At 40.8% G+C, this 72,089-nt stretch overlaps 2 protein-coding genes across 2 annotated transcripts; both read left to right on the top strand.

Moving 5' to 3' along the window:
* Positions 1–17,262: 17,262 nt before the first annotated feature.
* Positions 17,263–21,981, top strand: LOC129811413 (5-hydroxytryptamine receptor 1B-like). Its single transcript, XM_055862700.1, has one exon. It carries the CDS (start codon positions 17,757–17,759, stop codon positions 18,909–18,911), a length of 1,155 nt encoding a protein of 384 aa, XP_055718675.1. The 5' UTR covers positions 17,263–17,756; the 3' UTR covers positions 18,912–21,981.
* Positions 21,982–46,300: 24,319 nt separating this feature from the next.
* Positions 46,301–71,862, top strand: LOC129811234 (interphotoreceptor matrix proteoglycan 1-like). Its single transcript, XM_055862393.1, has 16 exons — positions 46,301–46,845; positions 49,759–49,980; positions 53,892–54,058; positions 54,185–54,219; positions 54,923–54,953; positions 55,340–55,498; positions 56,644–56,702; positions 56,974–57,176; positions 57,253–58,308; positions 58,434–58,978; positions 59,315–59,401; positions 68,941–69,160; positions 69,672–69,882; positions 70,169–70,354; positions 70,461–70,650; positions 71,743–71,862. Exons 1-16 carry the CDS (start codon positions 46,779–46,781, stop codon positions 71,860–71,862), a joined length of 3,558 nt encoding a protein of 1,185 aa, XP_055718368.1. The 5' UTR covers positions 46,301–46,778.
* Positions 71,863–72,089: the final 227 nt, after the last annotated feature.

Genomic DNA, 72,089 nt, shown 5'->3' with positions numbered 1-72,089 from the left:
GTTTTTTTGTTTGTATTAACTTTTACCAGATCTAATGTGTTATATTCTCCTACATTAATTTCAAATTTCCACAAACTTCAAAATGTTTCCTTTCAAATGGTATCAAGCATATGCATACCCTTGCTTCAGGTCCTGAGCTACAGGCGGTTAGATTTGGGTATGTTGTTTTAGGCAAACATGGGAAAAATGTTCGATCCTTAAGAGGGTTTTAATTAATGTTTGTTTGAAATTTTTGTCCGGGCAAAAAATAAAACTCAATTGATAGAGTACAACTGCAACTCTTCTTTGACACCTCTAACATAACTCTAGAAATTTATCTAATTAGAATTTTTACTGATTAACATGTTGTAAGTGCACTTCCTGTCTCCTGAGGGTCCCAGCATGGCACTGCTGGCGCTGGTGCTCTGGGGCTGGGATGTGAGGATCTTGGGATGGTCTGGTCAGCCCTATCTGACGAGGGGAATGTGCTGGTGTGGGAGGAGTTGTACTGGGTCTGGTTACTGACCTCTTGTGCTGAGTCTGTGTGAGTTCCCGAGGTTCACTGTGATAAGAAGTGGTACTGCCGATGAGGGGATATGAGGGTGTGGTAGTGAGGGTTGTGGTAGACTCCAGTTTTCTTAGAGTGTGGTTGGTGGTGTCTGTGTTCTAGCAATTCTATGACTGCTGACAACTCCCTCTGTAGCTCCTCCCTGATGTCATCTACCTCTCTCCTCATGATTCTCTCGACCGTTGCAAGTTTCTCTCTCAGCTCCTCCTTATCCTGCTTCAGAACTGTCACCTCACCACCAAGCTCATTCACCTCTATCTCCAGTAGGGAGATACTCCCAAAGGCCTGGGACAGCTGGGCCAGGTTGACACTCTCCATGTCTGCTAGGGTGGCTTGGTTATGTATGATGACTTTTGGAATGAACTGATTAGTCATCAGGTCTGGCCTCTGATTGAAGTGGAGCAGTTAGAGTACCATTGCCTTTCAAGGTGTCTGCTAGCTCTTTCAGTGATGTAAACTCATGTACTGTATATAGAGAATAAGTGCAGCTTCAGGGCCTTGAATCATTACGGTGCTGTTGTTGTAGGTGTTAATGGTGAAGAGTCCATTATCAGGCTCCTGTTCGTCAAATACCAAGATCTGTCAACCATTAGTGATTCCTCTCTTTCTGACATGACCAAAGTGCCAAGCAGCAGTATGCTCTGTAAAGAAAACCAGGTCTCCAACTTGGGTATATGTTTGGGCGGCAGGTAGCCTAGTGGTTCGAGTGTTGGACTAGTAACTGGCATGACGCTGGCCTGGAGGTAGGTTTATGACAGTCATAAATACCTCTCTCCCTTTTTTCCTCTCTCTACTCTACTGATGTGACTATTGAAAATCCCTTGGTTAACATAGAGATTCTGGGAACATCAGAAGGTGGGGGGAAATTAACCATATTTTGGTAATCCAACCAGTTGAACATATGCGTTGGTACTTAATGAATATGATGTCAGTTCGGTTGTCATCTGAGACATTCTCATCAATGATAGGATGACATAAACTGTACAGTGGAAAGTCTACACATTATAGTTATCAGATTCACATGGAATTGTTGTGCAATTTAAATGTTTGAATATGAAATAATTTGTGAGGGGATGAAATGTGATTTTAGCTTCTAAAATGTGAGAATTGGGTTTTCATGAGTGAATTAGGCCCGACTCAGTAGCCCGCCCACGTGAAGAGACATTGGTTATAAACTATGAAACACGCCCTCCTCTCCCTTCCTATATAAAGCCTTGACGACAATATAACTTCCTGTTCCGGGGACATTAATATTAATATGCTATTGATGTGAAATATTACTAGGTCTTTAAGAGTTTATTCGTAAGATAACTGCTCTATAAATATTATTTAGTGGTGCACCGACTTTCTAGTTAATTACATTTACATGATTAGCTCAATCAGGTAATATTAATTACAGAGAAAGGATTTTATAGAATAGCATGTCATATCACTTAATCCGGCATAGCCAAAGACACGACATAACCGAAAGGTTGCAAGATTGAATATCTGAGCTGACAAGGTAAAAATCTGTCGTTCTGCCCCTGGACAAGGCAGATAAAAACAAACTAATGTCTCTTCCCTCAGTAGCTTTTGTTTGTGATGCTGTTTAAAATGTTCTGTTATTTCATTTCAAATCAAATATTATTGGTCGCATACAAATATTCAGCAGATGTTATTGTGGGTGTTGAGAAATGCTTGTGTTCCTAGCTTCAACAGTGCAGTAATATCTAACAATACACGATTATGCTGTGACACGCCGCCCCAGACCATAACGGACCCTCCACCTACAAATTAATCCCGCTCCAGAGTACAGGCCTCGGTGTAACGCTCATTCTTTTGACGATAAACGCGAATCCGACCATCACCCCTGGAATCCGACCATCACCCCTGAGACAAAACCGCATCTCGTCAGTGAAGAGCACTTTTTGCCAGTCCTGTCTGGTCCAGCGACGGTGGGTTTGTACTCGTAGGTGACGTTGTTGCCGGTGATGTCTGGTGAGGACCTGCCTTACAACAGGTCTACAAGCCATCAGTCCAGCCTCTCTCAGCCTATTGCGGACAGCCTGAGCACTGATGGAGGGATTGTGCATTCCTGGTGTAACTCAGGCAGTTGTTGTTGTCATCCTGTACCTGTCCCGCAGGTGTAACGTTCGGATGTACCGATCCTGTGCAGGTGTTGTTACACATGGTCTGCCACTGCGAGGACGTTCAGCTGTTCATCCTGTCTCCCTGTAGTGCTGTTTTAGGCGTCTCACAGTATGGACATGGCAATTTATTGCCCTGGCCACATCTGCAGTCCTCATGCCTCCTTGCAGCATGCTTAAGGCACGTTCACGCAGATGAGCAGGGACCCTGGGCGTCTTTCTTTTGGTGTTTTCAGTCAATAGAAAGGCCTCTTTAGTGGCCTAAGTTTTCATAACTGTGACCTTAATTGCCTACCGTCTGTAAGCTGTTAGTGTCTTAATGACCGTTCCACAGGTGCATGTTCATTTATTGTTTATGGTTCATTGAACAAGCATGGGAAACAGTGTTTAAACCCTTTACAATGAATATCTATGAAGTTATTTGGATTTTTACGAATTATCTTTGAAAGACAGGGTCCTGAAAAAAGGACGTTTCTATTTTTGCTGAGTTTCTACAGTACCAGTCAAAAGTTTGGACACACCTACTCATTCAAGGGTTTTTCTTAATTTTTTACTATTTTCCACATTGTAGAATAATAGTGAAGACATTAAAACTATAAAATAACACATATGGAATCATACAGTAATTAAAAAAGTGTTAAACAAATCAAAATATATTTTAGATTTTAGATTCTTCAAATAGCCACCCTTTGCCTTGATGACAGGTTTGTACACTCTTGGCATTCCCTCAACCAACTTCACCTGGAATGCTTTTCCAACAGTCTTGAAGGAGTTTCCACATATGCTGAGCACTTGTTGGTTGCTTTTCCTTCACTCTGGAGTTCAACTCATACCAAACCATCTCAATTGGGTTGAGGTCGGGTGATTGTGGAGGCCAGGTCATCTGATGCAGCACTCCATCACTATCCTTCTTGGTCAGATAGTCCTTACACAGCCTGGAGGTGTGTCCTGTTGAAAATCAAATGATAGTCCCACTAAGTGCAAACCAGATGGGAAGGTATATCGCTGCAGAATGCTGTGGAAGACTGGTGATGCTGAAGCTTGGCACACTTGTATTTGGGAAGTTTCTCCCATTCTTCTCTTCAGATCCTCTCAAGCTCAGTCAGGTTGAATGGGGACCATCACTGCACAGCTATTTTCATGTCTCTCCAGAGATGTTAGATCGGGTTCAAGTCCGGGCTCTGACTGGGCCACTCAAGGACAATCAGAGACTTGTCCGGAAGCCACTCCTGCATTGTCTTGGCTGTGTGTTTAGGGTTGTTGTCCCGTTGGAAGGTGAACCTTCACCCCAGTGTCATGTGCCTTTTACTGAGGAGTGACTTCCATCTGGCCACTCTACCATAAAGGCCTGATTGGTGGAGTGCTGCAGAGATGGTTGTCCTTCTCGAAGGTTTTCTCATCTCCACAGAGGAACTCCAGAGCTCTGTCAAAGTGACCATCGGGTTCTTGGTCACTTCCCTGACCAAGACCCTTCTCCCCCGATTGCTCCGTTTGGCCAGGCGGCCAGCTCTAGGAAGAGTCTTGGTGGTTTCAAACTTCGTCCATTTAATAATGATAGAGGCCATTGTTTTCTTGGGGACCCTCAATGCCACAGAAATGTTTTGGCACCCTTCCCCAGATCTGTGCCTTGACAATCCTGTCTTGGAGCTCTACGGACAATTCCTTCGACCTCATGGCTTGGTGTTTGCTCTGACATGCACTGTCAACTGTGGGACCTTATATAGAAAGGTGTGTGCCTTTCCAAATCATGTCCAATCAATTTAATTTACCACAGGTGGACTACAATCAAGTTGTAGAAACATCAAAAGGATGATCAATGGAAACAGGATGCACCTGAGCTCACTTTCGAGTCTCATAGCAAAGGGTCTCAATACTTATTTAAATAAGGTATTTCCCTTTTTATTTTTAAGAATTTGCACAAAAAAACAACAGTTTTTGCTTTGTTATTATGGGGTATTGTGTGTAGATTGCTGAGGATAAAAAATAGACGTTGAACTGACATATGTGCCCAGTTGGTAAGCCCTCAAGATGCATGTGAAATTCCTTTGATCCTTTGTAAATGAAAGTGTACTTTTCATTAGTTAGACTTCTGCCTATGCTCAAAGTACAAATATTCCTTTAGATATTGTGGCACAACCTGGGCTGGGAGTGTGAGAGAGACAACCTGAGCTGGGGGTGAGAGAGAGACAACCTGGGCTGGGAGTGAGAGAGAGACAACCTGGGCCTGGGGTGAGAGAGGGACAACCTGAGCCTGGGGTGAGAGAGGGACTGGGAGTAGCTGCACTTGTTGTCAGATTGAAATTGTTGTTTTGATTGCTCACCATTGCACACTTTCCTTACTTTCAGAGTAATTTGATATATGAATGATTTTCTGAGTGTTTTGGTCAGTTTCTCCATAATTCAAAATGTTAAGTGTAATACCAACGATCACTCTGGTAATAATAAACATGCCCCAGGGATCGCTGTGCCCTTTTAGAACTGATAAACTAGATTCATATTACAGTTTAGTTTGTTTTAAAGTCTGGAATCAAACAATCCAGCATTAACCTTCTATTGACATTTTGATATTACGTTTCTTCCAATATGATATGGAAAGTTGGGCCTGCAACAAATCTTTATAGTGCCTGTAATATATTTTTGATAGGGGGCATATCCAATCGACTGAGGCATAACTAATTGACTTTTTTTGTGAAGTAAATATTGGGCAGACCGCACCACCCTCCAGCCCTGTGGTTGCGGATGGTGCAGTTGCCATACCAGGCGGTGAAACAGCCCGACAGGACGCTCTCAATGGTGCATCTGTAAAAGTCTGTGAGGGTCTTAGGGGCCAAGACGAATTTCTTCAGCCTCCTGAAGTTGAAGGGGTACTGTTGTGCCTTCTTCACCACACTGTGGTGGGTGGACATTGAAGATTGTTAGTGATTTGTACGTCGAGGAACTTCAAACTTTTCACCTTGTCCACTGCAGCTCTGTCGACTTGGATAGCTCCCTCTGCTGTCTCCTGAAATCCACTATCAGCTCCTTTGTTTAGTTGACATTGAGGGAGAGGCTACTTTCCTGGCACCACTCCGCCAGGGCCCTCACCTCTTCCCTGTACTCTGTCTTGTCGTTGTTGGTAATCAGGCCTACAACTGTTGTGTCATCTGCAAACTTGATGATTGAGTTGGAGACGTGCGTGGCCACGCAGTCATGGGTGGACAGGGAGTACAGGATGGGGCTGAGCACACATCCTTGTCGGGTCCCTGTGATGAGGATCAGCTTAGTGGAGGTGTTGTTGCCTACCTTTACCACCTGGGGGTGGCCCGTCAGGAAGTCCAGGACCCAGTTGCACAGGGCTTGGTTCAGACCCAGGGCCCTGAGCCTAATGATGAGCTTGGAGGGTTCTATGGTGTTGAAGGCTAAGCTGTAGTCAATTAACAGCATTCTTACATTCTCTTGTCAAGATGGGATAGGGCAGTGTGCAGTGCAATGGCGATTGCGTCATCTGTGGATCTAGTGGGGCGATTTGCAAATTACAGTGGGTCTAAGGTGTCAGGTAAGGCAGAGGTGATATCATCCTTCTGCTGCTAGATCAAATGCAGTGGGCCAAGCTCCTGCTACTGTTGCTATTGTTATTTTTTAAATTTGAGCATTGATGTATGCAACTTTTTAAATAATGCACTTTCTTTTTCTTTTTTTTTAATATACTGAAAAAAATCTAAACGCAACATGGAATGTGTTGGCCCCATTTTCATGAGCTGAAAAACAATCTCATACATTTTCCATATGTACAAAAAACGTATTTCTCTCAAATGCACAAATTTGTTTACATCCCTGTTAGTGAGCATTTCTCCTTTGCCAAGATAATCCATCCACCGGACAGGTGTGGCATATCAAGAAGCTGATTAAACAGCATGATCAATACACAGGTGCACCTTGGGCTGGGGACAATAAAAGGCCACTTTAAAATTAGCAGTTTTGTCACACAACACAATGCCACAGATGTCTCATGGTTTGAGGGCACAATCACTATGCAGCTCACAAAGAGGCTTATACACTGAGCCTCGCCTGGGTGCACAGTGGAACCCTGCTGGCAGCTGGATCAGGGTGCAATTCTGGATATAGACTACGTGGTCCAGGCTGGCAGGGCAGTCAGATGATAAAGAACAGTCAATCTCAGATATGTTTCTCTTGGTTTACTCTTGAAACTAAATCAACATCGTTCAAAGACATTAGAGGAATTTGTTGATTTCTCTGTCATTGTATGGTCATATTTGGTCGGCTTTAGTTGCAACTATGTTTTTACCCATGAATAAGACATTTATATTTCCTCAGATATAATGGTACCATTAAACAAGTAATGTTTGTAGTAAACACTGTATTTATCCCTCACTTTTTTTTCTCTCAATGTAAATCATGTCAAAAAAGCACTTATTTTTTTGCCCAATAATCAAAACGCACCATGAATCAGAGCACTATTGAAGAAATTATCTATATTCTCTATTTTATTCTCTATGATTAGAGGTCAGACACAGAGCCACATTCTTCCATTCTCTATGACTAGAGGTCCGACACAGAGCCACATTCTTCCATTCTCTATGACTAGAGGTCAGACACAGAGCCACATTCTTCCATTCTCTATGATTAGAGGTCCGACACAGAGCCACATTCTTCCATTCTCTATGACTAGAGGTCCGACACAGAGCCACATTCTTCCATTCTCTATGACTAGAGGTCAGACACAGAGCCACATTCTTCCATTCTCTATGATTAGAGGTCCGACACAGAGCCACATTCTTCCATTCTCTATGACTAGAGGTCCGACACAGAGCCACATTCTTCCATTCTCTATGACTAGAGGTCCGACACAGAGCCACATTCTTCTATTCTCTATGACTAGAGGTCAGACACAGAGCCACATTCTTCCATTCTCTATGATTAGAGGTCCGACACAGAGCCACATTCTTCCATTCTCTATGATTAGAGGTCCGACACAGAGCCACATTCTTCCATTCTCTATGACTAGAGGTCCGACACAGAGCCACATTCTTCCATTCTCTTTGATTAGAGGTCCGACACAGAGCTACATTCTTCCATTCTCTATGACTAGAGGTCAGACACAGAGCCACATTCTTCCATTCTCTTTGATTAGAGGTCCGACACAGAGCTACATTCTTCCATTCTCTTTGATTAGAGGTCCGACACAGAGCTACATTCTTCCATTCTCTATGATTAGAGGTCAGACACAGAGCCACATGTTTACATTGGATAAAAGAGAGGCAATAGAATAAGAGTGATGAATGCAACATTTCCCTCAGGGTACGTCACATATTGTCTTGGAAATTAGCTTCGGTAATGAGTTTTTTAAAACAAAATCAATGATTACATTTTAAAAGCCAGTCTTTCCCTCATGAATACATCACTGGGTGATGTAAAATATTACCGTATTCCTACTTCAGATGAAAAATGTCACACAAGGAACCTATCTTTCTTTGATGTTTTCGAGCAAACCAAATCACCTCCATTGGTGCCATTTACAAACAAATTTTCATTAAAACGTACTGTGCAATGACCTACATTGGAACAACATGGCAGTTACTCAGAAGTACAAATTACATCTACTGCATTCTCCCCTTTTAGAAAAACATCAACACTTTTCTCTCCTGAAAGCAAATCCTCCCACCAGTCTCGTTAGATTGAAACACGTCTGTCACGGGTGTGGAGACGAATGGTTAAAATCTCATCTTTCAGATGCTTATGGAGAATATTGATCGCATCAACCTTTTCAGTCACAGAGTAGGAAGAGATACCCGAGGAACAGTTGTGCCCGTAGTCTACCCAGAGGGCAAAGCAATGACAGACTCATCTCACTTCGACCATGGGGACGAGACAAGTTCCCTCTCTCAACATCCAATTGACTTTTGTCTGTAGGTGCTCTCTGTCATGTCCAAGGTACAGACGCTGGCTGGACCTCTGGGTTTTGCATTTGATGTGATGGACGATTGAAAGCATGATAAGAAATGGTAGGCGTTTCATGGGTGGAAACATTGCAAGCATATGTTATGTATCACATCGATCTACATTATGTATCTATTGTTTGGATGGATTCGATGAATAAGTCACAATCTGGTCACAGATTAACATATTTTATGTGGTATAACATTTACAATTTGATCCTGGCAGCAACCATTTTGTTCAAACTACAGTGTAAAGTACTACAGTGTAAAGTACAACAGTGTAAAGTACTACAGTGTAAAGTACTACAGTAACTTCATAGAGAGAATAATACTACACTCGGAACCTCACACACGAGTTCCCTGAAGCCATAACCTCTTCTAAAAACGCTACTGACATAACCTCAATCAGGGAAACTCTAACAAGCATAATCAATCAAGAGAGTTTAAATATGTTTTCCAGGATAGCCATGTCTCTCAGGGGGCTACAATACCAAGTCTTTGGTTTCCCACTCAAAGAGGCACCTCTTTTGATAATGTCACTTTGAAAGGGTGTCAGTGCTTCTTCTACAGTGTGCTACCCTATAAATCTTAGGGTGCTTAATTAATACATCTGCATCTAGCTCCCATTTACAGTCAGTTGACCTTGACATTGCCTGGAAGCACCATTTATTTAAGTCACAACCAAATTATATTGTTTGATGAATAGGGCTGAGGTCCTCATAACAATATGTATAGAGTGGTCGTTTTAGACAAAATTGTGAAACATTGGATATCGGAGTCTATGACCTCATCGCTGAGTCGGCAATATTCCAAATTCCCCTGTTTATTACATTGTATTGACAGTTAAGACTCACGCCAGACAGTCAAACAAGTGTGAAGAATTTAACGTTATGTTCTCCGCACTGAGCCAGCGTCTAAACGCTTATGAATCGATAACCCATTGAAGTGCCTCATTGAAATGTGACAACTAAGCCGGACAAACTATGATTTATTTCATACCATTTTGTCTTCCAGGAACAACCCCCCCAAAAGTTCCCATTGGATAGTTTGCCACGATAAAATCTGGTTTTGTTAGACGTCAAACCAGAGTTCTCTGTCTGGACTAAAGGAAATCGAAATGAGCTCTGAACCATTGAACAAAAAGTTAAAAAACAGAAAAATTATTTCCCACTTGACAGACAGTTGAGAACAGAGAAATTGGTCTTGTTAAATAAGCACTGCTTGAAAGAGCAGATCAATCCATCCTTTTGTCATTTGAGTCATTTGAGGGTACCCAGTATCCTTCAAAGTTGGCCTTCAATTGACAAATGTCAATGAACAAAGTTTGACTTTAAGTGTTTGATGGAGCCTGCCTGGAGTGCCAGGTGGTTGGGGTAACAGCTTTGCACGTCTGGGACTATTCCATTGGTTCCATTGCGTCAAACGAGCTCAATCAAGTGTAGGAAAAGTATTTGAAGTAAAACTCATACTATTTGAACCCAAGTCTGCTACACAATATTGCTACTTGCTGCCTATTGAGCCTACATCTACAGTGATGGACAGTCTGTCCTTCATCTCTCCAGTTGCATGACTGATTTATATCATTCATATTCATGGGTCCTAAATGTGCTGGATGAAATTGATCTTCAGATCCTCATCTGCAGCACTGGCAGGCAGTGGCGTGTAAAAAATATCAATAATGTATCTTAATAAAATACCATATGTCAATAATATCCATCCTAAACCATCATTTAAAAGCTGATAGCTGTCATTTATGGATATATTTACAGAGAAGAAAAGTCCATTAGTTATGCCTCAGTCAATTGGATATGCCCTCTATAAAAAATATATTACAGGCACTATAAATATTTGTTGCAGGCCAAAAGTTCCATGTCGTATTGGAAGAAACGTAATATCAAAATGTCAAAAGAAGGTTAATGCTGGATAGTTTGCTTCCAAGACCTTTCGTTTTGGCTGACATGGTGTTTTATGTCTTCACAAATGATTAAGCAAATATAACTAAACTGTAATATGAATCAATTTTATCGGTTCTAAAAGGGCACAGCGATCCCTGGGGCATGTATATTATTACCAGCATGATCGCTGTTATTACTCTCAATATTTTGAATTATGGAGAAACTGACCAAAACACTCAGAAAAGCATTTGTATATCAAAGTAAGGAAAGTGTGCAATGGTGAGCAATCAAAACAACAATTTCAATCTGACAACAAGTGCAGCTACTCCCAGTCCCTCTCTCACCCCAGGCTCAGGTTGTCCCTCTCTCACCCCAGCTCAGGTTGTCTCTCTCTCACCCCCAGCTCAGGTTGTCCCTCTCTCACCCCAGGCTCAGGTTGTCCCTCTCTCACCCCAGCTCAGGTTGTCCCTCTCTCACCCCCAGCTCAGGTTGTCTCTCTCTCACCCCAGGCCCAGGTTGTCTCTCTCTCACCCCCAGCTCAGGTTGTCCCTCTCTCCCCCCAGCTCAGGTTGTCTCTCTCTCACCCCCAGCTCAGGATGTCTCTCTCTCACCCCCAGCCCAGTCAATGTAAATAGTCCATGTGGCCATTCGATTGATTGTTCAGTACTCTTATGGCTTGGGGCTAGAAGCTGTTAAGGAGACTTTTGGTCCTAGACTTGGTGCTCTGGTACTGCTTGCCGTGCGGTAGCAGAGAGAACCTCTGACACCGCCTATTATATAGGTCCTGGATGGCAGGAAGCTTGGCCCCAGTGATGTACTGGGCCGTACGCACTATCCTCTGTAGCGCCTTACGGTCAGATGCCGAGCAGTTGCCATACTAGGGGTAATGCAACCAGTCAGGATGCTCTCGATGGTGCAGCTGTAGAACTTTTTATGTGCCCTTCACTGATGAATCCCGGTTTCAACTTTCCTGGGCAGATGGCAGACCATGGCGTTGTGTGGGTGAACAGCTCTCTGATGTCAATGTTGTGAACAGAGTGCTCCATGGTGGCGGTGGGGTTATGGTATGGACAGGCATAAACTACGGACAATGAACACAATTGCATTTTATCGATGGCAATTTGAATGCACAGAGATACCGTGATGAGATCCTGATGAGATCCTGAGAATCATTGTCATGCCATTCATCCGCCGCCATCACCTCAAGTTTCAGCATGATAATGCACGGCTCCATGTCGCAAGGATCTGTACACAATTCCTGGTAGCTGAAAATTGACCAGTTCTTCCATGGCCTGTATACTCACCAGACATTGAGCAAGTTTGGAATGCTCTGGATCAACGTGTATGACACCGTGTTCCAGTTCCCGTCAATATCCAGCAACTTCGCACAGCCATTGAAGAGGAGTGGGACAACATTCCATAGGCCAGAATCAACAGCCTGATCAACTATACGCGAAGGAGATGTGTAGCGCTGCATGAGGCAAATGGCTGGTTTTCTGATCCATGTCCCTATCTTTTTTTAAACGGTATCTGTGGCTGCATACATATCTGTATTCCCAGTCATGTGAAATCCATAGATTAGGGCCTAATGAATTTATTTCAGTTGACTGATTTCCTTATATGAACTGTAACTCTGTAAAACCTTTGAAATTGTTGCATGTTTGTGTTTATATTTGTTCAGTGTAGTATCATCAATGCTGGTCAGTGATGTCTCTATCTGTTCTTCAGTAGGTAGAGCACATATGCAAATGACCAGCATGTGTATCATTTGCCAAACAATATTTTTTATCTAGTTTCTGTCCTGACACACACTGGAAAGACCATGACAATAATTCTGTTTTGCGATATATATATATATCTTTTTTTTTATTCCCTCTCCATTTTGCCTGACTCAAGCTGCAAAAGCTCCAATAGGATCCAACCAAGACAAGCTTAAAGTAAAATCTGCACACTCTGGTGCACAGGATACGATGGATGAGATAAACTTCACCTTCACACTTGCCTGCACTGGGAATACTGTTACACCTGAACACTCCCTGCCAAGTAAATGACTACACCTTTACACACTGTAAAAAGTAGCTGTCTAACTCATTAAAGAAATTGAGTAGTGGTTACTCAAACATCTCCAACTGTCAGTAGAACTCAAATCAATAAAGTGGTACTAACTCAGATGTCAATAATATTTCTTATCACTTAATGTTTTTGAGTACTGTTAACAAATATCAGTTTGAGTCAGTATAACTATTTATTTGTGTTCTGCTAATCTAAAGTTATTGAGTTTTTACAAGTTATGATTACTTGATATTTTTTAAGTCAATCTAACATATATTAAATAAGTTGTTCTTACTTGATTCTATTGTATTACGTCTTTACTTAAAATAATAAAGGAGTAGTCAGACACATTGACATTTGAGTAAAAAACACTTCCTTTATCTGTGTTGTGCTGATATAGAATTATTGTAACGGTAGTCCTCCTCCTCTTCAACCGAAGAGGAGGAGTAGTGATGGAACCAAGGCACAGCGGGTTGTGAACACATAATTTATTTAAAGACAAGACGAAAAAACACGAACTTCACTACAACTAACAAAACAACAAACGGAGTAGACAGACCTGGACGACAAACTTACATTAAACACAAAGAACGCACGAACAGGGAAAATAGACTACACAAAATGACGATGTACAAAAACAAACCGAACAGTCCCGTATGGTGCAACAAACACTGACACAGGAGACAACCACCCACAACAAACACTGTGAAACAACCTACCTAAATATGACTCTTAATTAGAGGAACGCCAAACACCTGCCTCTGATTAAGAGCCATACCAGGCAACCCATAAACCAACATAGAAACAGACAACATAGAATGCCCACCCAAACTCACGTCCTGACCAACTAACACATACAACAAACTAACAGAAATAGGTCAGGAACGTGACATAACCCCCCCCATAAGGTGCGAACTCCGGGCGCACCAGCACAAAGTCTAGGGGAGGGTCTGGGTGGGCATCTGACCACGGTGGTGGCTCAGGCTCAGGGCGAGGTCCCCACCCCACCATAGTCAATCCCAGCTTACATTTCCCCCTACAAATGACCACCCTCATCTTACATCCACTAAATCTTTTAGGTAACATCGACACCAGGGGCAGCACCGGGATAGAGGGATAGCTCAGGACAGAGGGATAGCTCAGGACAGAGGGATAGCTCAGGATAGCGAGGTAACTCAGGATAGAGAGGTAGCTCAGGATAGAGGGGCAACTCCGGACTGAAAGGCAGCTCCGGACAGAGAGACAGCTCTGGACTGAGGGGCAGTTCTGAATAAATAGCCGCTCTGGGCTGAGGGACAGCTCATGACTGGCTGACGGCTCTGGACGCTCATGGCTGGCTGACGGCTCTGGACGCTCATGGCTGGCTGACGGCTCTGGACGCTCATGGCTGGCTGACGGCTCTGGACGCTCATGGCTCACTGGCGGCTCTGGCAGATCCTGTCTGGTTGGCGGCTCTGGCAGATCCTGTCTGGTTGGCGGCTCTGGCAGATCCTGTCTGGTTGGCGGCTCTGGCAGATCCTGTCTGGTTGGCGGCTCTGGCAGATCCTGTCTAGTTGGCGGCTCTGGCAGATCCTGACTGACGACTGGCTCTAGCGGCTCCTGACTGACTATCGGCTCTGACGGCTCGGGACAGACGGGCGGCTCTAATGGCTCGGGACAGACGGATGGCTCAGACGGCGCTGGGGAGACGGATGGCTCAGACGGCGCTGGGGAGACGGATGGCTCAGACGGCGCTGGGGAGACGGATGGCTCAGGCGTCGCTGGGGAGACGGATGGCTCAGACGGTGCTGGGGAGACGGATGGCTCAGATGGCGCTGCGGAGACGGATGGCTCAGATGGCGCTGCGGAGACGGATGGCTCAGACTGCTCCTGTCTGGCGGAAGGCTTTGGCTGCTCCTGTCTGGCGGAAGGCTCTGTAGGCTCATGGCAAACGGGCAGCTTTGCAGGCTCATGGCAGACAGGCAGTTCATGCGCCGTTGGGCAGACGGCAGACTCTGGCCGGCTGAGACGCACTGTAGGCCTGGTGCGTGGTGCCGGAACTGGAGGCACCGGACTGGGGACACGCACTTCAAGCCTAGTGCGGGGAGCAGGGACAGGGTACACTGGACTCTCAAAGCGTGCTATATTCCTGGTGTGTGGTACCGGCACTGGTGGAACCGGGCTGAGTGCACGCACATCAGGACGAGTACGGGGAGAAGGAACAGTGTGTACAGGGCTCTGGAGAAGCACAAGGGGCTTAGTCAGTGGTGCCGGAACTGGAGGCACCGGGCTGGAGACACGCACCATAGAGAGAGTGCGTGGAGGAGGAACAGGGCTCTGGAAACGCACTGGAAGCCTGGTGCGTGGTGTAGGCACTGGTGGTACTGGGCTGGGGCGGGGAGGTAGTGCCGGAAATACCGGACCGTGCAGGCATACTGGCTCCCTTGAGCACCGAGCCTGCCCAACCTTACCTGGTTGAATGCTCCCCGTCGCCCGACCAGTGCGGGGAGGTGGAATAACCCGCACCGGGCTATGTAGGCGAACCGGGGACACCATGCATAAGGCTGGTGCCATGTAAGCCGGCCCAAGGAGACGTACTGGTGGCCAGATATGTAGGGCCGGCTTCATGACATTTGGCTCAATGCCCAATCTAGCCCTACCAGTGCGGGGAGGTGGAATAACCCGCACTGGGCTATGCACCCGTACAGGAGACACCGTGCGCTCTACTGCGTAACACCTCTTAGCCCCCCCCCCAATAAATTTTTGGGTGGTACTCACGGGCTTTTCGGGCTTCCGTGCTAGACGCATCCCCTCATAACTCCGGTTCCCTTCTCCGGTTGCCTCTGCTCTCCTCAGTACCTCCAGCTGTTCCCATGGGAGGCGATCCCTTCCAGCCAGGATCTTCTCCCATGTGTAGCAACCTTTACCGTCCAATACATCCTCCCATGTCCATTCCTCCTTCTTGCGCTGTCCCTTCCTCCTATTACACCGCTGCTTGGTTCTGGCTTCATTCTGGTGGGTGGTTCTGTAACGGTAGTCCTCCTCCTCTTCAACCGAAAAGGAGGAGTAGTGATGGAACCAAGGCGCAGCGGGTTATGAACACATAATTTATTTAAAGACAAGACGAAAAAACACGAACTTCACTATAACTAACAAACGGAGTAGACAGACCTGGACGACGAACTTACATTAAACACGAAGAACGCAGGAACAGGGAAAATAGACTACACAAAATGACGATGTACAAAAACAAACCGAACAGTCCCGTATGGTGCGACAAACACTGACACAGGAGACAACCACCCAGAACACTGTGAAACAACCTACCTAAATATGACTCTTAATTAGAGGAACGCCAAACACCTGCCTCTAATTAAGAGCCATACCAGGCAACCCATAAACCAACATAGAAACAGACAACATAGAATGCCCACCCAAACTCACGTCCTGACCAACTAACACATACAACAAACTAACAGAAATAGGTCAGGAACGTGACAATTATTCCGTTTTTGCAAGTTATAAATACTGAATAGTGCCATGTGACACTATTTTTTGAGGATTGTAGGTAATTCAACATCTGTACACTTTATGATACTTTTACACAATGTTCTTGGTGTTTGAAGAAAGCAAAGTACATTTCTAAAATAGTACTAAGCAGTTTGTTGTGCTATGAGGTGTAATTGATTATGATGAATGGATATCAAAACCGTTGAGGAAATTTGACATTCAATAATCAGACAAGTCATTGCCACCATCAACAAGGTCATGTGCACCACACTTAATGGCAGAGTTTAATGCAGCATCCGGTAATACTCACAGATCTACCTCCAGTTACTGCTAGAGGAATGAGCACTGGGTTCAACAATGCCTGCTAAGGTGGGTTAAAATGACAAAATGTCAAATACATTAAACAAACATTAAGACACCACCACTGAAAATTAAAAATCAAAACTACTTACACTTCAAGAAATGGGTAATGAAGGTTAATAATTTAAGGACCCGAAATGTTACGTTCACTACAACAAATATGTAGTGTTCAAGTAACTTCAATCGTTATAGTTCAGAATACATAATGCAATTTAGTGTTGTCAAAAGTTAATAAAACACAAAACACAAGTATTTACAACTTTAAAATATAACCATACGGGTGGTGATGTCACTTTATTACTGGAAGTATCGACAGTTGGGTTACTCAAATGTTCAAGGCAAAGTGTTGACACACAAATTGAGTAAGCGGAACAAATTACTTTTTACAGTGCACATTAGTGGAGGAATCTTCTCCTCTTTCATTGGAGAACATTAATCATTTTTATATAACAAATGGCTCTGCAGTCTCCCAATCCATAATATATTACCACAACCTTGGAAGATAGCTCAAGAACCAATGTAGCCTGTTGGAAATTAAATGAATGATAGATGTATTGTCTAAATGCAATATAGGTCTACAATAACTTTGACAATGTATTTTACTTAGACCATGAGTTGCCAACGATTTGACAGACATAGGAAGTGATGGGTCTACTATATGTTGAAATGTTTTGGACTCTAATAGCCTATATTTATGTTTTGTTCAGGTCCAGTATATGTCTTGTAACATGGATATTGATGACATAAAGTGAATACATGACTCATATTGACAGGCAGAAAACAGAGCACTATGACCCAGTGGAGATGTGCTCTCCTCTCCAGTAGAACCATTGTGATCAAAGCTGCATGTTTACTGTCATGCCTGTCAGAGGCAGGCAGCAGCATCAGCTGTATAAAACCAAGGGTGGAGGTCTCATCACCATTCAACTAGAGAAGGACTGACGCAGCCTGCAAGACAATTCCAGGCGGGAAGGATTACAATGCAAATGGGAAGCTAGCAGTTGCAACATTTGACAGATGTCTGCAAGTCATTGTTCTTTCATTGGTATCAATATATATTTTGATATCAACTTTCTATATACCATTTGTTTTGTTTAGATAGCTAAACTGTTAATTGCGAACAGATGTTGCTATACATTTTCAGATAACATTATGGATATTTACGTCAAAATCAACAATTTTACATCCAACATTATAATCGTTTCTGCAATGAATGAAAATGAAGAAGAAACGGACACAAATACTTTCCTCTCCCAAAATATTTTACTAGATTGATTGAAATGAATTAAGAACATTTTGGAGACTTGGCGACATAAGAACTGACCACACTGTTTCAAGTGATAAATCAGTGATGGAGAAAAACGCCACAGGTCACCTCGAGCCAACTCCTGCTTTATATGGACTAATAATGAATTTCACCAACGATACCTATGTGACAAAATCTTCAGAGCTGGAGGGAAATGAAGAGAGTCTAGCTTATCAAACCAGTTTGGCAGTGATTCTCTTCGTTTTCACACTCGCCACTACTTTATCCAACGCATTTGTCATTGCAACGATTTATCAGTCGAAAAAACTGCACACTCCAGCAAACTTTCTTATAGCGTCTCTAGCTGTCACCGACCTCTTGGTGTCCATTTTGGTGATGCCAATATGCGTCCTGTACACGGTGAGTCACACCTGGACTTTGGGACAAGTTATATGTGACATTTGGTTATCCTCAGATATAACATGTTGCACTGCTTCTATCCTTCACTTATGCGTAATCGCTTTGGATCGATACTGGGCAATAACAGACGCCGTTGAGTACTCCAAAAAGCGCACGCCAGCGCGCGCGGTGGGGATGATCGCGACTGCCTGGGTCATCGCAATCTGTATCTCCCTGCCTCCGCTTTTCTGGCGCCAGGTGAAGGCAGAGGAGTTGACTGAATGTAATGTCAACACGGACCACATTTTCTACACTATTTACTCCACGTTTGGAGCATTCTACATCCCCACTTTACTGCTTATCGTGCTTTATGGAAGAATATATGTGGAAGCCCGTAAGATCATTTTGAAACAGTCACCCAAAAAGGTAGGGAAAAGATTTACTTCCGCGCGCCTGGTCACGAACTCCCCTGGATCTGTGGCATCGACATCACCTTTGCAGTGTGGAAGACATGATACCCACTCCGGTGACACGGGTTCCTTGGCAAGTGAGAACCAAGTGAAAGTAACCGTGTCTGACGCACTTTTGGAGAAAAAAAGAATCTCAGCCGCTAGGGAAAGGAAAGCGACCAAAACATTGGGAATAATATTAGGCGCATACATTATATGCTGGTTACCCTTTTTCATATACACCCTGGTGGTGGCCACCTGTGAAACTTGTTTTTACACCGAGTTGTTTGACTTTTTCAATTGGCTTGGTTATCTCAACTCGTTAATCAATCCAATTATATATACCATGTCCAATGATGACTTTAAAAAAGCTTTCCATAAACTCTTGCGCTTCAGATGTTGCAGATCCTGAAAATATGTCTTCTGTGCCTTTTTTTGTTTGCATTATTGTTCTATAGAATACAAAGAAATGATTGAACACGTTTATCATACCAGTATCTCTGCACATTGTAAATATGGTACTGGAACTGACCCTGTACATAGCTCACCTACTTCTCGGACTCTTCTTATTTCTTATTTCTATTTCTGGGGTGTTTTTGTTCTACCTTATGTTATTTTAGGTAGTACATTGATATTGATACATGCATTTTTGGGTTTAAAGCTTGCGATAAGCGTTTGCATAATGATGACCTTTTAGGGACCTACATTTTTACGAAGTCGCCAACGTTGCGCAATCCTCAAATTAAGGTTTAATATGTAATACAGCTATACTTGATCCGATTATAATAAATTGTGAATACAACTGAACAAAATCACAGTTGGAAAATTCAGATTTGTTGTTTGTGTTTTGCAAGGGCTCCAATTTGGGGAATATGTTGGCGCGCGGCGCATTGCTTGATATTCCCAGGGTGACTGACCCTAATGCATTTCATATCCTGCACCATTAGTAGGCCGTAGAGCTCTCCAAACCAGACTGGACTAAAAGCATTATTTCTGTACATTGGCTAGCTATGACATTGTGTTTTTTTGTTTTTGTTTTGCATACACATGTGTGTACATAGGCCGAATTATCATTTCGTTTTCTTTGTAAAACTGTCACATGGAAATAAGGGATGTTACTGTATTTATTATATCAGGATAAGTGATGGAAAGGATTATGATACGATCAAACTGTATTAGTTCACTATTGGTTCACTATTAGCATGTTAAAGATCAGTGGTTCCCAAACACATACCCCCTCTAGCACTAGGGTCAGCTCACTCTCAAATGTTGTTTTTTGCCATAATTGTAAGCCTGACACAGACACACAACGCGATACATTTATTAGACATAAGAATGAGTGTGAGTTTTTGTTACTGCCGGCTCGTGGGAAGTGACAAAGAGCTCTTATAGGACTAGGCCACAAATAATAATATAATAATAATCAATAATTTCGCTCTTTATTTAACCATCTTACATATAAAACCTTATTTGTTCATCTAAAATTGTGAATAACTCACCACAGGTTAATGAGAAGGGTGTGCTTGAAAGGATGCACGTAACTCTGCAATGTTGGGTTGTATTGGAGAGAGTCTCAGTCTTAAATCATTTTCCACACACAATCTGTGCCAGTATTTAGTTTACATGCTAGTGACGGCCGACAATCCACTCTCACATAGGTACGTGGTTGCAAAGGGCATCAGTGTTTTAACAGCGCGATTTGCCAAGGCAGGATAATCTGAGCGCAGACCAAACCAGAAATCTGTCAGTGGCTTCTGATTAAATTCAATTTTCACAGAACCGCTTATTGCAATTTCGACGAGGCTCTCTTGTTCAAATATTTTTAAGTGGACTGGAGGCAGGGCATGAAAGGGATAATGAATCCAGTTGTTTGTGTCATCCGTTTCCGGAAAGTACCTGCGTAATTGCACACCCAACTCACTCAGGTCCTTCGCTATATCACGTTTGACATTGTCCGTAAGCTTGAGTTAAGTTGCACACAAAACATTATACAATGCTGGAAAGAACTGTGTGTTGTCCTTGCTAATGCAGACAGAGAAGAGCTCCAACTTCTTAATCATAGCCTCAATTTTGTCCCGCACATTGAATATAGTTTCGGAGAGCCCCTGTAATCCTAGTTTCAGATAATTCAGGCGAGAAAAAAACATCACGCAGATAGGCCAGTCGTGTGAGAAACTCGTCATCATGCAAGTGGTCAGACAAGTGAAAATTACGGTCAGTAAAGAAAACTTTAAGCTCTCTCTCAATTTAAAAAAACGTTGTCAATATTTTGTCCCTTCATAACCAGTGTTGTAAAAGCTTTACATGGTTCCTGCCCATGTCATTGCATAGTGCAGAACATACACGAGAGTTCAGGGGCTTTGCTTGAACAAAGTTAACCTTTTTCACTGTAGTGTCCAAATGTATTCCAAGCTGTCAGGCAGCAAGAGCCTCTCGGTGGATGCTGCAGTGTACCCAAGTGGTGTCGGGAGCAACTGCTTGCACGCGCGTTACCACTCCACTATGTCTCCCTGTCATGGCTTTTGCGCCATCAGTACAGATACCAACATGAGCAGCAGCTACGTTTGGCTACATACGGACCGTTAGTGGAATTCCTGCGAGAGAGTAACTGTTAATGTGATTGGATGTTAATTATTTGAGTAGGCTACCTGTATTTGACATTGTGTTGTTATTTCGCTGAACACAAGATGGTTTAATTTTATTTTTGGCAGTGAAACGAGGCTACTCAGGCGAGAAAAAACTCATCCAAATGTATATCCCCGTTGGAAAATATAAATGGACTGTTTGAAAATGTGAAAAAAATACATATATATATATTTTATGTGAATCACATTTTTATTTGGCGTAACCCCGACGGCATTGCGCGTACCCCTGGGGGTACAGTTTGGGAATACCTGTTATAGATCAACTGATGCTCAACCTTGGCTCATGAACAAGTCTTGAGTTACAAGGTGACCAATGTTCTTTAGAACTTTTAAATGAGCCTGTAAAAGCTGAATCCCTGGGATAGTCACAAAGTTAATTGCTTGACTGGGTGTGGAAATCTTTTATTAGGGTTCCAAGGAAGAAAGCCAGGATTCACAGAACCTGAATGTCAAACACAGACCCAGACTGGTTTTATTGTGGGTGATATTTACCCAATAGACATGACAGCTGATGAATACATTCAATTTGACTGAACAAACATGCAGTGTTTAACAGTGTGTGTCTGTATGTGTTGGTGTATTTGAACTGTATGGTCATACATTGAAGTGTATACATGTCTCTGTTTGTTCTGGCTAACATCAGCTACAAAATAATTTACTGTCTTGAATTACATAAGAGAACCATGTCAAGATACAGACAATTAATCAAACCCCTTGGCATTGATTTGTGAAACATTGTGTTCTACAATAAGGCCTAAGGCTTGCCATACATGTGAATATTTGGAAATATTTTTTTGCATTATGAAATGCTGTAAAATAAAAGCTTCTGCAATGAAATACTGTTCCATGAGAGAAAAATTAATTAGAAAAAGGAATCTACAAATTTGAAGTATCATATGGTGTTATTACAGTGTAGAGTCCACCATCTGAGTGCACCATTTGATGTGGTGATCACAGTCATGCACACACACAAACGCCGCTATCACCCGCCTCGCCTTGTCATCCATTGACCTCTGACCTCTTACACTTGATTTGCTACAGCGCAGAGCAGCACCATTGTCAGTGGATGTGCTCCACTGGTGTTTCGTCTGTCATGCACCAATAGCCAAGCACACAGCAGAGCGGCGCAGCAGAGCGGCGCACCAGAGCGGCGCACCAGAGCGGAGCACCAGAGCGGCGCAGCAGAGCGGCGCACCAGAGCGGCGCACCAGAGCGGAGCACCAGAGCGGAGCACCAGAGCGGAGCACCAGAGCGGCGCAGCAGAGCGGCGCACCAGAGCGGCGCACCAGAGCGGCGCACCAGTGCGGAGCACCAGAGCGGCGCAGCAGAGCGGCGCACCAGAGCGGCGCACCAGAGCGGCGCACCAGTGCGGAGCACCAGAGCGGAGCACCAGAGCGGAGCACCAGAGCGGAGCACCAGAGCGGAGCAGCAGAGCGGAGCACCAGAGCGGCGCACCAGTGCGGAGCACCAGAGCGGAGCACCAGAGCGGCGCAGCAGAGCGGAGCAGCAGAGCGGAGCACCAGAGCGGCGCACCAGTGCGGAGCACCAGAGCGGAGCACCAGAGCGGAGCACCAGACCGGAGCACCAGAGCGGAGCACCAGAGCGGAGCACCAGACCGGAGCACCAGAGCGGAGCACCAGAGCGGAGCACCAGAGCGGAGCACCAGAGAAGAGCAGCAGAGCAGAGCAGCACAGCAGCGCACTCGTGGATTTTCACCAGGCTCATCACGCATGACCGATGAACGTGTCCTGGGAGGATAAGCAGTGAATGCAAATATTTCCCCCTATGGTTCAATGCAAATGTTTTCCCATAGGGTTTATGCTGTCAATGAGAAGTTCATATGGATATACATTATGTGGGTGAGGTTGAATAAAGGGGCATGTGGTTGCCGGCCAATACAATGCTGGGTTGGGCTAACTGTGGGCTAACATTATAATGATGTGCCATGCAAAATGTAGTGTGCCCTTCAGAAATTGGAAATCATAATACATTTTTCTGCTGGGCTGGCAATGACATCAACAGGAGTGGGTCACAGCTGTTCAAATAGATACGTCTCTGGGCAGTACAACCAGGAGCATGTTTGTATTGCCAAGGATGTGACATGAATAGGAGGACTTACAAGGCCTGAGGCCAAGGTTTTTCAAGACAGAAGGACAAACACGTGGACTCTCTTCGGCTGTCGTCTCCATTCGTGTTTCAACTCAATCTCCCGAATCCCTGCAGAAAGCTCTGACTTAACAAGAGCAGAAACAAATGTGATTAGGTAATACATGTGATTGGTTAAGATTGGTTAGGGTTGGGGAGGAATGCAAAACCAGCGGCCTTGTGTATGGAAAATCATGCCCATTTTTCACCCTAGGAATATATTCGTAACGAACATTAATTCAACCAAATTATATCTTAAGGGGAACATGTTTGTCACAAAGCTCAGAAACTGAGTAGGGATGATAGTTGACCTAGATAGCGTAGGGTAAAGCTCTGATGCACTAGTCTTGTTGTCAAGTAAGATGGAACGTTTAAAGACATGTTATACTTCCACTTGCAAATTAGTTTTTTAAAGTAACACAGTACATCACATTGTTATTGACAGCCAATGCTAATACTTTACAGCTAGTTATATGTTATAATGTATGGTCTATAGCTCAGTGTCCTGTTTCAGCGCTTCAATAGAAAACTAGTCATATGCATAGAGGTTACGCTGGAATGAACAATAAGGACGAGGGGTGAAATGAAGCCATAAAATATTCTTATCTTGTATGCAGCTTTATTAACAGTTAATTGTCACACCCTCTTTGTCCTCTGAAGCCTAGGCATTCATCACCCCACTATGCCCTTGCAAAGCTACTGTTGCCTTGCAAAGCTATTGTTGTCAAAAATTAACTTCTGGCTCTAATAACCATTGACTTTGACTAAAACTAGTAAATAATTTACCCATGACATTAAAGGGGCAATCTGCTGTTCAAACAATAACCAAGCGAACGCCCCCGGCACTGATATGGTAAATAACTGAGGGATGGGGGCTGGAGAAATTGTAACCACTCTCAAAATTATAGACAGAGCGATGGATGCAAGGACTGACCAGCCATGAAATAACAAATATAGTTTCAACCATGTTTTAAGGCTATAAAGTGTTTGTTTACAATCACTTTGTTTACAAACACTATAATAATGCAAGCTTATATTTTGGAATGATTGGGCATTTATAAGTTATATTATTCAAGAACCAATGGGTATATATCATGAATTTACAAGTCCAAAAATAGATGTAGCAATCCCAGATTGCCCCTTTAAATCAGGGATTACTGGTTTTATAATGTGGACAAATGATACACGTAATCTCCAAATGGCAATGACAGAGAACGACAAAAAAAATGACATCACATGAAAGTCACTGCAACAAAACAATGTTCTAGACATAATGCTCTGTGGAATGATTCATAGGACATCAAAATAGCTATTTGTGACTTGTTTGGGACCACCATTAAGTCACAAGAGTAGTCAATAGCTATCATCTTGCTGTCACGATCGTCGTAACTTTGAAGAGAGGACCAAGGCGCAGCGTGATATGAATACATCTTCTTTAATGAAGACAAACAAACACTTACAAATGAACAAAAACCGATCGTGAAGCTAAACGAACTACGTGCACACATGCAACATAGACAATTACCCACAATAGCCTAATGCTTATGGCTGCCTTAAATATGGCTCCCAATCAGAGACAACAATAAACAGCTGTCTCTGATTGAGAACCAAACCAGGCAACCATAGACTTTCCTAAGCATCTATACTGAACACAACCCCATACACTCAACAAAACCCCCATATACAATACAACCACCCAAGACGAGACAAATACACACAAACATCTCCCCTGTCACACCCTGACCTAACTAAAATAATACAGAAAACAAAGATAACCAAGGCCAGGGCGTGACACTTGCAAGAGAAAAGCACATCTACTACACAGCGTCAATAGCCGGGTTTGATGCTGCTGAGACTCCAATCATGGGCTTATTTCTTTCCATTTTCTATCCAGGAGAAACCAGATACCACACTAAAAACCCAAATGGGCTTTCTTTCGCAACCAAATAGTGACAAATGGACTGCTGGTGTGATTTCAGGCTTTCTTTCTCATTCATTAGTGTTGTCTACGTGCCTCATGGTAGAGCTACACCTCATAACCCTCCCCGGAGGCGCTTTGTTGGGCTTGGAAAACATAATAAATAAAACATTATGGTCCAAGTTGTAAACCATATGGCTGAGAGCGCTCCGGTGCATTTCACCATTTGTTTATCTTATAGCTCACCATTTCTTTTACACTTTAGATTAACTTTATATATTGTTTAGAGTATAGCATAACCATTAAATCAACAGCAAACAGATGGAAAATGACCCTGATGAATCTAATTTCATAAGCTCCCGACGGTGATATCTACTGAGAGTACAAAACATTAAGAATAACCTGCTTTTTCCATGACATAGACTGACCAGGTGAATCCAGGTGAAAGCTATGATCCATTATTTGGGTTGCAGGTAGCGTAGTCGTTAGAGCGTTGAACTAGTAACCAAAATGTTGCAAGATTGAATCCCTGAGCTGACAAGGTAAACATTTGTCTTTCTGCCCCTGAACAAGGCAGTTAACCCACTGTTCCTAGGCCGTCATTGAAAATAAGAATTTGTTCTTAACTGACTTGCCTAGTTAAATAAAACAAATATTGTCACTTGTTAAATCCACTTCAATCAGCGTAGATGAAGTTGAGGGGACAGGTTAAAGAAGGATTTTTAAGCCTTGAGACATGGGTTGTGAATGTGTGCCATTCAGAGGGTAAATGGGCAAGACAAAAGATTTAAGTGCCTTTGAATGGGGTATGGTAAATTGGGGGGTGGGTGCAACTCAATATTAGGACGGTGTTCTTATTGTTTTGTATACACTCTTCAAATAAAAGGTGCTATCTAGAACCTAAAATGAATAATCGACCATTATGGGAGACAGTGGGAATGGCCCGTCCGACGACGCTGCGACTGGTCCGTCCGGTGCTGCCGCAATTTCGGCAGCTGCAACTGGGCCGTCCGATGTCGCCACAATGGAACCGTCTGACGACGCAACTTCAGCAGCTGCAAGTGGCTCGTCCGACGCCGCCACAACCGGTCCGTCCGACGCCACTACAATTGGTCCATCCAACGCCGCCGCAACTTCGGCAACGGCAACTGGCCCGTCACCTGTCGCCAGTGATTAGTAATTGTATAAGTGTGCCCTTGGTTTATCATTGTCCGGTCGATTATTGTTACAATGTTTGTTGGTGCGTGTGAGTACCTGTGCTGTGTGTTTTGGGCTTTCGTTCCCCTGTGGATTGTGCAGATGATTACGGGTCTCGTCCCGTGTGTAAATCATTGTGCGCGTGTGTATTTCTTCGAGGTGCTCCTCGATCTTTTGTTTGGGTTTCAACTCTGTGTTTTGTGTATGTGTTTGTTTGGTCTTCGTCCCCCTGCCCTTTACACGGCACGCTGTAATTTCAGGCTTAATTTTAAAAAACTATTACGCATTCTTGCGTTTGTCTCCTGAATCTCTTAATGCCAACGTGACACCTACATAGGATCATTGTTATCCTTTGACTTAATATCTCTGTGTTCAGTTGGCATCTTTTACTGCGTATGTGTTAAGAAAGCTTAAATTATCTTTTGACATTTGAATCACCTTGTTCACAATTATTTTTATATTTTACAGTATTATAGCCTGATAATTAGGAATAGTTGAGCCCAAAAATATCCCAAACCTATCAATGTTCACATTCAATAAGTGAAGCAGACTTTTCTCCTCAAACAACATATTCTGCAGTTTATTTTTCAACTGCTGTCCAGGGACAACAATGGCAACTGACAAATATCATGTATAGCCTACGCTATCTGGTGTGAATGTCTCACTCTAATCCTGGGATATGACCCAGTCAGTGGAGCTGTGGCCCTGTGCTGAAATTTGCACTTCAGCTGTCCCCCATGAGTGCCCTTTCACATTCAATCTCTTTCAGCCCTGGTTCACACACCGACACCGCACCGGTCCAGCCTTGTCCCCACATTCCCCCTGCCTTGGGCTTGTTTTTAGCCTAGAATGCTGCCTCTGTCCTGGGAAGCCCTTCACAGCTTCCCCCCCTGCCCCAGACTGAACATTTCTTAGACAGAACAGAACATTTCTCTCTGAGGCAGTAATGATCACCTTTCTGCAACAGTGCACATGCAGTATCATGCTCCTATGGCATGGTATGTGAGACGCACTGTGAATGGATATTGTTTTTGCAGTAAAGAGGCGTCACTGCAGTCCCTGGTTCAAATCCAGGCTGCATTGGCTGTGATTGGGAGTCCCATAGGGCGGCACACAATTGGCCCAGCATCATCCGGGGTAGGCCGTCATTGTAAATTAGAATTTGATCTTAACTGACTTGCCTATTTAAATAAAGGTTAAATAAAAAAAATAAAAAAAAGTTTGGTTGTTCTTTGTTCTTTGAATCATGATCTTCGGGACCAAAAGGGATGCTTCTGTTTTAACCTGGAACTAACAAACTTCATTCAACCAATCAAGGGCTAGATGATTAGTTAATCAGGTGTGTTAGTCCTGGGCTACAACAAAGTCTCTGTAGGTCCTCAGGATTGAAAGATACTGTTGTAGGACAGGAAATAATGGCTGTACAAGCAGAAATTCTTGTACAATAGATGCCACGTTGAATGAGTAAACATTTACAAAGCCCAATATGACATTGAACGAGGTGATTAAGGATAATTCTCTGTTAGCTGATGATTGTATGTACCTTGCAACATTTTTATATCATTTGAATATCATCCTGCACTGCATAAGAATGAAAACACCCCAGAGAGGACAAACAAATCTTGGACCATGATGACATTTTGGATCAATAAGAGCATTGAGGAATTTAAATGAGGGTTTTCTCCACATCGCTGATGATTCACATATTCTCCATTAACCTTTTGATATCAACCCCAAGAAACGTATTAAACCAGGAATGCTCTCATTGTGATAATAGCACAAATGTCACGGAAGCTATTAGAGAAGAATTATCGACAGACAAAAAGTAATTTTACCCTTTTAAGATGCAGATGGGGATCTGTTTCAATAAACAAGGTTACACAACTGTTTGATATCTTCCAACTGGTATTTTGATAAATTGGTGTTTTGTTGAAACATCAGAACATTTAAAAGGAATCCTTGTGGGTTATAACTTTCCCTGAGTGTAGCGCTCAAGTGCTGCTGGCATTCATTCAAGCTAACATAGTGTGTAGAAAATGTTCATACTTTATGTGAAGATAAGTGCACTAACATATTTCATTGAAGATGAAGGCTACGCAGTGTTGATTAATGAGTTCAAGGCCGTCAGTAACAGCAAGAAATTGAACTTGTCGTTTTTTTAATAAATGTTCAGTTGTAAAGTGATTCCTTGCAACTCCAGCTTCAATAATGGACGTGTGCAGTTATGCTTTGTGACACTTAATCAAAAGTCTAGCCTAGTCTTCGCCAATCAGCCGGAGTTCCTCCAAAAATGTGTTCACGACTGACTTGACACAAAATTAAGTATCTGTTATTGTCAAGACATTACAGTTTAGATAAATAGCAGAAATTATTGCAGTTGTTGGGCACAATTTGAGCATGATGAAAAAAGTATATTTCATCTGATGTGTGCTGAGTGTACGATGGCTTGATAAGCTACAACTCTCTGCTGTCACGCTGCCCCTCTCCTGTCCCCATTCCATCAGACAAGCTCTTAATATGCGCCCCCCCCAACCCCCCCACCCCACACGCACACACACACACACACACACACACACACACACACACACACACACACACACACACACACACACACACACACACACACACACACACACACACTTACACACACACACACACACACACACACACACACACACACACACACACACACACACACACACACACACACACACACACACACACACACACACACACACACACACACACACACACACACACACCAGGCTGGTCACTAGAAACACATGTCGTTTTCGGATGCTTAAAAAGGTCCCGAGGACGTATATGCCATCCTCGGGGCTCACCCTTCCCAAAAAACGCGGGCTACACTCACAATTTTAAGTGGCAATTGGCCAGATTACTTCCACTAGCTAGCTCAGTTCAGGGTTGAGAAATTATGCCATTTCCGTCGACTGTCCCCCATTCAAGGTCATGCTTCAGGGAGCTAGCTAACAGGTCCCTGAATGTCTCTCAAGCAACCCTGAACATCTCTCCTACCCAGAGTGAAACCCATTGAATACAATAAATGTAACTTTAACAGTACCTTGTGAGAGATGAAGGAAGGCTAAACGAGAATGACAGCATCACACTTCTATAAGAGCATGGCTAAGAGTGTTGTCTATACTGATGCAGCCATGTAGCCAACAGCCATACTGTACTGATACATAGTAGAGCAGTTAGCTGTGCTCCTTATGCCTCTCTCAGGCTATGTACTGCTCCCCTGTGGGTTGAAGCTGGTCTGAAGCCGTCGAGCCTCAGTGCCTCGGAGCATCTCTGTCTTCTGGGAGAGAACCAAAACCATGGCCCTGATGGGCTGTCAGCTGTCTGGCGTCTGCCTCTCACCGCCTATTGGGTAAATTAGTACTGCCTGTGGGGAACATGATAAATGGCCTCCATTTCTGCTGGGTTGCCAGTGCCACATTCACCCGTCTCAGAAATACGGCACTTCTCTACCTTTTAGATTACCTTTGCTTACCAGCCAGGTTGGAAAGTTAAAGGAACAGCCATGGTCATGAGTTTGGCCACATTTAGTGTAGAGATGTCCTATTAATCTCTTGGATTTCACTGTCAATAAAGCAAGATGTTTGAATATAAAAAGGTTATTCACACTCCCATCTCCCAGCACTGAAACAGCCTTTTACCTCAGCTCACCACAGCAGCAGAGAACTGCCATGGGCAAAGAGTTGGGCCACATTTAAGATGAATCGTATTAATCTTTTGGATTTTATTATCAACAAATATGTTTGGATATAAATACCGGTAGGGGTATTTATATAATGAAATGTTGCCCTTTCATGATGCTGAAGGCTTTGCGGTACTGTGTACTTTGCTACTTCTTTACAACCGTATCAAATACAACAATAAATAGCTTGCTACATTTGTTGTTGTTCACATCACTCTGACAATAATTGCAAACCAAGACTCCGTTTCCGATAACTGGTGATCACAAATAAATAAAATACCTCAACTCTCAATCAGGACAACATTTCTTGTGAGCTAACAGTTGTAACAGTTCTGAATAATATTTATTCTACAGACAGAGTTGATTTCATCTGTTTAATATCTCCATCACCAGGGGCAGATAGACTAGGAGGCTAGACTATTTCTCTATACACGGTCTGCCACCAAAATTACCATGAGAGCTATTATCATCTTATCTTGGTCAGAGACCCATTCATCTAACTCTTTAAAGGTACAGTATAATGGGCTCAATCTCTCTCCCACTGTTTTGATTGGCCTTATTATGGAGAATTATTGTCCTTTTGCACTCCCTCTCTTTAAACCACTTCATCTTATTTGGGATATTGATGCAATTTTTCAGCATGAAGGTTAACCTAATTTTGGGGTCATATTATGTTATGTAACATTAATGCACGTAGTGTTTATAATGCACTTAGTTTTATAATGTACTTAGTGTTTATAATGTACTTAGTGTTTATAATGTACTTAGTGTTTATAATGTACTTAGTGTTTATAATGCACTTAGTGTTTATAATGTACTTAGTTTTTATAATGTACTTAGTGTTTATTAGTGTTTATAATGTACTTAGTGTTTATAATGTACTTAGTGTTTATTAGTGTTTATAATGCACTTAGTTTTATAATGTACTTAGTGTTTATGTACTTAGTGTTTATAATGCACTTAGTTTTATAATGTACTTAGTGTTTATAATGTACTTAGTGTTTATAATGTACTTAGTGTTTATAATGTACTTAGTGTTTATAATGTACTTAGTGTTTATAATGTACTTAGTGTTTATAATGTACTTAGTGTTTATTAGTGTTTATAATGTACTTAGTGTTTATAATGCCCTTAGTTTTTATAATGTACTTAGTGTTTATAATGCACTTAGTTTTATAATGTACTTAGTGTTTATAATGTACTTAGTGTTTATAATGTACTTAGTGTTTATAATGTACTTAGTGTTTATAATGCCCTTAGTTTTTATAATGTACTTAGTGTTTATAATGTACTTAGTGTTTATAATGTACTTAGTGTTTATAATGCACTTAGTGTTTATAATGTACTTAGTGTTTATAATGTACTTAGTGTTTATTAGTGTTTATAATGTACTTAGTTTTTATAATGCACTTAGTGTTTATAATGTACTTAGTGTTTATAATGTACTTAGTGTTTATAATGCACTTAGTGTTTATAATGCACTTAGTGTTTATAATGTACTTAGTGTTTATAATGTACTTAGTGTTTATAATGTACTTAGTGTTTATAATGTACTTAGTGTTTATTAGTGTTTATAATGTACTTAGTGTTTATAATGTACTTAGTGTTTATAATGTACTTAGTGTTTATAATGCACTTAGTGTTTATAATGTACTTAGTGTTTATAATGCACTTAGTGTTTATAATGTACTTAGTGTTTATAATGTACTTAGTGTTTATAATGTACTTAGTGTTTATAATGTACTTAGTGTTTATAATGTACTTAGTGTTTATAATGTACTTAGTGTTTATTAGTGTTTATAATGTACTTAGTGTTTATAATGTACTTAGTGTTTATTAGTGTTTATAATGTACTTAGTGTTTATAATGTACTTAGTGTTTATTAGTGTTTATAATGTACTTAGTGTTTATAATGTACTTAGTGTTTATAATGTACTTAGTGTTTATAATGCACTTAGTGTTTATAATGCACTTAGTGTTTATTAGTGTTTATAATGCACTTAGTGTTTATTAGTGTTTATAATGTACTTAGTGTTTATTAGTGTTTATAATGCACTTAGTGTTTATTAGTGTTTATAATGTACTTAGTGTTTATAATGCACTTAGTGTTTATAATGTACTTAGTTTTTATAATGTACTTAGTGTTTATTAGTGTTTATAATGTACTTAGTGTTTATAATGTACTTAGTGTTTATTAGTGTTTATAATGCACTTAGTTTTATAATGTACTTAGTGTTTATGTACTTAGTGTTTATAATGCACTTAGTTTTACAATGTACTTAGTGTTTATAATGTACTTAGTGTTTATAATGTACTTAGTGTTTATAATGTACTTAGTGTTTATAATGTACTTAGTGTTTATAATGTACTTAGTGTTTATTAGTGTTTATAATGTACTTAGTGTTTATAATGCCCTTAGTTTTTATAATGTACTTAGTGTTTATAATGCACTTAGTTTTATAATGTACTTAGTGTTTATAATGTACTTAGTGTTTATAATGCACTTAGTTTTATAATGTACTTAGTGTTTATAATGTACTTAGTGTTTATAATGTACTTAGTGTTTATAATGCCCTTAGTTTTTATAATGTACTTAGTGTTTATAATGTACTTAGTGTTTATAATGTACTTAGTGTTTATAATGCACTTAGTGTTTATAATGTACTTAGTGTTTATAATGTACTTAGTGTTTATTAGTGTTTATAATGTACTTCGTTTTTATAATGCACTTAGTGTTTATAATGTACTTAGTGTTTATAATGTACTTAGTGTTTATAATGCACTTAGTGTTTATAATGTACTTAGTGTTTATAATGTACTTAGTGTTTATAATGTACTTAGTGTTTATAATGTACTTAGTGTTTATAATGTACTTAGTGTTTATAATGTACTTAGTGTTTATTAGTGTTTATAATGTACTTAGTGTTTATAATGTACTTAGTGTTTATAATGTACTTAGTGTTTATAATGCACTTAGTGTTTATAATGTACTTAGTGTTTATAATGCACTTAGTGTTTATAATGTACTTAGTGTTTATAATGTACTTAGTGTTTATAATGTACTTAGTGTTTATAATGTACTTAGTGTTTATAATGTACTTAGTGTTTATAATGTACTTAGTGTTTATTAGTGTTTATAATGTACTTAGTGTTTATAATGTACTTAGTGTTTATTAGTGTTTATAATGTACTTAGTGTTTATAATGTACTTAGTGTTTATTAGTGTTTATAATGTACTTAGTGTTTATAATGTACTTAGTGTTTATAATGTACTTAGTGTTTATAATGTACTTAGTGTTTATAATGCACTTAGTGTTTATAATGCACTTAGTGTTTATTAGTGTTTATAATGCACTTAGTGTTTATTAGTGTTTATAATGTACTTAGTGTTTATTAGTGTTTATAATGCACTTAGTGTTTATTAGTGTTTATAATGTACTTAGTGTTTATAATGCACTTAGTGTTTATAATGTACTTAGTGTTTATTAGTGTTTATAATGTACTTAGTGTTTATAATGTACTTAGTGTTTATTAGTGTTTATAATGTACTTAGTGTTTATAATGTACTTAGTGTTTATAATGTACTTAGTGTTTATAATGCACTTAGTGTTTATAATGTACTTAGTGTTTATTAGTGTTTATAATGTACTTAGTGTTTATTAGTGTTTATAATGTACTTAGTGTTTATTAGTGTTTATAATGCACTTAGTGTTTATAATGTACTTAGTGTTTATAATGTACTTAGTGTTTATAATGTACTTAGTGTTTATAATGCACTTAGTGTTTATAATGTACTTAGTGTTTATAATGTACTTAGTGTTTATAATGTACTTAGTGTTTATAATGTACTTAGTGTTTATAATGTACTTAGTGTTTATAATGTACTTAGTGTTTATGTTTACATGCTTTAGCCACCGAGCATGAGGAGACATCAGAGATATACTGTTTTGGAAGTCAGGTTGAAGAATGTGTTTTTGCCCCATCTTCGAGAGAATACATTATTTAGATGCACTTTTCTCTCTCTGGAGGGGTTCTGGTGTTCTGATTTCGCAGAGCTGCTCTGTTTAAAACAAAATATGTTTTCTTTGCTTCACACTGATCCCCAAATCCTTCTTTGAAGACTACAAAAAAATAAGAACTTGTGAAAAGACTGGCATGTCTATAGTAAGTTAGTTGAGGGTAGATTGAGAGGATTTGTAAAGGTAGGCTGATTACATCATCACTGAATATCAACCTTGAGCACAGCCATGACTTTTTCACACACTAACTTGTCTATCCTTTACTAGCCATATACTCATAGCGATATTTAATGTGCAATTCTCACTGCCCTTTGGATACGATTCAGCCCTATATGTGGAGATTAAAGTATGGTAATTTAAAGTATGGTAATTTAACACATAATTTCTGTGTAACTGTGATGGTATATACAATTTCTGAGACTCCCCGCATAACTGTTATTGAGCCAAACATAACTTAATTTTTCTCATGGGTTTTAACACTCTAAAAATAATTGTCTTCTGCCTCATTCCAATTAAAAAATCAGAATGAGTTGTTGAGTGAACTCTTTATATCATGGACGAGGACGCAGACGAGAGCGTCGGCATTATGACAGCCAATCAACACCAATAGTTTGTAGTCTTTTTCAGGAAGTAGGCTAGACCCATTACTGCAAAAGAGACTCTTTTTGTTTACCAAACCAAAGCAACATGTCCGACAAGTAATAGCTGCTAATGTTCACATACAGATGCCGGAATCTTAATTTGATCCCATAACTTTTTCCTACGCATCACAAAATCACGATTGAAATAAGTTTACTGAAAACCTGCAGTACTCTTTCTCTCCATGCAGGGGCAGTCGAGACATTCGGACCAGTGCCAGCTATCAAAATCATCCTCCCTATTTATCTCGCTCAATCGCTAAAGCACCAGACAAAATATGAATACATTTCTTACTGCTAATGTAGGCCTATAGATCCTATTACTGCAACATTCAAATGTACATAAATGTATCTGAAATGCATCCACACACATCAACAACCTTAATAACACAAGATAGATATTGGTCTCTACTAGACATACAAGTGTCAAGTCTATCAGAATTGCAGCCGTACATTAGGCTACACCTCGTAAAACCCTAGTAAAAATGACTATCCTACCGATCCTTGACTTTGGCGATGTCATTTACAAAATAGCCTCCAACACTCTACTCAGCAAACTGGATGTAGTCTATCACAACGCCATCCGTTTTGTCACCAAAGCCCCATATACTACCCACCACTGCGACCTGTATGCTCTCGTTGGCTGGCCCTCACTACATATTCGTCACCAAACCCACTGGCTCCAGGTCATCTATAAGTCTTGCTTGGTAAAGCCCCGCCTTATCTCAGCTCACTGGTCACCATAGCAACACCCACCCGTAGCACACGCTCCAGCAAGTATTTTCACTGGTCATCCCCAAAGCCAACACTTACTTTGGCCGCTTTTCCTTCCAGTTCTCTGCTGCTAATGACTGGAACGAATTGCACAAATCACTGAAGCTGGAGTCTTATATCTCCCTCTCTAACTGTAAGCATCAACTGTCAGAGTAGATTACCGATCACTGTACTTGTACACAGCCAATCTGTAAATAGCACACCCAACTACCTCATCCCCATATTATTACTTACCCTCTTGCTCTGTTGCACCCTAGTATCCCTACTTGCACATCATCATCTGCACATCTATCACTCCAGTTGTAATGCTAAATTGTAACTATTTCGCCTCTATGGCCCATTTATTGCCTTACCCTCTCTACTCTTCTACATTTGCACACACTATACATAGATTTTTCTATTGTGTTATTGACTGTACGTTTGTTTATGTGTAACTCTGTGTTGCTGTTTTGTCACACTGCTTTGCTTTATCTTGGCCAGGTCGCAGTTGTAAATGAGAACTTGTTCTCAACTGACCTACCTGGTTAAATAAAGGTTAAATAAAAAATGTAATAAATAAATATACAGGTTATGGATATATCCTATATGGAACTATAGCCTACTGTAGCCTATCAAAACGAATTGCACACAAAGGCCTATAAAATCAGATGTGAAGACCAGATGAAATTGAGAAAAGTGAGGTAGCCTATGGAATGGACTGCAATGGAGCATGAAAAAGAGTGACTCAGCCCATGATTTTTGAGATCTAGAGTATATATTATTGAAAAAGAGGATATCTTAAGGTTTCTAGTGAACCTAAGATTATGAATCAACTCTCAAAATGTTGTTAAATTGTGGTCTGGGGTGGTCTAGTGGTTAGGACTGCTGCTTTCAGCACGCACATATAGGTCTACCAGGTCACCCTTCTGGCAAAAATAACTCAAACCCCCTAATTGACTTGACTTAGTTACACATTTCAAATATGGACAGTCCAGGGATATTTTACCCCCGATCTTGATAAATGACCATACCAGACACTTTTATTTGAAATACAGTTGTATTTGATGGATAACATAAATAGGAAAACAAATAAAAGAATAACAGTAGGCTACACTAACATTAGTTTCTATTCATACAAAGTGTCGGGTAAATTGCCACAGTAGATTTGCTGTGGTAAGCCAGGAAATACTTTTATTCAATTGTATGGAATGCTTGTCAAATAGATAAATCGTCCTTAGTCTGTTCAAAAAGGACTAAGTTGATCTGATGATAATAGCAACCAGAAGGCGGTAATGAGGTAATGAGGTGACCAATAATGGTTGCAATTGAGATCAGCTGTGCGTGTAAATTTAGAACATATTGATGGTTTAACGAGACATCAGCTGGCAATAATCTAGTGCCATCAATGGTTGCAATAGGCCACTTGTTATTTGAATATATTCCAATACATTCTATTAGCCTATCCATTGTCACATAATTAAAGGTGTGAAAACCGATTATAGGCTACTGTTTGCGTTTCCCTGGCTGAGCTAATGAGCTCATTTGGGACATCAGTTGATTGACAGATATAGGCCTCCTCTAGAACTATAAACTTTCCTCCAATGTGGATGCTATGCCATGTTTTATAGTTAGGCTGTGTATAATCTGTCAATATACAGTGCATTCGGAAAGTATTCCGACCCCTTGACTTTTTCCACATTTTGTTACATTATAGGCGTATTCTAAAATGGATGAAATAGTTTTCCCCCTCATCAATCTAAACACAATACCTCATAATGACAAAGCAGAAACTGTTTATTAGATTTTTTTTCAAACGTATAAAAAAAAAAACTGAAATATAAGTACTCAGACCCTTCACTCAGTACTTTGTTGAAGCACCTTTGGCAGCAATTTCCAAAAACCTGGATGCCTCTGCCAGGAGAACTGAAACTTGGCCTCAAGTGGATCTTCCAGCAAGACAATAACCTCAAGCACACATCAACAGTTATCACAAAATCAACATTTTGCCCGATCTGAAACCCAATGAAAACTGAAAACAGTGGTTTGAATTGAAGCACATAAGTGCAATTGAATGATATCAAGGATCTGGAAGGATTCTGTATGGAGGAGTGGTCTAAGATCCTTCCCAATATGTTCTCCAACATTTTAGATTAAGGCTCAGTGCCATTACCCTCGCAAGGTAAGCCATTGAAAGGTATTGAAAACAGTGGAGTCAATCATTTTGGAAATTTGTTTTCATTACTTGTTATATTTTTCTCTGAGGAATTGTATTCGTATAAAATATTATAATTTCCCAATTTTTTTGAGCATGAAAAAGATTAAGTAACCAAACACTGTAAAGCCTCAAAACATGGTTCAAACTATAATGTTGATATAATGAATGGTCAGTCCTTGCAGCCATAGCTCGGTCTATACACACATGAAAGCAGTATAATAATTTGGTCTATAATCAATTTTTAACTTGAATTGAACTTTGAATTATTTATTTTATACAGTCATTTTTGCTCATCTTTATCAAGGGTGTCAATAATTTTGGACACCATAATACATTGACGTAAATTAGTACATAGAGTGCCGATTTTAGCCTGTAAATCTTGGTGGGGCAAAAAGTAAAGAAGTGGAATGCATGCCAGCAAAGCCACTACACAACACAACACTAAACAATACAATCATTGCACTATAACGGTGACAAACGGTGCCCACAAACTGTTAGGGCCTACATAAAGCTGGTTCAACAGCAGAGTCCCAACAGCAGTCCCAACACCTTACCACTGCTACACCTGGCTATCAGCGGAGCCTTGTCTGGCAGTGAAACAGTTCATTCAGTCTCATTTACTACCTTTCAAAAAAACATAGCTGATTAAGCTGACTTGCTTAAACAAATGTGGTTTCTAATGACAATTGAGATGAACAAACTATGGCATTGTCACGAATACTACCGAAGGTGACTCCCCTTTCCGTTCGGGTGGTGCTCGGCGGTCGTCCTCGCCGGTCTACTAACTGCCACCGATGGCTTTTTCTTTTTCGTTTATGTCTGTCTAATTGTTTTCACCTGTTTCTTGTTGGGGTTTTGGGAGGTGTACTATTTAGGTTAGTTTCGCCCGCTAGTGTTTGTGCGGGCTTATTGTGTGTTCATGTTACGTCAGGAGTGGATTATATGATTGTGGGTTTTTCGCTGTCCAGTTTATTTTAAACAGTTGGTCTGTGGGTTGTGTTTGCGCCTGTGTTTTGGCGTCACCCCTTTTGTACCTGTTCCTGTTGACTGTGGACATTAAAGTGTTTTGTTCCCGTAAACTTCTGCTCTCTCTGCGCCTGACTCTACACCCATCATTCTCCTGGCGTTACAGGCATAAGGGGACGACAAGCAGATAAGAGGCAATCTGGAATTTCGATTAAGACAATGAGCGAGCTAGGACGGACGTAACGTTAGTCAATATAACTATTTAATTAGCGACAGAATTCAGAACATGGGCCGTTCTTGCAGTGCTCTCCCTGTACACCAAGTCAGAACCATAGGTAAATAAAGGGGGCATATTAGCAGACAATGAAAGCTAGAACAGTTAGAACAGTAGGCGAAAATAAGATGGGTAAACATCTTACTACACAACATACACTTAGTATTACTTTCTTAGCTACAGTATACATATCTCCCTGGCATATTACATCATTTATGAAGCAGCGTACAAGACATTTTTGGACTCACATTGTTGTGTTCGGCTCACTTGAACAGGAAGGTGGCGAGGCGGTCCTCCAAGTTAACAGTTGTTTTGAGTGTGGCACAAATCATGCTTCATTGACAGCATGGCCAATGTTGAATGTTTATCATTTCAAATTTGGAAAGAGCCCCTTAATCCCAGATTTGGGACCACACAGACACTGTCACTGATTCCTGCAAAACCACTCGTTGAAAATGTAATTTCCAACTTGTTTTGTAATGTTTATGTCCAATGGCTAATGAGCACCGATATGTTTTAACTATAATTTCTCTTCATTATTTCTCTTCATACAACAAGGATTAAAAAGGATTTGGCCGCAGATGGTCGACTTTATTCATGATGATGACTGCTAGCTAAGAATGTGAAAGTATGATGTTGACATGATCAGTCCAATCAAAGCTACTGTACATATAACGTGACTTGAAATCATTTTATCTGTGGCTAATGACCTTGAGCCTTCTTGGATGGGCACTTCTATGGTAGCAGCCGAAGGGCTAGAATTTTCAAGGTCTGCTCTTACACTTGGCAGTGATGTAAATCCCCATGAATGACAGAACACTGAGCAAACTCACGGCGCAACTCTCCGTATTTTTTGCTGGCTTGCCCCACCACGGAAAGCACAGAGTGAGGCTGAAACACCTGCATTTTGGAACTGCCTTACTCAAGAAAACAAAAAAGAGACCATGTTTGTGTAAGGCTTTATTAAATCAAAAACATATATTATTTTTTACATTGTTTGCAAACTGATATGTGACATGAATTAATGTCAAAATAACATGCAAAACAGGCAAGCCCCCCCCCCCCCCAAAAAAAAAAATATATATACACAACCGGTCAAAACACCTACTCATTCAAAGGTTTTTCTTGAAGACATCAAAACTATGAAATAACACGTATGGAATCATGTAGTAACCAAAAAAGTTAAACAAAGCAAAATATATTTCATATTTGAGATTCTTCAAAGTAGCCACCCTTTGCCTTGATGACAGCTTTGCACACTCTTGTGGCATTCTCTCAACCAGCTTCACTTGGAATGCTTTTCCAACAGTCTTGAAGGAGTTCTCACAAATGCTGAGCACTTGTTGGCTGCTTTTTCTTCACTCTGCAGTCCGACTCATCCCAAACCATCTTAATTTGGTTGAGATCGGGGGATTGTGGAGGCCAGGTCATCTGATGCAGCACTCCATCACTCTCCTTCTTGGTAAAATAGCCCTTACACAGCCTGGAGGTGTGTTGGGTCATTGTTCTGTTGAAAAACAAATGACAGTCCCACTAAGTCCAAACCAGATGGGATGGCATATCGCTGTAGAATGCTGTGGTAGCCATGCTGGTTATGTGTGCCTTGAATATTCTAAATAAATCACTGACAGTGTCACTAGCAAAGCACCAACACACGATAACGCCTCCTCCTCCATGCTTTACAGTTGGAAATACACATGCAGAAATCATCCATTCACAAAGACACGGCGGTTGGAACCAAAAATCTCCAATTTGGACTCCAGACCAAAGGACACATTTCCACCGTTCTCATGTCCATTGCTTGTGTTTCTTCTTCTTATTGGTGTCCTTTAGTGGTGGTTTCTTTACAGCAATTCAACCATGAAGGCCTGATTCACACAGTCTCTGAACAGTTGGTGTTGAGATGTGTCGGTTACTTGAACTCTGTGAAGCATTTATTTGGGCTGCAATTTCTGAGGCTGGAAACTCTAATGAACTTATCCTCTGCAGCAGAGGTAACTCATGGTCTTCTATTCCTGTGACAGTCCTCATGAGAGCCAGTTTCATCATAGCGCTTAATGGTTTTTGCGACTGCACTTGAAGAAACTTTCAAAGTTCTTGACATTTTCTGGATTGACTGACCTTCATGACTTAAAGTAATGATGGACTGTTGTTTCTATTTGATTATTTGAACTGTTCTTGCCATAATATGGACTTGGTCTTGTACCAAATAGGGCTATCTTATCAAATGTATTCCAGGTGACCACCTCATGAAGCTGGTTGAGAAAAAGAGTGTGCAAAGCTGTCATCAAGGCAAAGGGTGGCTATTTGAAGAATCTCAAATATATAATATATTTTGATTTGTTTAACACTTTTTTGGTTACTACATGATTCCATATGTGTTATTTCATAGTGTTGATGTCATCACTATTATTCTAGAATGTAGAATATTGTAAAAATAAAGAAAAACTATTGAATGAGTAGGTGTGTTCACTTTTGACTGGTACTGTATAAACTCATCAAAAAAAGAAACGTTCCTTTTTCAGGACCCTGTCTTTCAAAGATAATTCATAAAAATCCAAATAACTTCATAGATAGTCATTGTAAGGGTTTAAACACTGTTCCCATGCTTGTTCAGTGAACCATAAACAATTAATTAACATGCACCTGTGGAACGGTCGTTAAGACACTAACAGCTTACAGACGGCAGGCAATTAAGGTCACAGTTATGAAAATTTAGGACACTAAAGAGGCCTTTCAATGCAAATAGTCCGGGTAGACATTTCCTTCATTGTTCAGCAATCTTATGGCATGGGGGGTAGAAACTATTAAGGACCCTTATGGGCCTAGACTTGGCGCTCTGGGTACTGCTTGCAGTGCGGTAGCAGAGAGAACAGTCTATGATTTGGGTGGCTAGAGTCAGAATTTTTTGCGTGCCTAATTAAGATCCTAATGGTGAATTCTCATGTTTTATTAGTGTTGATGTGATCAAAGACTTTATCAACTTCAAAGGTTTCATCGACTGAGTCGGAAGCAGTCAGTGGGTCAATTGGGGGAATCATTGTCTTTTGAACCTGCAGCGTGAAACAATGCAGCTTTACACAAGCAGTCATTACACTCAGAGAATAATAATCATATACAGTATGGGTCATGGGTTTTTCACAATTTCAAAAGTAAGGGATCAGAAACTATAAAAGGTTTATTTCTGTGAGTTATTTGTTTATCCTCCATATCTGATGTATTAGCAACTAGGGAACTTAGTTCACCATTACCGTCTACAACTCTAGGTTTACTGTACACACTGACCACTATAAAGACTGTAGCGTACACTGACACTATGCCGTCTGGTGGCCACTGGGCACACCTTAGCGCTGACCATCATCAATGGCTCCAGTGCAATGGTTCACTGTAATGACTGCAGAATGTAGAATAAGGGGCAGTTGGAAGTAGGCCTAGATTATTGTACCAATTAACATAAAAATAATAATTTCTCTATGATAGACATATTGAAATGGCTTCAAATAAAATCATGCTATTTAAAAGCTTTAAGGAGATAGACTTATCTACTGTCAACCAATACCCTTGTCTGCCTTGCAAAACACTCCATACATTATAAGTCCTAAAATATATAGAACATTGCCTACAAAAAGTACTTGAAAGGCTTATTTTCAAAAAGTACTTATAGAAGACTATATTGTGTCTACGTACAAATGTACGTCAATGTATTATGGGGTCCAAAATGATTGACACCCTTGATAAAGATGAGCAAAAATGACTGTATAAAATAAATAATTCAAATACTGAGTTATATTGTATGCTCAAAAAATTAGGAAATTATATTATTTTATACGCATACAATTTCTCAGAGAAAGATATTTTGTGTAACAAGTAATGAAAACAAATCTCAAAAAGAATGGGTCAACATTATTGACTCCACTGTTTTCAATATCTTTCAATTCCTTACCTTGCGAGGGTAATGGCACAGAGCCTTAATCTAAAATGTTAGACCGCTCCTCCAAACAGAATCCTTACAGACCCTTGATATCATTCATCTGCCCTCTTCAATTCAAACCACTGTTTTCAGTTTTCAATGGGTTTCAGATCCGGAGAATGGAGTGGAAAAATGTTGATTTTGTGGTGAATTTTGATGTGTGCTTGGGGTTATAGTCTTGCTGGAAGATCCACTTGTGGCCAAGTTTCCGTCCCCTGGCAAAGACATCCAGTTTTTGGCTAAAATGTCCTGGTAATGGGTGAAGTTCATGATGCCGTTGACCTTAACAAGGGCCCCAGGACCAATGGAAGCAAAATAGCCCCATCACATCAAAGCACATTAAAGGCTTCTTTTTAAAAAGCACTTGCATGGCTTATTTTTAAAGGTTTCTTTAAAAAAAATACTTGAAAGGTGTTCTACCACAAGGATTTCAAGGAAAGTCGTTAAGTTCCCATGACGTCAACAAACCGTTAAATTGGATGGTGTCAATGGTGGCTGAACAGCTGCCTCATTTGATAAATGAGACATTGAGCGAAACTACTATGAGCAGCATCAAAGATTACTGGTGAGAACATCCAATGTCTGGCCGAACTAGGAGATGAGTTGGGCTGTGGCATGAGAAGACGCCTTACGGCTTTCACTAGTGCTGGTTCAGCATAGTGGCCAGGCCTCACTGGAGGAGCCTGTTAATTGGAGCTGAGAGGATTGTCTTAAAATGGAAAGTTACGACAGAAGCCGCTGTCCATCTCTCTAATATTAGACCTCAGAGGAGCCTAGGGGCCGCATCTACCTACACAAACAACCAGCAAAGAGGTGGTGCAGTGGTCATCTTATCCAGAAGGTTAATGGTAGAGAAATAGGCTTAACTTCAACAAACAAGATAAAGTACCAATGCCAGCCATGTTGGTATGGTACGGTACAGTATCTCTCCCTGGGATCCATTCCCGTGTTTAGCTGCTAATGTTTAGCTGCTCATGTTTAGCTGATCATGTATTATTTTTGCAGTGCAGTAGAGGGTCTTTATCGGGAAAGAAACAGCTTCAGAGCATCAGTGTGAGAGAGCGTTCCCTTTCTTTGATTTCACTGTATAGTCACGTTCCTATGATCAACTCTGTTTCTCTACACAGAAAATGCGTGTGCACACGTACACACGCGGTTAATATGCAGTGTGGTCAGTCATTCCTTTATTATAGTGTCAGCAGCCTCACAAAAGGGCTTTAGTCTGGTAAAGTAATCACTTCTGACAGCTGGTCAGAGTAATGCTTCCTCCCTGCCGTAAATAAAACAGACCCCTCTAATTGGGCAATGATTTAAGTCATTGTCCCGTTAGGAGGACAAGCAGGACATGGACGGATTCATTGCTCTACAGCGTAACATCTCAAAGTGCTCAACATTACAGCTAAGTCAACCAGGTGCGTTTTGTGTCTGTTTTATTTCTATTGTACAACATAATTATTACTGTTCCTGGTATAGAGCTGAAAGAGGATGAACTCTTCAGTTTTCATGGGCATTATGACATTTCATGTCTTCCTACATATTTCGACATGTCCGTTTCTCCGTGTAGGGTTTTAGGTTAGGCACAAACAAACCTTGACCCTAACCCAACAACCTTAACCTTCACCTTAATCCTAATGCTAAAGCTAACCTTAAACCGTCTCTTAACTACTGTATGAACCTCATCTCTATCTCAAAACGTAACCCAAAGGAGAGGGGAATGGGTGAATCCAGTGGGGTTAATGGGTGAATCCAGTTAGGTGAATGGGTGCATAGGTGAATCCTGTGGGTGCATGGGTGAATCCAGTGGGTGTATGGGTGAATCCTGTGAGGTGAATGGGTGAATCCAGTGAGGTGAATGGGTGATTCCAGTGGGCGAATCCAGTGTGTGAATGGGTGAATCCAGTGTGTGAATGGGTGAATCCAGTGTGCGAATGGGTGAATCCAGTGTGTGAATGGGTGAATCCAGTGGGTGTATGGGTGAATCCTGTGAGGTGAATGGGTGAATCCAGTGGGTGCATGGGAAAATCCAGTGAGGTGAATCCAGTGTTTGAATGGGTGAATCCAGTGGGTGAATCCAGTGGGTGAATGGGTGAATGCTGTGCTGAATGTAGCTGATCACTCATCCTCTGTGATGGACAGTGAGCCTCCCTGGAGCTTTCTCATCCCACTGTCACACAAACATGGATGATCACTTTAACTAGGTGATACCTGCTAGAGCCTGCTTACCCCACAGGCAGTAAGGGTGATCGCCAGTACACTCAGCATGCTTTCTACCAAAGCAATTTCTACTCTCTTTACTTTTTACTTAGAGTTAATTTCAGACTAAAGCCAATGTACTATACTAAACTTGACATGCTATGGTATTTTGTGTGGTTGCAAGATATGTATTGACTGGGTGAAAAATCTGTGCACTTAACCCTAACTGCTCCTGTCGCTCTGGATTAGAGCGTCTGCTAATGACAATAAAAAATTACAATTAATTGTTAATGGTAAATAGATGTGTAAGATCTGTGAAATTGGATTTTGGTAGCAACTTCCCAAAGCATATCCTGACAAAAAAGTAAATTATATTATGTGAAGCTTCTATAAAACGGCTTGTAGCTGTAATATTAGTTAATATAATATTGGCTTATTGACAGTTAAAAAGCAACGCAAATAGTCGCAAGCGCCTCACGGTCAAAGTTCAGTGTTCCCCTGGATGGATTTGTCCAGAAGAGGCTTATTTACGGCAGTAAGATTTTTATAACAGGCTAGGGCTGGTAATCCTATTGTCGGCTTGGGGAGCTGAGTGGAAACCACCACAGTACAGTTCAGGGTTCAGGTCCACACCAGCCCATTAACAGGAGGGAGGAGGAAGCAACAATAACAGGGCAGCTCTGCCACCTACCCAGAGCAGCTCTGCCACCCACCCAGAGCAGCTCTGCCACCTACCCTAACGTGTACTCGTGATATTTGAGTGACTAAAAAAGTACAACACAATCTATGGGCAAAATAACCTAAATAAAAAACAGCTGACACGGGCTAGTTGATTTGGAATTTTAAAAGGTATTCAATGAGTAATATGACAAGAGGAACTGATGATGCACTACCCAATTTCAAAATTGCACCTTGTGCATTCTACTATTACCACTTTCAAGAGTACGTTTAAAGCCAGACTGAGTTCCTTAAAAAAAAATATTCAAAAAATCCTACAGCTCAGCAGCCTTGCTTGGCAGCCTGTAAATTTGGCGCATCGAGGAGGATCTGGTGTGAGCTAGCCTGAACAGAGTGAGCATTGTGTGAACGGCACAGAAAATCTAGCCTGGTCTGGGAGCTGAGAGACTGAGTATCGGGGTGACAGGGACACTGACTGGAGACTATAGGGCCGTAAGTCGATGGGCCCTGCTGACTGACGGACAGATGAGGCTCCATAAGGGCCCTAACAGGATGAGGCTAGGCCACCACCACGTGGCCAGGGAGGGATTACGCTGAGCGAGCAGAAGGTAAACAGATTATTCCCGAAATGGAGCTTGCTTTTTGAATTTCGTCACCATTGTCACACTTATACCGACAGTGGAGTAACTTGGAGTTCCTTTCCAAGCCCCCTCACCTTGGCACCTTTATCAATCCTTCACCCAGGTCTGCAGGGATCATTGACTGACTCAACGATCAAACCAGGATTCTAACTCCAGGATTCTAACTCCATCTGCTAAAACATAACTGGAGCCAAGACAATAGTAATACATTTTTCCTCATGGACTCAAGATAAAGTTTTTCAGCGACTTTCCTTTTGTTTCCAAATGAAAACTTTTTGGCTCTGAAAGGACCTAAACTAGTCCATCATGCATTTGAGAACGGGACTGTTCATCACCCTATTTCTCTTTACCCTTGCAGCCCCTCGAATCAAAGGTAAGCTCTCACTCCAGGGACCTGTCTGGCTTGTTGTTTTGTTTCCTGTCTCACAGTGTAATTGAAGTGAAAATACAGGTGTGTTCTTTCACAAGGATGGAGATAGTGTGCATGCTTGAATACAGTACATTCTTGATGGGTCAGATCAGAAGGCAGAACCATTGTGACGGTATGGCAATTTTGACAAATTGACTACTTGCAAATCTCTCATTAAAAGTTTATTCATACTGCAGAACTGAATGGAACCAACTTGAAGCAAAGTGTATTTTGACAAAGTTTGTGACCTGCTTGCTGCATTACGTAGGAGGACTTCCACAGAGAGCAGTGTGAGCCACTTGACTTCGACCTACACTCAATCAATGGCAACGGCATTTACAGCTGCTTTAGCCAGCAAATACAGCATCAACTCATCCTACCTGTCAAACTTGAGTCCATGTGTTTTTTTGCATTGATTTGAATATACATTCCTATAAAATGCAATACACCTGGGGGGAAAACTGTTTGGCCATATTATACAAGTCACTATTGGCTACATTGAGCTAGTTGATCCCTATGAACACGTTAACTAAAATTCTACAAAACTTTTCTATTAGCCGACTTCTGTTGGGTCCAGATTTTGGCTGGATTGTGTCTTTGGTCCATTCATTATCCCAAAAGAAACAAAGGCATTCTGTTCTCAGTGGCTCTGGACACTAATCTTTTCTGCCTTGTAGCTCTGTTCTGTGAGGCCCTCACTGTGGTGCTCCGCATTAGGGGCCATTTCCCCTGCAAGCCCTCATGCTAGCCTATGTGCATTTCAGAATACTCATTCCTCACTGAGCACATTTCACATTGTGTCTTATTTGTTTTTCAAAATGTTCCCTAATTGGAGAATGAGTCTGTGTTTTGCGGCTAATGGTCCCCATTCCAAACCTAGCATTTGAACGTTGAAGTTTATTAGTGTCCAGTTGGGGTTTAGTGTTTGGGTGGTTGTGGTGGGGTGGGGTTCACCATGTCATTAGGTATTGTCCCACTTTGAGACAAACAATAGATCACATTCTTAGCATAAATCTCTCTGTAACGGGCCAAATTGGGAACCGGCGGCACCTTTGATCAAAATAAACATTGATCCTTTTTACATTTGGTATGTGTATGATATCACACTTCAATTAACCCAATGTTTCTGTGGCAATGGGAACTGGATATCCGGATACTGGACAGTGAGAGACAAACTATACTGTTGTGACTAAACAAGCTAGTTTTGGGAATTACCATTTCAGACAGCCTTGCCATTGCAATGGATTAGCAGTGTCTGTCTACCGACCAACTCTTCTACTGAGCTTATACATGGTAATCTCTCAGACAAGGCACTTTCTGGCCACCTCTCTGAGGTCAAAGTATAAGTGGTTATATCGTTTACACTGATTTCTTTGTGGCCTCTACTGCCTAATCCTGAGACATGGCAGGCAGGTCAGATGAAGCCCCTAGCCTCTGTTAGAAACTCATTGCGCATGGGACTTAATGTCTTTAAAGGTCAAATGCAACCGTTTTTATCTCAATATCAAATTATTTCTGGGAAACAATTAAGTACCTTACTGTGATTGTTTTCAATAGTAAAAAAATTAACAAAAATGCCTCTTAGCAAAAAGCAATTTCTCAAGCAAGAATTTAGCTAGGACTGTCTGAGAGTGGTCTGAATGAGGGACCTAATTGGATGAGCCAAATGGGAGGAATGTGTAACCTGAAAACAAGCTATTACTGGCAGAGAAGTTTGAAACTCTTTGTTATTGGTCTATTAACTTATACCGCTTGGTGATGTCGCCAGGCAGGCCAAAACCCCATGCCTGCAAAACAAGGTGACATTTTTGGCGGTCTTTTCAAACAGCTCATAATACACTATTATTCCAAGCTCATTGAAAAAGATATATAAAAACACAGGAAAATACATTATTTACTGCACTTCCCCTTTAAGAAAGCCTCTCTTTGAATGGAGTGACTAATTGCTGGCCTAATTTTCTTTCATAACACCATGGCACTACCTTGCTGCGACGGACGAGACTGTGAAATGGGGGAAGTGTGTTCCCTGAATAGAGTAAAGCCAGCTAGGTCATATATAGCTTTTTCAGCAATTGGGGATCACTCTAATACGGCAACGATCTGAAGGACTCTGAAATAACATTGGTCAGTCATAATTGTTACAGTTTAGGTAATCTAACCTGTTATTGTCCTACTATGTCATTCACAAAGGACCACTGAGCTATAGCTTTGTGTTGAGTAACTGTACAAGGATATGATGTCATTCGAAACAAATGCGGAGCATTGATGACTTTCAATAAAACACTTGCTCTTGACTCCCTTTGAAGATGCTCTGCAACGCAACATGAACTAGTTCCATTGTGCTTCCAAAATTAGACTTCGTATCCTCAGATACTTCACCTTGCCACCTTAGTGTCTATTTATATCCAGTGACAGTGAGGGATAGTCGTCCACTTAAAACACTGGACAGTAGCCAATAGGTACAGTAAAGTATTTTTAGTAGCTACCATTTTAAATACTCTGAGTCAGTTCAGGTTAGACCTGAGATACTGTTTGGGAAAGAAAGCAGCATACATCATGTTTTTTTAACCTTTATTTAACCAGACAAACTTAGCCAAACGACAAAAAAAAGTTTTATTGTTACATACACGTCTACATGCGGTGAAATGTGTTGTTTTACAAGGTCAGCCATAGTAGTACGGCACCCCTCCAGAAAATTAGGGTTAAGTGCCTTGCTCAAGGGCACAGACAGATTTTTCACCTTGTCGGCTTAGGTATTCGATCCAGCGACCTTTCGGTTATCGTCCCAACACTCTAACCGCTAGGCTACACTATATTTAGGCATATTTGGCCAAAAAGGTATGCTAAAGATAACCATTTCTAATGTGTCTTTTGCAGACCTACAGGTCCAAGACTTGTTTGGAATCCGAGATGTCAAATACAAACACTTCCTAGAGAGTCTAAGACCAGTCAAACACACCACCAATGTCAAAATGATAAAGGACCTGGACAGGCACCGGACGAAGAGGTCGACGTTCTTCACCACGGGGGTGAAAATATGTCCTCAAGAGAAGATGAAGGAGGTAATCTCCAACCATCGGGCCTACTACAAACTTAGAGGTAAGGGCATGGTGCTAGCGGCACCAAGGTTGTGGGTTCAATTCCTGCTGGGGTCACATGCGCTAAAAATGTATGCACTCCTAGTACTGTCGCTTTGGATAAAAGTGTTTGCTAAATGGCATATAAACTCAGCAAAAAAAAAGAAACCTCTCACTATCAACTGCATTTATTTTCAGCAAACCTAACATGTATAAATATTTGTATAAACATAAGATTCAACAACTGAGACAAAGTTCCATAGACATGTGACTAACAGAAATGGAATAACGTGTCCCTGAACAAAGGGGGGGTTAAAATCAAAAGTAACAGTCAGTATATGGTGTGGCCACCAGCTGCATTAACTTCTTTGGGGTAGGGGGCAGTATTTTCACATCCAGATGAAAAGCTTGCCCAGAGTAAACTGCCTGCTACTCAGGCCCAGATGCTAGTGTAACGGCTTTCCTCTTCCTCTTCATCAGAAGAGGAGGAGCAGGGATTGAACCAATATGCAGCGGAGTTTGAAGACATATTTATTAAAGAAAACACGAACTCGACTATACACTAACAAAACAACAAACGACGTAGACGCACCTGAACATAAGAACTTACATATAACGAAGAACGCATGAAACAGGAACAGACTACATAAACCGAAAACAGTCCCGTGTGGAGCAACGACATACACAGACACAGAAGACAACCACCCACCACGAACACTGTGAAAACACCTACCTAAATATGACTCTTAATTAGAGGAACGCCAAACACCTGCCTCTAATTAAGAGCCATACCAGGCAACCCATAAACCAACATAGAAACAGAAAACATAGAATGCCCACCCAAACTCACGTCCTGACCAACTAACACATACAACAAACTAACAGAAATAGGTCAGGAACGTGACAGCTAGGATATGCATTTTATTAGTAGATTTGGATAGGGAACACTATACCTCTTGGTGATGTCTGAAGTTTCTAAAACTGTTTGAATGATGTCTGTGAGTATAACATAACTCATATGGCAGGCAAAAACCTGAGAAAAAATCTAACCAGGAAGTGGGAAATCTGAGGTTTTTAGTTTTTCAACTCTGCTTATCCAAGATACAGTGGAAATGGGGTCATGTTGCACTTCCTATGGCTTTCACTAGATGTCAAGTCTTTAGAACCTTGTTTGATGCTTCTACTGTGAAGTGGGGGCGAATGAGAGGAGAATGAGCTGACCATGCGCGTTCATGTGAGAGTTAGCTTGAGTTCCATTGCATTTCTGAAGACAAAGGAATTCTCCGGTTGGAACATTATTGAAGATGTATGTTAAAAACATCCTAAAGATTGATTCTATACTTCGTTTGACATGTTTCTACGAACTGTAATATGACTTTTCGTCTGAACTTTCCACTGGACTTGCACTTGCATCGTGAGTTTAGATTGTGTACTGAACGCACAAACAACAAGGAAGAATTTGGACATAAATGATGGACATTATCGAACAAAACAAACATTTATTGTGGAACTGGGATTCCTGGGAGTGCATTCTGATGAAGATCATCAAAGGTAAGTGAATATTTATAATGCTATTTCTGACTTCTGTTGACTCCAACATGGCGGATATCTCTTTAGGTTGATTTGTCGTCTGAGCGCCGTACTCAGATTATTGCATGGTTTGCTTTTTCCGTAAATTTTTTTGAAATCTGACACAGCGGTTGCATTAAGGAGAAGTGGATCTAAAATTCCCTGTATAACACTTGTATTTTCATCGACTATTTCTGTAAATTGATGTGGCTCTCTGCAAAATCACCAGATGTTTTGGAACTACTGAACATAACGCGCCAATATAAACTCAGATTTTTTTATATAAATAGGAACACCGAACAAAACATACATGTATTGTGTAACATGAAGTCCTATGAGTGTCATCTGATGAAGATCAAAGGTTAGTGATTCATTTTATCTATATTTCTGCTTTTTGTGACTCCTCTCTTTGGTTGGAAAAATGGCTGTGTTTTTCTGTGACTTGGCTCTGATCTAACATAATTGTTTGGTTTTCTTTCGTCATAAAGCCTTTTTGAAATCGGACACTGTGGCTGGATTTACAACAAGTAAATCTTTAAAATGATGTAAAATACATGTATGTTTGAGGAATTTTAATCATGGGATTTCTGTTGTTTTGAATTTGGCGCCCTGCAGTTTCACTGGCTGTTGACGAGGTGAGACACTACCGTCCCACATACCCTAGAGAGGTTAAGTACTGCAGTGCATCTCCTCCTCATGGACTGCACCACATTTGCCAGTTCTTGCTGTGAGATGTTACCCCACTCTTCCACCAAGGCACCTGCAAGTTCCTGGATAATCATGGGGGGGATGGCCCTAGCCCTCACCCTCTGACCCAACAGGTCCCAGACATGCTCAATGGGATTGAGATCCGGGCTCTTCGCTGGCCATGGCAGAACACTGACATTAATTTCTTGCAGGAAATCACGCACAGAACGAGCAGTATGGCTGGTGGCATTGTCATGCTGGAGGGTCATGTCAGGATGAGCCTGCAAGAAGGGTACCACGAGGGAGGAGGATGTCTTGTAACACACAGCATTGAGATCGCCTGCAATAACAACAAGCTCAGTCTGATGATGCTGTGACACACCGCCCCAGACCATGACGCACCCTCCACCTCCAAATCAATCCCGCTCCAGAGTCCAGGCCTCAGTGTAATGCTCATTCACATCTCAACATCAACTTTTTAGAGGAGACTGTGAATCAGGCCTTCATGGTCGAATTGCTGCAAAGAAACCACTACTAAAAGACACCAATAACAAGAAGAGACTTGCTTGGGCCAAGAAACACGAGCAATAGACATTAGATCGGTGGAAATCTGTCCTTTGGTCTGATGAGTCCAAATTTGAGATATTTGGTTCCAACCGCCGTGTCTTTGTGAGACGCAATGAACTGATGATCTCTGCATGTGTGGTTTCCACCGTGAAGCATGGAGTAGGAGGTGTGATGGTGTGGTGGTGCTTTGCTGGTGATACTGTCAGGGATTTATTTAGAATTTAAGGCACACTTGAACACGTTCAACAAGTGCTCAGCATATGTGGGAACTCTTTAAGACTGTTGGAAAAGCATTCCTCATAAAGCTGGTTGAGAGAATGCCAAGAGTGTGCAAAGCTGTCATCAATGCAAAGGGTGGCTGCTTTGAAGAATCTAAAATGTAAAATAGATTTTGATTTGTTTAACCCTTTTTTAGTTACTACATGATTCCATATGTGTTATTTCGTAGTTTTGATGTCTTCAATATTATTCTACAATGTAGAAAATTGTAAAAATAAAGAAAAACCCTTGAATGAGTTGGTGTTTACAAACTTTTGACTGGTACTGTAGATGTTCACTTAAATCCTCTCATAAGCCCTCGGAAAGTCATGCATTTGCAGATTTTATGCATAGATTCTGTTGAGTGACTGGCTATATTCAGGGATGGAGTAACATTGAGGTGAGGGTATTCAAACAGTGAATATCTCATGGAAATAATAACTTCACTTTATGAAATGAAAATGCAAGAGAATGTCTCGAAGGCATAAACATATTGGATAATTCAAGTGGTTGTTGCTCCTCATAAAATAAATAAACACAACAAAAGCTTTAGGGCTTTTTGTGATTCACGTTTGTAATATTCCAGACCATTAGGGACGAGTACATTTCGTTCCCACATTGGGAAGTGACATTTAACTGATCCATTATTCAAAGCTGTTCAATCATATTAACGGTATGTGACAAAATAGTTTGTCCAAACCTAGGCCATAATGATTCCATTGTTGAGTCTCGTCTTACACGTATACGATAATGAGATGCGAAATATTGACTTGCCATTTAGTCTATATGATAAGAATTGTTCTCATACAAGTCTTTATTCAGCTGTTCTGATATGTTTGACTATACTTTTAGTTTGTCAGGAAGCAATATGGGAGGCCTTCCGTATCTTCATGGACAGGGTTCCTAACTCCGAGGAGTACAAACACTGGACCTACGCCTGCCAGCATGGCTCTCTCTGTCTGGATGAGGTGGCCAGGAACTTCAGTAGTACCCAGGAACACATTGACATGGTGGCCAGAGTGAGTACTAAAACCTTCATGCATTCCCATGCATCATAGTAACAAGAGTAACAATGAGGGATAATAACAGTGATGGAGATATATGTTATTCTATATTTAAAATGTGGGTGTCGGTTTGTTTTTTAGAGAGTTGCTGAACAGGAGAAGATCCAGAAAGAAAGGTAGGTAGGTAGAGAAAAGGTTGGAGAAATGTTAGATGTTATTTAGAGATATCACTAAAAGTAGGCCTACAATGTTTAATTCAAACTGATGCTCAACACCCTTCCGGCATGAATTTTCAACTGACTACCTATTTATCAATTGTATTCTAATTTAATATGGTGTTTGAAAACAAAATTTATGTAAAATAAATGTCCGGTTTTGATACAGATAAATGTAAAATCAATGTTTCATACCCCATTGTTATTTTAGATTTCACTACAAAGTTCTAAAACGCTAGCAACCATCTCCAGAGACTAGGCAAGCTTCTCTAAACATTTGTTCAGAAAGGTTTAAATTATAGTAGTAAAAAGTAATCATGACCTAAAAAAATCACTGTTGCGACAAGGATAATTATTGTTATTTTATTGTGTTATTTTTATTTATATGGTTTTATTGTATATATTTTTTTCAAATTTTTTTTTACTTAAAAAAACCCCTCAACATTGTTGGTTTAGGGTTTGTAAGTATACATTTCACGGTAAGTCTATACGTGTTTCATTTGGCGCAAGTGACAACTACAATTTGATTTGATTTAATTGGTAGAAGGTAAAAACAGGTAAACTCAAAACCCTCCTCAGCTCTCTAAACTGATGGAGCCTGTACATCTGGTGGCCTGAGTTAACATACAACTCTGACCTGACCCACCTTCTCTGTGCATCTCAGCCCAAACAACTTGGGTGACAGGATGATCATGGTAGGATTCTGGACCAAGGCCTAGAGAGCAAGAAACCCCCTTTTGACCTTTTGTACTTTTCAGTTTGATTGCAATTGTTGTAAAACATCTATTCTTGATTTCCAGCGGTGAAGTACCAACAGCTGGAGGAACTGAGATCGAGAAATGTAAGTACTCCACATTCATCCATACAGCGTGTTAAATGTAATAATACAACATTCTGGAATTAATGCACAATGCTTTCTTTGTAGGCTCGAAAACTCCATCAGAACTATTTAGCATTCCGAATGAAGCAGGGGACGTAAGTTAAATCATATTTTCTGAGAGCTACCTTGCCTTGGCTTTATAACGCTGATAGTTTCAATGATGGTCATTGAAAATGACATTGCTGCTTTTGCTTTCCACAGATAACAGAGATTCCAAACATTGTACCAGATGAGGAGGTTATTGAGGAGCAGGTAGTGGAGTTCAGTGTCACCATAGCTGACCCTGGCTACAGTGAACTTCTTCTGAGAGACCCTGCAGCTCCCCAGTACCATGACATCACACGCAATCTCCACGATACGGTGAGGCGAGCAGGGAGGAAATGTTCTTGAAAAGTCTTATAAAGTATGAACAAGTAAATTAGCCTTTATTGCAGAGATGGGTTTAGTGAACTACACAATGACTAAACTCGACTGAGGCCTGTTGACTCATTTTAGCTCCCAGAGCCAATGCCTAGGCTTTAACTCAATGGGCTAACATAGGTCTTGAGTCACCCAGATGACTCAGGCTTGAAACCTGGTGTGTTAGATTACTAAGACATTCACACATGTAAGAATTTGACTCTAAAGGATTATTTTCTTATTTTTTAAATCACATTCTTAAGGTAATACTTTTATTGAAGAACGGATTGTTGGCCACATAATTAGGTAGGCCTTGTGTGGGACAATCCTTAAGAAGCCTCATTGTATATTGCTTTTCATAGGCATAGATAGCCATTGAACAGAGGAAAACATGAGCAGTGATTTGAGATAATCACAAGCTCCTTCAGCAAAAACAGTTTTGAAAGGATTGCAAAAGTATTTTGCAGGCATACAACATTTGTGAATTACTATTTATGCCTTTTCCTAGTCTAGAATTTCTAATATGAACCTTTAATTAACTAGGCGAGTCAGTTAAGAACAAATTCTTATTTACAATGATGGCCTACCCCAGCCAAACTCTAACCCGGACGACGCTGGGCCAATTGTGCGCCGACCTATGGGGCTCCCAATCATAGCCGGTTTTGATACAGCCTGGAATAGAACCAGGGTCTGTAGTGACGCCTCTAGCACTGAGTGTCTTAGACCACTGCACCCATTGGGAGCCCAAAATGAGCTTGTGAGCAAATGAGCTTGTGCTTTTTAAGAAGCTTACGATAAGGGTAAATCAAGCAGTGTATTGGGGAACATCAAAAGACTGAATTGGATTTGTAACTCCAGAAGGATAGTGTGTAAGTAAAGCTCATGAATGATTCCTAGAGAAAATGCATGTCTGTTGACGGCACATAGATGATACTACAGTGAGAGAGCCATAATATAATGAAAGTAATTTTTCTGTATTGGCTATATCTTTTCCATTCGTGTGATGTTATTTTGCTTACAATGATTATTGCCCCAGAGAGAATGCTGCATGAATCGAAGAAAGATGTGTTACCTAAACATAACCATAAAATGTATTTTCTCCACAGATGGTTCACGTTTTTGACAAACTTCCTGGGTATAAAGATCTTCGTGTTTTGGGATTTCGGTTGGTTGAATTTAGGTAAGTTGTTCAAGGAACTGTGAAAGTACTAACAAGTCAAGCAAATCTTTCATTCCATTGAACAGGCTCCATTAGACATACACACTCTCTGCGCAGAGTGATGCTGTCTCATTAGCAAAGGAATAACAAAACAGTGTTCCATTAGTCAGAGGTCTCTCAAACTTTGGCATTTGCTATATTTGCTAAAATGCTTAGATAATAAAAACTGTCAGTAATACATACTATTTCCCTAATATAAGCTCTGCTTTGTTGACAGATCTGATGATGTGTCAGTCCGCTATGCTGTGGTGTTTGAGACGAATGGAGAAGACCATGACACAGAATCTAGACCCACTCTAGAACCAGGCACAGGGACAGTTGTTTACACAAACGGGCACAGACTGAAGGATCTGGTTTCCAAGGCCTTGAGCGAAGAGACATCCCTGCCTGTGGACATACAAACACTCAGTTTTGAACCTGGTAAGCTTAATTTAAAGCTCAGGTCAACTGGGATATAATCTTTGAAGAAATGCTAACTTTTATGTTTTCCCTTCAGATCCCACTGTTTCTCTACGTGATGAGTTGGAAGCGACTACCTTGGAGACCTTGCTAGAGGAGGTTGTTGGGCACACTGAAGGTTTCTTACCAACTGTTGCTGTCGGAGAGGAATTTCTTAAAGCTTTTACAGACACACCTGAGGAACTCACTGTTGTGCCTTTAGGTGACTCAGTTACTGTTCTTCTCACTGAGGCTACCACTGCCTCCCCTGCCATTGAAGTAACCCCCAATTCTCCCCCAGAGGAACTTAGTGAGAGTTCTCCCTCAGAAGAAGTAGAGTTGCCTCCAGTGGCGGCTACAGATGAGATGCTTGAGGTAGAGGCGCCTGCAGTGGATGTTACAGAGGAGACGACTGAGGTAGAGGAGCCTGCAGTGGATGTTACAGAGGAGACGACTGAGGTAGAGGAGCCTGCAGTGGATGTTACAGAGGAGACGACTGAGGTAGAGGAACCTGCAGTAGATGTTACAGAGGAGACGATTGCGGTCAAGGAGCCTCCAGTGGATGTTACAGAGGAGACGATTAAGCTGGAAGCTACAGAGAGGACGCTTGATGTAGAGGAGACCGCAGTGGATGTTACAGAGGAGACCTTTAAAGTAGAGGAGCCTCCAGTGGATGTTACAGAGGAGACCTTTAAAGTAGAGGAGCCTCCAGTGGATGTTACAGAGGAGACGATTGAGGTAGAGGAGCCGGTGGATATTACAGAGGAGACGATTGAGGTAGAGGCTACAGAGGGGACGCTTGATGTAGAGGAGCCTGCAGTGGATTCTACAGAGAAGACGATTGATATAGAGGAGACTGGGGATGGAACAGAGGACTACCTTTGGGTTAAGCCACCATTTACAACTCTGGCGGCCATTATGGAACAGCCTGTCACTAAGGAGATACTTGGTCTAGAGGAGACTGTGGATGCGACAGAGGACTACCTTTGGGTTTGGCCACCAGTTACAAGAACGGTTGTTACAGAACAACCTACCACCGAAATGATTACTCTCTTCCCCCCTGAGGAAGATGCTGAGGAGACCCTCCCAACTGTTGAACCTAAGGAAGATGAAGGTAATATTCTGCTTATAAACCAAGTGGCAAAATTTATGGAAGCATTTTTTGATTTTAATTTCAATCTTTTTGATTGAAATGGATTTGTATGTCATTTTCTTATATTTTTTATTTTATTTAAAAAGGACCCACAACTACTGAGGCGGCTTTAGAGGAGCAACCAGACGGAGACAATCAAATGATCACCACTACAGCATCTCTACACGTAGAACCTGCATCCATCGAAACATTCACCTCTGCTACACAATCACCAAACATGCCTTTATCTGAGGATGATGTCATCCAAGCAGAGCCTGAGGAAGTCCCCTCAGCAAATATTCCCCCTGGACCTTCAGAAGGATGGGACACTCTCCAAAAAGAGGAACCACTTGAGACGGACGTGGATATCTCTAATGACTCAGACATGCAGAAGGATGTAGAAAAGGTAGAGGACGGTACAGAAGCCGCCAATACGCTGGACGAGTTTGGCAGTGGATTAGAAGGCCCATTTGAGTCCACCGCACCCCCAGCACTCACACACATGAACACTCCTTTAATGGCCAGTACTGGAAAAGCCAAAGAAATGGTGGTGTTCTTTAGTTTGCGAGTCACTAACATGATGTTTTCAGAGGACCTGTTCAACAAAAGCTCTCCTGAGTACAGGTCATTGGAGAATACCTTTCTTCAGCTGGTAGGTAAACACATATTTGTGCTCGATATTATCTCTCTGCATGCCTTGTTGTCATACCTGTATTTTTAGCTGCAAGCTCTTGTTTCAAACTGTTTGATAAGCTAATTGTGCATTAAGCAATGGTTGGATGTTTGAAGTGAAGTGAACATTTAAGTAGCCCCAAGTGAGTAGGGGCTATTTTTGAAACTAGACAAGTGATGATGTAAGCCTGATTACATTAATTAATTAATCCATACTGGTGCTATATGTTAACAGCCAAGTACATTGGGGTAGAGTTCTCAGAGTTCATCAGAAGACCTGTCCATATAAAAACTGGCTACATTTTGTTTTACTTAGAACCAGTTCTCTGAGCCCAGAGACTCGCCAAATCCTGGAGCCAGTAAATCTGGGACTGGGAGACAGAGGACGTTAGCTTCAATACCGGTATTTCCATATTGGAACTATTTCTTTCATGTCTCAGAGAGAGCATGGCCTATTTCTTTTCTAAATGTTCTGTACATATCTCAAACATTTATTAGAATCTATCTTAGAATTTGCTTTCATTGACTAACATTTGCCTGCGAGTAGCACGTGACCAAAAGTAACATCTCTACAACCACTGACTCATTTGTCAACTGTGTTTGGCTAAATGATACATACAGTACCAGTCAAAAGTTTGGAAACACTAACTCATTCAAGGGTTTTTCTTTATTTTTACTATTTTCTACATTGTAGAATAACAGTGAAAACATCAAAACTATAAAATAACACTTATGGAATCATGTAGCAACCAAACAAGCGTTAAACAAATCTAAATATAGCGACCCTTTGCCTTGATGACAACTATGCAAAGTCTTGGCATTTTCTCAACCAGCTTCATAAAGGTAGTCACCTGGAATGCATTTCAATTAACAGGTGCGTCTTGTTAAATATTAATTTGAGGAATGTCTTTCCTTCTTAATGCGTTTGAGACAATCAGTTGTGTTGTGACAAGGTATGGGTGGTATACAGAAAATAGCCTTAGTTGGTAAAAGACCAAGTCCATATTACGGCAAGAACAGCTCAAATAAGTTAAGAGAAACGACAGTCCATCATTAAGACATGAAGCTCAATGTGGAAAATGTCAAGAACTTTGAAAGTTTCTTCAAGTGCAGTTGAAAAAACCATCAAGCACATGATGAAACTAGCTATCAGCTATGATGATACTAGCTATAATGAGGACAGCCACAGGAAAAGAAGACCCAGAATTACATTAGAGTTAACTGCACCTCAGATTGCAGACCAAATAAATGCTTCACAGAGTTCAAGTAATAGACACATCAAAACATCAACTGTTCAGAGGAGACTGTGTGAATCAGGCCTTTATGGTCGAGTTGCTGCAAAGAAACCACTACTCAAGGACACCAATGATAAGAAGAGACTTGCTATAGCCAAGAAACCCAAGCAATGGACATTAGACCTGTGGAAATCAAAATGTTGAGATTTTTGGTTACAACCGCCGTGTCTTTGTGAGACGCAGAGTAGGTGAACGGATGATCTCCGCATGTGTGGTTCCCACCATAAAGCATGGAGGAGGAGGTGTGATGGTGCTTTGCTGGTGAAACTGTCTGTAATTTATTTAGAATTCAAGGCACACTTAACCAGCATGGCTACCACAGCATTCTGCAGCGATATGCCATCCCATCTGGTTTGCGCTTAGTGGGACTATCTATCATTTGTTTTTCAACAGGACAATGACCCAGAACACACCTCCAGGCTGTGTAAGTGCTATTTGACCAAGAAGGAGAGTGAGGGTGCTGCATCAGATGACCTGGCCTCCACAATCACCCGACCTCAACCCAATTGAAATAGTTGGGGATGAGTTGGACTGCAGAGTTAAGTAAAAGCAGCCAACAAGTGCTCATCATATGTGGGAACTCCTTCAAGATTGTTGGAAAATCTAATCTAAAATATATTTAGATTTTCTGAACACTTTTTTGTTGAAGCTGGTTGAGAAAATGCCAAGACTGTGCAAAGCTGTCATCAAGGCAAAGGGTGGCTACATTTTTGGTTAATACATGATTTCCAAGTGTTATTTTATAGTTTTGATGTCTTCACTATTATTCTACAATGTAGAAAATAGTAAATATAAAGAAAAACCCTTGAATGAGTAGGTGTGTCCAAACTTTTGACTGGTACTGTACCTGCAATTTCTGAAATGCACTTTTAGTAATCAATGTAAAGATATAACGATTTCTTTCATGTCTGTTCGTCTGAGTCTTTCAACAATTTTTTTGTTCTATGTTGTTGGTTTTGTCTAAGACAGTGACATTTGCCTTAATTCTGTAGATTCTGCTCAGGTTTTGGTTCATCTGGGTCTCATATGGTGATAAGAGCTAGCTAATGGCAATGAGGTTTGTTCATAATAAATCATATCTACGGATGTGTATAGAATTTGTAAGTCTGTCCACCAAGATTTGCCAAAGTTTAATAAGGTAAAGAAAGCTAAGAATGGCTGTTTCAGGTATGAAATGGTGCATAGGTATACAGTGCATTTGTAAAGTATTCAGACCCCTTGACTTTTTACACATTTTGTTATGTTACCGCCTTATTCTAAAATGCATTTAAAAAATCACTCATCAATCTACACACAACACCACATAATGACAAAGCAAAAACACATTTTTGCAAATGTATTAAAAATAAAAAATGGAAATATTACATTTACATAAGTATTCAAACCCTTTACTCAGTACTTTGTTGAAGCACCTTTGGCAGCGATAACAGCCTCAAGCCTTCTTGGATATGACGCTGCAAGCTTGGCACACTTGTATTTGGAGAGTTTCTCCCATTATTTTCTGAAGATCCTCTCAAGCTCTGTCAGGTTGGATAGGGAGCATCGCTGCACAGCTATTTTCAAGTCTCTCCAGAGATGTTTGATTGGGTTCAAGTCCAGGCTCTGGCTGGGCCATTCAAGGACATTGAGAGACTTGTCCTGAAGCCACTCCTGCATTGTCTTGGCTGTTTGCTTAAGGTCGTTGTCTTGTTGGATGGTTAACCTTCTCCCCAGTCGGAGGCCCTGTGCGCTCTGGAAACGGATTTTCATCAATGATCTCTCTGTACTTTGCTCTGTTCATATTTCCCTCGATACTGACTAGTCTCCCAGTCCCTGCAGCTGAAAAACATCCCCACAGCATGTTGCTGCCACAACCATGCTTCACCGTTGGGATGGTGCTAGGTTTCCTCCAGACGTGACGCTTGGCATTCTGGCCAAATAGTTCAATCTTGGTTTCATCAGACCAGAGAATCTTGTTTCTCATTGTCTAAGAGTCCTTTAGGTGCATTTTGGTAAACTCCAAGCAGGCTGTCATGTGTCTTTTCTCCTCCGATTGCTCAGTTTGGCCGGGTGGCCAGCTCTAGGAAGAGTCTTGGTGGTTCCAAACTTCTTCCATTTAAGAATGATGGAGGCCACTGTGTTCTTGGGGACCTTCAAAGCTGCAGCATTTCTTTTGTACACTTCCCCAGATCTGTGCCTCTACATAATCCTGTCTCGTAGCTCTACGGACAATTCCTTCGACCTCATGGATTGGTTTTTGCTCTAACATGCACTGTCAACTGTTCGACCTTATATAAACAGGTGTGCATCTTTCCAAATCATCGACAATCAATTGAATTTACCACAGGTGGACTCCAATCCAGTTGTAGAAACATCTCAAGGATGATCAATGGAAACAGGATGCACCTGATCACAATTTCGAGTCTCATAGCAAAGGGTCTGAATACTTATGTAAATAAGCTATTTCTGTTCTTTATTTGTAATACATTTGCAAACATTTCTAAAAACCTGTTTTTGCTTTGTCATTATGGAGTATTGTGTGTAGACTTATGAGGAAAAAAACATTATTTTATACATTTTAGAATAAGGCTGTAACATAACAAAACATGGAAAAAGTCAAGAGGTCTGAATACTTTCCGAATACCTTGTATGTCCATATGGGTAGCACTATTTCCATATGGGTAGCAGTATTTCCATATGGGTAGCAGTATGTCCATATGGGTAGCAGTATGTCCATATGGGCAGCAGTATGTCCATATGGGCAGCAGTATGTCCATATGGGCAGCAGTATGTCCATATGGGTAGCAGTATGTCCATATGGGTAGCATTATGTCCATATGTGTAGAATTATGCCCATATGGGTAGCATTATGTCCATATGGGCAGCAGTATGTCCATATGGGCAGAATTATGTCCATACGGGCAGCAGTATGTCCATACGGGTAGCAGTATGTCCATATGGGCAGCATTATGTCCATATGGGCAGCAGTGTGTCCATATGGGCATCATTATGTCCATATGGGTAGCAGTATGTCCATATGGGTAGCATTATGTCCATATGGGTAGCATTATGTCCATATGGGCAGCAGTATGTCCATATGGGCAGCAGTGTGTGCTCTCTTTTCACTTACGCAAGAAGACGAGAGATAAGATGTTGTTATCAATATCCTGGTTTAAGTCTTTAAAAACCACAGTGAGAGAATTATTTACATTTATTGTTTTTTTAGGAACATCCAACTATTATGGACAGCTTAGAAATGTGCTTGGAATCATTTTGATCTTGTGCTCTGTAGCTTTTTATTCTCAATATGCATCACAATGTTTGTATTACATTCTGACTAGTGTGCATGCTTGCTTTAGCTTGCTACATACATTTGAAAGAGGCATTGTGGTAAAGGAACGTTTGGTAATTTTGGGTAGTTATAAAAAAAAACACAAGCCACATTAAAATATTATTTTCATATGTTGGCTACTTATGTGTCCGCGTGTGTGAGTAGGACTGTAGAAGTGGATAAACTGAATAAGTGGTTGATATTGCTAAAGCAGGAAAGTCTTCGTTTTTTGTACAGTTGTGGGAGTGAGACTTGCTAAACTCCCTCATTGCTAATTGTATGTGGACAGCCCCGGGTTGGTCTGAATCATAGAACCCAATAGACAACTATAGACAATGTTCACCTCAGGGGGTTTCACACTGAGTAAGAGCCTTTAGGTAATGCTGGTTAGCACAAGCACCACACATATTTTACAAGATTACTTTTTAGTGGTCTCAATCAGCCTAGTTCAACATAAGTCAATTGTGTTTTTGTGTGCACGAATATACAGTTGAAGTCAGAAGTTTACATACACCTTAGCCAAATGAATTTAACTCAGTTTTTCACAATTTCTGACATTTAATCCTAGTAAAATTTCCTTGTTTTAGGTCAGTCAGGATCACCACTTTATTTTAAGAATGTGATATGTCAGAATAATAGTAGAGAAAATGATTTATTTCAGCTTCTATTTCATCACATTCCAAGTGGGTCAGAAGTTTACATACACTCAATTAGTATTTGGTAGTATTGCCTTGCAATTGTTTAACTTGGGTCAAATGTTTCGGGTAGCCTTCCACAAGCTTCCCACAATAAGTTGGGTGAATTTTGGCCCATTCCTCCTGACAGAGCTGGTGTAACTGAGTCAGGTTTATAGGCCTCCTGCTCGCACACGCTGTTTCAGTTCTGCCCACACACATTTTCTATAGGATTGAGGTCAGGGCTTTGTGATGTCCACTCTAAAACCTTGACTTTGTTGTCCTTAAGCCATTTTGCCACAACTTTGGAAGTATGCTTGGGGTCATTGTCCATTTGGAAGACCCATTTGCGACCAAGCTTTAACTTCCTGACTGATGTCTTGAGATGTTGCTTCAATATATACACACAACATTTTGCTTCCTCATGATGCCATCTATTTTGTGAAGTGCACCAGTCCCTCCTGCAGCAAAGCACCCCCAAAACATGATGCTGCCACCCCCGTGCTTCACAGCTGGGAAGGTGTTCTTCAGCTTGCAAGCATCCCCCTTTTTCCTCCAAACATAATGATGGTCATTATGGCCAAACAGTTCTATTTTTGTTTCATCAGACCAGAGGACATTTCTCCAAAAAGTACGATCTTTGGCCCCATGTGCAGTTGCAAACCGTAGTCTGGCTTTTTTATGGCGGTTTTGGAGCAGTGTCTTCTTCCTTGCTGAGCGGCCTTTCAGGTTGTGTCGATATAGGACTCGTTTTACTGTGGATATAGATACTTTTGTACCTGTTTCCTCCAGCATCTTCACAAGGTCCTTTGCTGTTGTTTTGGGATTGATTTGCACTTTTCGCACCAAAGTACGTTCATCTCTTGGAGAAAGAAAGTGTCTCATTCCTGAGCGGTATGACGGCTGCATGGTCCCATGGTGTTTATACTTGTGTACTATCGTTTATACAGATGAACATGGTACCTTCAGGCGTTTGGAAATTGCTCCCAAGGATGAACCAGACTTATGGAGGTCTACAATTTTTTTCTGAAGTCTTGGCTGATTTCTTTTGATTTTCCCATGTTGTCAAGCATAGAGGCACTGAGTTTGAAGGTAGGCCTTGAAATACATCCACAGGTACACCTCCAATTGTCTCAAATTATGTCAATTAGCCTATCAGAAGCTTCTAAAGCCATGACATCATTTTCTGTAATTTTCCAAGCTGTTTAAAGGCACAGTCAATTTAGTATATGTAAACTTCTGACCCACTGGAATTGTGATACAGTGAAATAATCTGTCTGTAAACAGTTGTTGGAAAAATGACTTGTGTCATTCACAAAGTAGATTTCCTAACCGACTTGCCAAAACTATAGTTTGTTAACAAGAAATTTGTGGAGTGGTTGAAAAACGAGTTTTAATGACTCCAACCTAAGTGTATGTAAACTTCCGACTTCAACTGTACATGTACAGTATGAGATTTCAGGTGTGTCTTTACAGGATATAGGCAGGATTACAGCTAATAGCATGGGTAAAACAATTGGTTCAAGAGCACAAGAGAGAACAAGCTTTCCTCCCAATATAAATAGGTCGTAAGGAATTGGTACGTCATCACATTGTTAACGTTCAGCATTACCATTGCTATTTTGGACAGCCCTGCCTCCTCAAGTACAAACCATAATCACTTAAGCCCAACAAAGATAAACACTGCTTTCTTTTAGAGATCTGCATTCATACCAATTGCAGCTAATGTTATGAAACTCGTCCAACTTGCCCTACATCAGACGTTTATATTTGGTTTTAAGGCTTAGCTTGAGTTTGGTAGTGGGAACTATTCTTGAATTCCACAGAAGTGCCTTAACTTTGTGTTATGTAACGTCCTCAGGTTTTAACATGGGATGGATATCAATACAAATTGGATTGCCTGCTCTTACTAACAGGGATCCAGACACTGAAGAGTAGAATGGAAGCTAGAGTACTGGAGGGCAGAAATCTACTGGTGCAGTCTTGAAATGGAACATGCTGTTTAAGTAAGATTTACTTGATATTGTGAAATAAAATACATAAAAACATAAGCCAGTCAGCTCATACTAATTCAAATCAAACCAAATCAAACGTTATTGGTCATAAACACATGATTAGCAGATGTTATTGCGGGTGTAGCGAAATTCACAGCACAAACGTTTGGAATAATATAGGACAAACTTGTTTCAGAATCACTGTCTACTATGCATTTAATGCATTGCAATGTTGCGATGCAGGACAAAATGCATGACAATTCCAGGATTTATCTGTTAGAAAATTGTGAACTTCTGCTGCATTACTTTTAGAATATTTAATTCAATTTAACTAGGCAAGTCAGTTAATTCACTATTAAGTTATGAGCTGCATCCAATAAGTGAGCTGCATCCAATAAAGTTAACCAGACGTCTTGTAATTTTAATCAGCTACATATCTAATAAAAACATCCATACTCCATCTCCAATTTTAAGTGGTTGCCCAAACCAGGGATTCAACATTAACCAGTGTGTCCAATTATTCTGCAATAGAATGTTTTCTGCCAAAAACGAATGTGGTCAGAAGTTTGAGTTGGTAAGTATTCACAATAGTTTTTGTAAGTATAGTTACTACTGTATGTTTTCATAATAGCTTAACTGTCCTTTAAATGGGCTAGCGAGACAAAGGTCCACAAATGTTTGAATTATTTCAATAGAAAGCAACACTTGGTCAGTCAATGTAAGTCATTGTAAGTTCTGACTAATTTCATTAGGTGGTTCCAGTTCAGGCCCATCTAAACGAAACATGTATTTCTGTTAAACGTCGTACCCCATTTGTGATGTATCCTAGAGCCCCCTGCTTCCTCGTTGTTATACTACTCATATTACTCCTGTCTCTACTGGTTTGTGTAGCAACCAATAACATTGGAAATGGAGGTTTAAGTAACTTCATAAAAAAATACTACCCATTTGGTTGATTAGAAAATGTTAACTGCAAAACATTTTCAATAATTGAGACTATGGTAGGGTGGTTTCACCAGGACATCCAAAAAAGAACCAGTAGATACACGTGTAACATCTAGACAAGTTTAAGCGAGTTTGTCATGCATCCTGGAGGTTTGTGTACACAATTTAATAAACTCAATATTAAGAAAAACTGTATTTTGATGACATAATGTACTCTAAATAGTATTCTGTTATTTACTCAAATGAACACTGCAAGGTTATTGCTATACGCACCTAGTTTGTGCAAAGCAGGCCGTTAAGACTACAGCACAGTGAGGATTGCGAACTTGTTGGATTTGAAATGCTGAGGCACAAGCTAAGCAATACCCCTGCTCGCAGCACGTTTACTGGGGGCCTTACTACAGTATGGAGCATGATGCTCTGCGAGGTGAATGAGGTTGTATGAGGCCCATAGGCTGTGTTTAGACAGGCAGCCCAATTCTGATATTTTTTTCACACTAATTGGTCTTTCGACCAATCAAATCATATCTTTCACATCAGATCTTTTTCAGACATGATTGGTCAAAAGACAAATTAGTGAGATAAAAAAGATCAGAATTGGGCTGCCTGTGTAAACTCAGCCATAGTGACCTGGCCCTGGTATTAAGTGGAGTAACCCAATCAGATACAGCTCCATAATGCCGCTTATCTCTTGGTATACGGGCATTGAACAGCTGCATTAAAGCACCATCATGTTTCCTTCTCACAGTATTTGGTTTTCCTGCAGTTCTCGCTTGTCTAAATGTAGGTACCTTACTATTGAAGACGACAGAGCAGCTATAATAGTGATGCTCAGTCTATTATTCTTGCTGGCAGTCAAGGTAATTTTTATAATTGCCAATCAGACACTTTCAATGGACTCGGTCAATGGAGAGATGCCATAGATATGGCTAGAATAGAGAATTTGACAGATTTGAAGATTGTTCTGGTAGATTTGAAAACGGTTGTATTGTTGGTTTTTGTATTTGTTTCATGGACAGATTTTCGTGGACAGATTTGTTGTCGTACAGGCCTCAATGGCCTGGCCTTCTCGGTTTCTTACATTTGAACCTTTTCTCTTTTAACTTGGAACTAACTCAGTATCCCTTCTGTAAGAAGTTATGGCTAACTAATGCATGGTTTTGTGCTACATTTAGTAATGTTGATCATTTCAAGCCTGTAATTTGCATGGTTTTATTGTGATGAATGAGATTATGTATGCATACATTTTATCAGTAAAAAAATGTGCACTTCTGTTTAAATGTCTCCAAACTCATAGTGAGAAGAGAGAGAAATATGGGAACTTTTTCATAAAACATTAATTTTAATTCTTATACCCAGATTAATTCACTAGTCCTTCATGGGGATGGCATTGGTGATGCTTTTAAGATTACTTTAATGTAAAATACTGTTTGCCAAATTGGCGTACTCTGTTCTGTACCAAATTACCATAACAATGGCAATTACACGGTTTTCTAATTTAAATGGTGTTTGCCATAATGATGTCTTGAGGACTACCATGCCAACCAATACCATTTCCTCCTTAAAACTAAAAGCGAATCAAATCAGATAGTTTTGAATGTCAACAGAATTACTAGTCAAATTACCGTGTGAGTGGAATCCCAAATGTGAATAAAAGGGAAGTGCTGAAGCATCAAATGTGTCCTCTATACCCATTAATTTAGTTAATCTCCCCTCTTTTCCAGCTTCTCCCATATCTGCAATCTAATTTGACAGGATTTAAGCAATTGGAAATCCTCAACTTCAGGAACGGTAGTGTTGTGGTGAACAGCAAGATGAAAGTAGAAAAAGATGTGCCACATAACCTGACACAGGCCGTTCACTGTGTGCTAGAAGACTTCTGCAACGCTGCATCCAAACGACTAGACATTGAGATTGACAGTCGCTACCTGGACATAGAACCTGGTAAGCAATCTCTATATTGGCCTCAGAATGTTCTCACTGTCATAGACAGAAACAGCTCCTATCTAAATGATGGGGGCCCGGGGGATTAATTATACTTCTAGAATGCTCAATCTGGAAAGGTCAAAAGAATGCATGTCACAGCAGCATAACTGCGTTGTCCTCTGCAGATGATGTCAAAAATCATTACTCTCTAGTCTCACAAGCAGTTCCCTGGCTAAAACCTCATTACCTGCACCTTATTTAAAACAGACACCTTTATTCACATCAATCAACGTGCCCTCCAGTTTCTCCTTGATCAGTGCTATCCGGGATCCTTGGGACGTCCCTACCCTAACCCCTAACCTTAACCGTTACATTTCAACTTCAATGTGGGGTATGGACATCCCAAGGATCTCGGATAACATAGGACCATTTCTCCTTTGCATGCGAGGAAAATGAAGGAACAAATCGGGGAGAGAGAGGTGAACAGGATTTCATTAATGCTAATGAATTATCCTCTTACTTGTTTCAGCTGACCAAGCAGATCCCTGCAAGTTCTTGGCCTGCAATGAGTTCTCCCAATGTGTGGTAAACAGTTGGACCCAGGAGGCTGAGTGTTTGTGTGACCCTGGCTACAGCACTACGGACGGTCTGCCCTGCCAGAGCATTTGTAACTTGGAGGAAGAATACTGCTTCAACGGGGGCCTTTGTGACATCATCCAGGGTCATGGAGCCACCTGCAGGTAGCCACGAGCTAACCGGCCAGACAGAAAGCTACGGTCCTCACTTTCCACCAACTGAAACACTAGCAACATAGCTCTTCTTGATGTTGTCTTGCACTAAAATAAGATCGATGAAATTCTTCAAGAGCTCTTCGGATTCAACAATGCTCCAGCACGTGCCTTAGGGCTTTGTTGAATCCGAAAGGCATTTTTGACATATTGAGATATACTTTTTTTTTTTACTGTAGTAGAAAAAACTATAGCCAATGGGGTTGACACTAATCCTGTTTTCTCTCAAACATTTTAGATGTCCTGTAGGGAAATACTGGCACTATCACGGAGAGCGCTGCAATGAGCTGGTGTCGCTGCCTGTAGATCCAGCCATTTTCATAGCCTGCCTGGTGGGAAGCCTCACCTTGGTTTGTGCCATCATAGGCATCTTGGTATTCATAAACAAGAAATGTTTTGGGAACCGAAAGACTGTGACTTTGGTGTAAGCAGGCCTTTTTAACCTTTTTATTTGTTTTAGAGTTGTGCTACAATAGCCAGTTGTTTTATAGCTTGGTTATTACGATCTTGTTATCTCCTTTGTGTTATAGGCATACAATTGCTCCCTATGCCTTTGAGAACACATTGAGAGTGAACCCTGTTTTTGAAAATGACGATGGCATCTTAACTCAAGTATCCAGCATAAGTACACCAGCACCCTCGAGTAGTGGTGCTGGTTCTTCCCAAACATCCGAGCAAGAAGGTTTTCGCGCTATTGAAAATATACATCTAAGTATTGAGGTAATCTGTATAGCTCAATTGGCCCCATATTCTAAACAAACTAATACCACTAATCCAAACCGTATGCAAACATCACCTAATGTTTACTAATTCCGCTTATGACAAATAACCATTTAGATTCACAAGAAACAACCTTCTATCCTGGCTATAGTAAGAACAGGGCTGACAAAACAAGAAAAATTACAGCTTCTTTGTGATAAAAAGTAAAGCTTTAATGAAGTAAAGTACTCACATAGGTTAGTACATCTTAAAAAACGTCCAGAACAGATCACATAACAAAGGCTCAGAGAGCACCATGCATTGCCTGAGGACGACCAGTCGGCTGAAACCCGGTGCGTTCTGAGGATTTCTAATATTATCTGTTCTGTTCTTTTTTGAAAATGCACCACAGGTAAATCACAGTACTTTTCTTCATTACATCTTTATTTTTGAATCGCCAAAGAAGCTCTCCTTGCTTTTACTTTGAATGATCAGCTCTCCTGCGCTTCTTTTTTTCTTTCCACTCTTATGGTTAGTTCCTTCAACAAATTCTGAAGGAACGCGTTTCTACTCCATAGTACAGTGAGGTATACCTTCATACCCTAAACCCATTCTATAGTATCCTCATTATTCAGTATCCATGAAATTGGATGAACCCTCAATGATACTGTAGAGATTAAAATGTCTGACTGTCTATCAATTCCTAAAATCTATGTGCATGCATTTAAATTGGCCAGATAATATATATATTGTATTAAAGTGATTTACTGTAGAGATTCATTGTGGTGAGTCGTGATCAATATACCCCAAAACATCCTTGGTTAATTTGAGGTCAGACATTTGAAGACTATGACAGTAGATGACAGTGTCAACAGGATACTCCATGTCAAACCATGCTGGTGAATGAGTAATAGAACCTTGTAGATGTCTAGTCAAACTCCTTATCTTCTCTGGAGCATTAATATTACCCAACCTTCACCCTCAATGATGTCTTCCCTTGAAATGATATTTAGTGCCAAACGCATGCCTGCAGTCCCCTTTAATGCGCTTCTAGTGTGTTCCTTGTGACCTATGAACAGTGTAAAGCTGTGTTTATCTGATACTTTTCCCCAGATCCCCAGACAGCTCTACACAACCAGACCCGACAAGCTAGTCTCTGAAATGGTAGATTTCCATCACTGTATACCACACAACGAGGTAGGGGCGAAAATTCTGATCTTGGGCTCAGTTTGAATGTGTCATATTGTCTAAGGGTAGACGCAGGGTTGGGTAGGTTAAATTCTAAATGTAATCCATTGCAGTTACTTGCTACCTTGTCCAAAATTGTAACCATTAACGTAAAAGTAATCCAAGAAGCAATCATATAATTTTTTTTAAATGATCTAATCTGATTACAATATTTTTTTCTGGTAACACAACTGATTTCAGCGACTGTTTTTATGTAATCAGATTGCATGTAA

Source organism: Salvelinus fontinalis, chromosome 15 (assembly GCF_029448725.1).
Source record: "Salvelinus fontinalis isolate EN_2023a chromosome 15, ASM2944872v1, whole genome shotgun sequence".
In the NCBI taxonomy this organism is placed as follows: domain Eukaryota; kingdom Metazoa; phylum Chordata; class Actinopteri; order Salmoniformes; family Salmonidae; genus Salvelinus; species Salvelinus fontinalis.
This window is presented reverse-complemented; position numbering and strand designations above follow the sequence as displayed.

Bases quoted from the DNA above. Each gene is read 5' to 3' on its own strand.
- LOC129811413 (XM_055862700.1), top strand. From the start codon at position 17,757: ATGGAGAAAAACGCCACAGGTCACCTCGAGCCAACTCCTGCTTTATAT.
- LOC129811234 (XM_055862393.1), top strand. From the start codon at position 46,779: ATGCATTTGAGAACGGGACTGTTCATCACCCTATTTCTCTTTACCCTT. The intron at 56,703-56,973 runs GTTGGTTGAATT...CTTTGTTGACAG, and splicing joins CTTCGTGTTTTGGGATTTCG to ATCTGATGATGTGTCAGTCC. The intron at 69,161-69,671 runs GTAAGCAATCTC...TACTTGTTTCAG, and splicing joins CTACCTGGACATAGAACCTG to CTGACCAAGCAGATCCCTGC.